This window comes from Strix uralensis, chromosome 5, assembly GCF_047716275.1.
Source record: "Strix uralensis isolate ZFMK-TIS-50842 chromosome 5, bStrUra1, whole genome shotgun sequence".
Lineage (NCBI taxonomy): Eukaryota > Metazoa > Chordata > Aves > Strigiformes > Strigidae > Strix > Strix uralensis.
This window is the reverse complement of record NC_133976.1, coordinates 75,396,066-75,449,228: the sequence shown is the minus strand read 5'-3', so window position 1 is coordinate 75,449,228 and position 53,163 is coordinate 75,396,066. Positions and strand designations below refer to the sequence as shown.

Genomic DNA, 53,163 nt, shown 5'->3' with positions numbered 1-53,163 from the left:
GTAAGCATGCCACAGAGAAGAATCACAGATAATTTTGCATATCCGATCATTCCCTATGGCATACATACCTATATTGTACCTTACAAATTGGTAATTGAAATTTCCTCAACAGAAAATAAAGGTTTTCTGAGTTTGTTTCCCTCCTCCCATTACTGTGTGTAGTGTAGGAAAAAGTTTTATTCCTTGGGAATGTGCTTGGACTGCCCAGGTTAATTTAACAGAAACTATCAATGTAATAATAAAAATATGCTACATAAAATAATTGGGTTTGCATTGTATTGATTTCAGCACCAGATTTACTATTTAGCAACTTGCAGCTTGAGTAATTGGTTATCTCAGAATGCAAAAGTCTTAATGGGAGAAACCATAGAGAGAAGAGGGAACAGCTCTTCCCTCTGACGGGCAGCAGTAGGTAATGAATAGAAACAACAGTTCAAGTGGGAAGGAGCACTCTGCTTCAGGGCAGCTCTTTCGGCTTAGGACAGCTTCCCTCCCTCAGTATTGCTTAAGATGCAGGTTTAGGTTGTCTGCTCCCTAACTCAGTTTGCATCTGATCACTTCAGACTGAGTCATGTTTACAAGCAGCCCTTCTCTCACTGGGTAAAGAGCCATTGCTTCTCAATGGCAATATTTATCCACTCTTTGACCTTACAGATTATAAAAAAGTGAAATAAGAATAGATTTATTATAGAATATTTTTTTATTATTATTATTATTTTAAACATTCTTTTAGTTTCTCTGAAACAACTGACAAAACAGGTATAAATTCCTGGGCTGTATTGGCCAACCCAAAATCTTCACATTAACTATATTTTTGCATCTAGAACCAATTGTCAAATTTGCCTGAAGGGTCTCAAGGTTCTCTTGCTCGATGGAAGTTGCAAGGTATAGAAATGTTACACAGTCTTAGATACAATTACTAATTTCAGGAAGAATTCACCCTGCACATCAAACTCTGCAGGTTTGCCTTTGCCAGTTCTCCAGGACTGTGTCACAGAGGCATTGCAGTTCAGGCTGGGGAGCTCAGTTTGTATCTGACTAGCAGAGGGTGGGGAAACAATATGCAAGCAAGGTTTGGGAGCACAGAAAATCCTAGGTGTGTGGGTTCCTATGAGATACAGGGCAAACTGATGTCCATCTACAGGTCATGCATGCATCCAGACAATAGATTCAGTCCTAAACCTCCAGTACTTTATGCCCCACAAAAAGCATTAATAATGGCAGAGTCGCAGAAAAGTTTATCCACTAGAAGACTAGAGTAGAAAGCCTAAAAATTCTCAACTTGAGTCTGAATCCTACAGTTACTGAGGGCACATGAATCAGTACAGAGATCAGCCCATGCCTTATAAATAAGTAACGTTGATGGATCACGATGGAAGAACCATGAAAGGCAAAAGATACTGTTTAGAAAACAATGATTATTTATTTATCATCAGTATTGGGACCCTGAAACAATAACAAACTGTTCAGCAACTTACAAAAAGGTCTTTTGTACATTTGTGTGCATGTCAGAAAGAGGAGGCTGCTGATTTTCTCAAATGTTCAAATGGCTTTTGGATAATGGGTGGAGCAGCTACTACCTTCTGCAGTCCTTATTGGAGAATTAGAGTTGCACGAAGCTTTTTAACAAGTTTTTATCTTGAGACCAAGTATAATCTGTGTTGGAATTGCTGCCCTGTGAATTCCAAGCTCAGGGCAAAAGTAGGGTAAAGGTAGATACAAAGTAGAAGCCAAAACTCTAGCAAAGAGACAAAATCTGGAGGAGCTGCAGATGGTTTGATTTTTATTTTTTTAAAGAAGGAATACCTGCAAATTTTCCTCTGTGCAGGAAACAATAAATTGTTAAGTTTAATAATTTTGCATTAGAAAAGAAACCTGTATTTGAGACATTCAGACTATCAAACAGGAAGAAAAGAATCCTGAAACATATCTCTCCTAGTTTATGAAAACAGGAATTATATTGCTAGATGATGAAAGAAAAAAACTTTCCAAAACATGGGGATGAGGATGCAACACAGCTACACCTGTGCTTCTGAATTTAAAAGAAAAATTATCAAAAGATCACTATGCTCCAATTTACAAATCTCTACATGTTATGGTGTGATAATAATTTGGATGTTCTCGTGAGCCCTACATAAACTGAATGTCTTTTTAATTGAAAAACTTTTCAAAACAACAGATTGAAGAATAACTAAATTAAGAAAGCTATTTCAGGTAACCGGTTGGGGATAGAAATGAGGCAGTGAGAGACGTTTTGTGGAAATCTGGACACAGGTGAAGGAAAACGTGAAGTGGAAGTTGGAGTATCTGAGGAACCGGAGAAGAAACCCAAGGAGAAGAAAGCCACCAGAAAGTAAAAGAGCATGGCAATGATGAAGGAGATTCTCCGATCCAGAAATCTCTTGCTCGTTGTTCTCATTCCACTGCTGTTGCTTCCTCTGCCACTCTTATACCCCAGCAGTGTAAGTACATTTTCATTTTCTTTTTAACAAATCTTCTGAGTGCAGTAGGTAGTCATGTTGGATAAGTCTGCAGTGTGCAAAAAGAAAGGCAAAGATCTAAATAAGCATAGTTCTTAGAAAAATCAAGGACTCAAATTTGAAGGACTGAGAAGCCATCACAGTAAGAACCAGAGCTACCTTGAGTCATGTCACAAGCAGAGCTGAAGAACCAGGTGAATCTAATAAAGCACTACTTTAAAGCAGGAATGTTGTATCTCTTCTTTTTCTACAATAACGTGTTTGTGGAGGGGGGAACAGAACAAACATATCCATAGAATTCTGAGATGTCCTTAAAAGGAATACTTTTAGTGTAATTAGCTTTTAGTGATAAGTATGCATGGAGGGACTGTCAATTTAGTGTGGGTTTATAGGGTAGCAATTCAAGTGAGGCAGGAACTAGGACTCAGTGACAGACATGTAGCATCATACATGGCATAGACTACTCTGAAGCAGCTGTAGGTACCTCTACTGAAACATTGCAGCTCTGGCAGTGGCTGGTAAATGATGGCTCAGAGACATACACAACAGTACAAAGAAGGGAATAGTCTGCGCTTAACACACAGACCAGGGAATGGTAGTGAATGCAGCTGCATTCCTGATGCTGTTTTGGAGCTACTGAATATTCTTGCCCATGAGATTAGCTTTTCTTTACGCACACCTCTGCAGTTGTAAACTATAAAATAACAATGTTTTCCTACCTTACAGAGATGATGTTTAACTTATCAAAATTTGCAATGCATTAAAAATTCTACAGCTGGTGCTTCCATAATTCTAGAGAGAACTCTGGCCAAATCATGCAGCAGTTTCCATTCCTTCCTCTATCCTGCTAAAGATTAATTCTTCCTTCTAGTACCAGAGGATTTATGAATACTACTACTTTATCAAATAGAAATGCAAAGGATTAGAAATTGTATAGCTGTTTTCAAAAATAAAACTGTAGTATTTGGTTTGGAGAGAAAAACAGGACTCATAGAAAGGAAATGTTCCTACACCACTGAACTGTATGTTGCACTTTGAATGAATTTTTCTGCTCTGAATTTCAATGTATGTCATCTCGACTGTCCTCTTATAGCAGTTTTCCATCTCTTTGAGAGAGAGGAAATAAATGATAGACAATCATGCATTTCTTCAGAGAACAGCAGGGCTCACCGTTTCACAGAGGCTTGTTTTAAAAGAGGGTTTAATCTCCCCCAATGTCACTGGAAGGGTGACATAAGAACATATATACTCCCGGGCATGTCCATATGGCACTGTAACAGCATCATGCTCCATGTCCCTTGAGAATCTCTCCTAGGAAACATTAGATTCATTGCACTAAAATTTGTCATTCATGTTTGCTTCCTACTGGATTCAGAGGCACAGGATGCAATAAGGAAACTCTTTAATAACAAGGGAATTGTAATAGTGTCCTATGGGTGCTGAAACAGAAGTTCACTGACAGTATTGTTGCAAGAATTGCTATTATACAGTACAAGCTCCTCTGCGCTATTACTCTGCACCTCATGCATTGCTTTACTGCTAAGTGATATGAAAAACCATCAGATGTTTTACACCCATCATATATACATGAATGACCACAGATGCTAAAATATAGCTGTGAATCTGATCCAGAGTTGGACAAATGTTTGTAATGATATTAAGAAAACATCTACACCAAATAAACTCAGTTGACAACACACTATTGAAGTGGTTTAGTGTAGTATTTATTTTGTTACAACCCATTGACTATGATCATTTCTTAAACCTGAAGATTAAATTTGTAGCCTGCTGACTTACTTATATTTTCATTTATCAGAAAATTGTATTAGTTTTCTGTCTTTCTTATAGAGATCAGTATTACCAGGTGGTTTACATTTGCATTTCTACAAGGAATCAGCTTGCAGCTTCTTTGATGATATCAGCACAACTCTGGAAATGTCAAAGGAACATTACATGTGTAGTGGCAAGAGCGATCAAAGGGAGCATGGGGACTCAGAACTGTTTGTAGATACGGCTGATGGGAATAATGTCCACAGCTTATTTTCTATTATTTTGTGTCAAGATATGGTTGGATAAAAAATAAACCTGAGAAAATTTGCTTGAATTCTTCATCCCTTTCCAAAGTTTATATCTGACCTATGACTTGTACAGCAGGTCTGGGACATGGATGAGTGCCTTCCAGGTCATGACACATACAGAAAGAAACATTGTGTGCTTTACAAACTGTGGTTCTTTTTCATTCTGTCCTTATTTCCCTCATTGTTAACAGTGACATGGGATCATTTTTGCATCTTTTTTTTCATCTTTATCCACCTTTTTTCATAAAGCCACCAGTGATACCATAAAGCATGCCACATGAATTCAGTCAGTTGTGGGCAGGGTCTCCTATAACTGTTGATCCTGTGGCCACACCGAACCCAGTCAAGCACATGTGAATGACTCCTCAAAAGTCAGCAAGAGTTCCTGAACATTGTGAGACCTGCAGCATCAAGTGATGTTGTCACCTTGACATACCAAATCAGCAGAATGGACCCTAAAGCACAGAACACACTCTGAACAGCCACGGGTAGCATAATTTCATTCACCTTTGTATTTATTTACACAAGCTGAAGGGAGGGAATTATAGTCTGATCCCATCACCTCAAAGATGGTAGTACAGAGGATAGACTACCTCTTCCTTGCACAGATTACCCACATGCCTGCATGCAAAATACGCAGTGCACAGCCTTAAGTGGGCAAGTCTCCAACACAGAATTTTTCCTTCTTTGTAATCACTCTGAGATCCTCAGATGTTTTAGTTACAAAAATTTTATGCATGACCCTTATTGTAGAATTTTTAGCCATGGCTTCCTTTCAGTTTTTCTTTTCTTTTCCCCTAAGGGACTGACTGAAGTCAGGTGGTAGTCCCTCCAACCATCACATGTTTTCCTATTCCCTGCTTCAAGCCCTGAAGTGGGTTTGACAGTAATTTTTGTCTGTACAACAAGAAGTGAGAAGGGTGAAATAGTTAAAATTATACAGCCACTACTTCAGTCCAGTACTTAGTAGCTCTGGTGACCATTAAACGTATAAATTCAATTTGATTAAATAGAAGAGATTAATATGATTTCTCTTGGAAATGAGCTGGTTTAAAGCACTGAGAAAAGAAAGAAAAAAAGTTGCTAGACAAGGTGATTAAGTTTTTAGTGGACATTATCAAACTTGGCTTTCCTAGTACTTGCTACCCAGTTTTATACCATTTAAAAATGTGCTCTATTTTAGTTTTGTTTGTAAACTGATTACAGCATAGTGCATAGGAAACACAAAGACTCAGTGCCTATCCCAGATGGGTTTTGATAGAGATGCAACTTCCCTTTGTCCTATTGCATTTCCGTTGTCTACTTTATTGCTACACACAGAGAGCAATAGAATATAACAATCTATGCTCAAAGAAATTAAAGAAAAGTATATTTTTGGAGTAAGAAAATAGTTTGGAATAAGATTAGGATGAGATTAGTTTTATTATTTTGTCAAAACATATCTCTTGGATCTTATATCTGCACTGCTTTAAAATAAAAATCAATACTTTTTCATTAAAAAGCATTATTCTCCTCACACAACTGCTGGGTGTCATACAGACCCCATGCAAACATAGTAGTTTTTTAGCAGAAACTAATGAGTTAAAAAATAAAAAATGTGTCAGTCACTAGGTCACAAAAATGACCCTACGCTCTGCTCTCTGTGGAATATTAACCATGAAGTATAATGTAGTTAAAGGCAACTGAGCAGCAATTTGGCTAATGATTATGAGCCAATCCATCAGCTCCGTGACTCTCATCCTAAAACATTTTGTCTTCCTAGTAGAGAGTGCTAAAAATCTCTGATGCATATCGTCTCACTTTTTAAATTATTTCCATTTTTAAGTCAAAATAATTTGTTTGGTTTTTTACTGAGTGATCACTTGAAGTTGTCACAAAGTGAACACCAGTCTTTGCAGTTTCAAACAGCAGAGCAAATCCATTTTCTGAAATGCATACTTATAATCCATTAATATTAAAAAAAAACCCTCTGATCTCATCCATTCTAAGCCAACCTTCTCTAGCTTCTCTTACAATTTCTTCTTGGTAGCAATGAAGCTACAACTCCAATACAATCTTTTATTGTAATATTTTATTGAAGGACCTGATCATAGAGGACTAGTGAAACCTGTACTGAAGAGCTTAAAACCTAAACCACTCTTCTGTAATATTTAAGGGAGAGAAACAAATAAGCATATTTCTGTGTGGTTCAGAGTACTTGTTGATCCATACAGGAACAATCCAGAGCTAAATTTCTCCAATAGCTTTTTTTTTTATAGTCTCTAAAGTAATTTGAGTTCATCTGATTCAAGGAAATTCTTTTTCCTGATAGCTTTATTTCAGTTATTTTGGTGGACCTGCTTATCTGAATCAGAACTGTTTAATGTTACACTTTTCTGAAATAAGAGTCAGAGCAAGGTCTGGCAGCTAATTTAAACCCAAGCTTCTTAGTAAGCTGGGCTGCAATTTTTAAGCAAGTAAAGGAAATTGCACATAGCAATCTATCTTAAATTTTTCTCTGGGCTGTGTTCTGTCTGTTGTTACTATAAGCTATACTAAAAAAGAGGAACAGCTGATTGTGGCTTTTTGTTAGAGGTAATGTAGAAAGGACATGTATAAATGTGAATTTAAATACAACCTATTGATTCATTCCATTGAACCCACATCCCTGTATAGTCTTACTTTAGACCTTATTCACAAAACTGATTGTAAAAATAATGAAGTGTAACACACACTCATTGATTTACATAAGGATCTGTGGGAATTGCTTGTGTGACTTCTTGAATGCCACTTAATTTGGGAGTCATCCAGTCAAGAAACAAAAGTAATGAATTTTTATTTTAACACACTCAAATAGCATTTGTGAACAGTGAATTTTCTAAACAATAACCATTGTGAGCTATGAATCCATATGGCTCAATAAATTCATATGGAACATCCAGTGAATAATGAACAGGTAGATTTATAGAGGCTCTAAATCAGTGCAGACTGACTAGCTTCCACAGAATTTCCAGTTAAACCCATTACAGGAGCTATCTTTAAATTTGGGAAAGGGAAGGAAAAACAATTTCCTGAGGGTAATTTCTGTAATTATTAGCAGGAAATACCCCCAGGTTTCTAAGCACAGCAAATTGACCCCAAGGAGAACTCCACTGAATGCCATAAATAAAGACATATCTATCTAAAAAATGGACCAGAAGACTTTGGTGGACTAACTGTATTTTCTTGTAAAAATATTCAGCAGGTAGTACTTTTCTTCATCATATACCAGCTCTCTGTGAATGCTCAGCACGGTGTTGTCATGACTTTCTCTCCCTGAACCTTGGACAGCAGCAAACGTGTTTGATTAACTCTTTTAACCCATTGCCTCTAAGCCTTTCAGGTCTGTGGTCTTCTTCCAAGGGTCTGTGGAAATTACCTGAGAAAATAAAATCAACTGACAGAAAACGTAGGTTTGCCCACTGTTTAAAAAGGCAATCTTCCAGAGTATTTCCCAAAAGAGCCACACTGTTTTATCCACAATATGGCAAATGTGAACATTCTCATCTGATTCTGAAAACTATGGGTTCCTGTTCTTGTCCAATATTGGAGAGAAAGGCATGTAGATATATTAGCTCCACAGGACCAATCTGAGGAGTCATGCTTGAACACTTGGTAAATATTAGATTATGGAAATCAAACAAAATTGTAAATACACTTGGAACTGTTATTTTGCTGATAAATATGTTTATCCCAATGTTTTGCCCTAGCCTATGTGCAAAACCTTTCATTTGCATCATCTGCTGGAACTGGCCTTTCAAGTGGTAACCTAGATTTCACACCCAAACAGCTGCATCTTAGTGGTCCTTAGGCAGTCCTTGTTGAGTTTTATAAGTGCAGGCACCTGCAGTCTGATGAGTCCTATGAATGTGTTCATAAGGTTTCCAAAGCAGGGGCTGGGGCAGTAACACGTCACCTCTGTGCTTTCTCCCTACAGGAAGCCTCATGTGCCTACGTGCTGATCGTGACAGCTGTATACTGGGTTTCTGAAGCGGTACCTCTTGGTGCAGCAGCCTTAGTCCCTGCTTTCCTATACCCACTTTTTGGAGTCATGAAGTCCAGTGAGGTCAGAGCAGTGTGCACTTTTTTATCATTTAATATTCGTTATCTCTGTGAATTATTTGAATAAAACTGATCTTAGTGGACTAGCAAGACTAAGAGGTATGGGAGGAAGAAGTGTACATCTTGTAATGTGTAACTTGGGCCAACCAGCTCTTTCTTCTACTGAAGATAGATATAGGAAAGGCTATATTCGCCAAGAGGGCTGTTCATCCTGTCAGCTACTGCACCACTGATAATTCCCCAAACCCATTGCAGCAAAGAATCCCATCTTTTCCCTCCTCCAAAACCATGTAAAAAGCAGTTATGGGATAAACTGTAAAGTTTCCTTTGAATTATATTTATTATAGATGATGTATAAGGGAAGAGGCTACATATTCTAAAACCAGTTACCATTTACTGTGTAAGACTAGATAATTTTGTTACCCAGGTGAATGTCTAGTCCTTTTTTCAAGCTGTAACCTTAGTGCTGCTTTGTAGCCATGAGTTCTAAGGCAAAGGAGTAGCTGTACAAAAAGTTTCTATGATCAGTTCTGAATTTGCTTACTTGGGGTTTTTTCTGAATGTTACTTTCTTTCATGATATGCCAAGGATTTATTTTACTTCACCTACAGCTTTTTTTCCCCTGGTTTTTTCCTCTCATTTTTGAGGGTGAGGGGGCATCACACTTGATTTACAAGGACTAGAAATACAGATAAGAACACAGAAGAATATATAGCAACCATAAAATTATTGAATTTCTAGCACAATCTAGCACTGGGCATACCCATAAATGGATGGAGCCAAGCATGAACCAAGAGTTTTATGACCTGTCTTAGTCCTCCCAGTGGTGTAACAACTATGTAATATAATCACATACATTTCCATAATGATACAGTTAAATATTTTTCAGGATTTTGTTTTCCTAACATAAAGGTAAAGTAGTTACACATTTTCATTATGAAATTCTGCAGCATATTGGAGAAGGAAAATCTAAGGGCAGCCTGATGGAAATTCAATGTAACATCAGATTAAGTGACAGTGAGATTACTGCAGAGAATATATTATTTGCTTTAAGAACAGTAACAAAACCCTGTATTTTAAAATAAACAATTCTGATGATGCTGCAGTATTTCCAGTCTGCTGTTCTGGAGTGCCAAAGAAACCCAGGGCTCTTGCCTAGCGGTTTAAGCTACAAATAAGTCACAGGGGCTTAAGAACATGAGCCAGTGTGTTGTATATGTGTACATGTGTATTAATAAGAACATTAGTATTCACTTGGTTCTTCAAAATGACTGTGAAAAGAATAAAGGAAAACAACAGATTCTTTGTGCTGCTGGATTGATGGATTCCTTTCATTCAGTCCAAGATCTTTTTTTAACAAAGTAGCAGGAAAATAAAGTAAGTTAATGAGAAAGAAACCAGTGGAAGAAAGCCAAAAAAGTTCTGGCACACAGCTGTGATGGCCAAGTCTATTTAGGTCACCGCTGGGATTTGTTAAATACATATAATTAAATACTTAACTTGCTGCAGCTTTCACAAAACAACATTAGTGTCATTCTTGCACTTTTATGGAGGAGTGTTAGTATAACTGAGGACAATGGAAAAAACACTGCTTCTACTGATTTTAATTGTTTAATTGTTTTAAAATGCTGGCACCTACATTTGGTTAGAGGAATAGTTTTAAAATGAAGAAACAATGTTTTTTTAAAAAATATTCCAGCAACAGCTTGGGAAAAATTTCAGCAGAACTAAATGAAAAATTTATCTGAACTCTAAGCATCTGTTTGTAACTTTTATTTTCTCCCATTTTGTTTGCTTCACACAGGAGAGAGAGTATGTGTGAATGTTTTGGTTTGCTTCATTTGTTATTTGTTGCAGTCGCTTCACAGAACATTTTCTTGTATCTTAGCAAGCCCCACATTCAAAAATGCTGCTTTGGAGGACCATACGTGGAATGTTTTCCTGAGCCAACTGATGATTTTTGTTCAAGTCCTTTCATTTAAAGTTCTCTTTCTTGAAACTCTGCCCTATTTTCCTGATACAATGGAGATGGATTTCCATTGTGAAAAGTTCTGGTACAGGGTTTGTGGATCATCACAACAATATCCCAACCTTTCTTTGTTGCATTCAGAGAGCATGTCCCAAAGGACTTTTTTCTGAAACTGTAGGTTCTAGGGATGCCACATTTTGCCCAACAGTTGTACAAGACGTAAGAAATACAAACAAGATAGACAACAACATCTCCAGAATGAAAAAGCAGACGAAGCACATGAATTAGCTGCCTTCAGTACAGAGGTTTGTCTGTGGATGTTTCAGTCTGGGCCTAGAGGAGTATGATTAACTGCAGGCAGTGAACAGTGAACTCAAAGAAGTAACATTTCTCTTGATCTCTTCAAAGCTGAGAAACCTACTTACGAGTGGGCATAGAGCCTTGTTATTTGTAAACACAACATGAAAGAGATTAAAAAGAACATTTTAACTTATGAATTCCTCATTTTCTCCAGCTTCCTGTCAGTCTTTCTCTAGGCGAAAAAATCCACAATACTATTTTTCTTCTCATTCAGTGTACTCTCTTTGTAGGGTATTTACTGCTTTTTTAACTGACTATTTCCCCCATGCCCTTAATACAGGTGGCTGCTGAATATTTCAAGAACACCACTTTGCTCCTCATGGGCGTGATTTGTGTGGCAGCTTCTGTAGAAAAGTGGAATCTCCACAAACGAATCGCCCTGCGCATGGTCATGATGGCTGGAGCAAAGCCAGGCATGTGAGTGAACCTTTGACTTCAGGGTAATCTGAGGTTGACAGCAGCAGCTTGAAAGAGCAAATAACAACTTTGACTTTCCCATCCCTGGGCAAAAGCTACCTTGGTTTGGTGCTCTTCTTCCTACTCACCTTTCCTTTCAGAGTTTGAAAGCTTAAAAATTTTCTCATCCTCTTTCTGCCACCTCCTACTCCTTGGCTTGTTGTCCCTCTGCTTTCCATTTTTCACTCATACTGATTTTAGTCTCTCTGTTCCTTCTTGGCCTGTTGTTTAGTAAACACAAAAGGATGCTTAAATCCTGTATATGCTGAAAATCGCTGTTTGTCACATCACATGCTGATTTTCACCTGGGGCAGCAAACGGCTTCCAATGATATATTGTCTTATGACAGTTCTCAGCACAAGGCAGTGTTTTATCTGTGCACAGCATGATATTTTGGAACCCACAAAAAGAAAAAGACCTCATGTTATTATCAGCTTATTAATGAAAATGTTTGGCAAGGAGACCTTTAATATTTCTGAAAGTGCCTCAAGGAGATTTCCCTGTGTTGTACGCCAGGTTGCTTCTTTGCTTTATGTGTTGCACCACGGTGCTCTCCATGTGGCTTTCCAACACATCCACCACAGCCATGGTGATGCCAATCGTGGAGGCAGTGCTCCAGGAGCTAGTGAATGCTGAGGAGGAGCATGAGGTCATCAGTACTGCAGGCAGCACCATTACTGAAGAAAACGAGCCAATAGGTATTTGTCAATATTGGTCATTCTTTTCTCATTTGTTTAACAGTGACCAGACTCATTGATACACATTATTCAAATTCTATCAAGGTCAGAGCTGTCTGACTTGTACTGCCAAAGATGCTTGTCCAGACTCTTTCTTTTTGTACTCTGATATTTCTTTCAAAAAATGAAAGAAAGTTTCAAGATGTAATTGGAAAATCGGAGCTGGGAAACTATTTATGTTGAATTAGGCCATGTGTGTCATAAACTCTTAGGTCACAGGATTTCACGAGGTTGGAAGGAAACCTCTGAGAAGAAAGTCAAAGAAATGTAGAAGAGGCCTGAAAGTGTACTCTGTGACAATCCTACGCTTGCCCATTCTACCCCTGACGTTCCAGGCTGCCCAGGTCAGAGCAGGTGCCACAAAAAAACATTGATAAGAGTTCTAAGGTTCATTTTGTTCATTCCTTCCCAGAAAGAAAGGATTTGGGAAGAAAAAAATCTTCTTTCAATTCACAGATTCCAGGCTGAAAATGATATCATCTAACCTTGCCCATACTTAGGCATGATAGTCTTTTAAATGCCAGAGGCACATGACCAGGACAATACGACACAATAAAATGCTTCATAAAGGTCACAAACCTGGGAGGGTTTGGACAAACTTTTGTTTGCATAGCTTCTCCATGTTCAGTGGTGTGGCCCAGGGGCTCAACTCAGTTCTTACCCCAAGGGCTGCTTTCTCTTCCTTTGTTGCAGGTCTCAGCGAAAAGCATGGCCAACCTTCACTGGAGCTTATCTTCATCAATGAGGAGTAAGAATGAACCCTGTACATCACGACCGGAGATTTGAGCCCTACACAGGTTGCAATGAGATGAACCCAGGAATAGAGTCAGGAAGGGCAAGCAGAAGCTTACAAGTGAATATTTCAGATGTGACTGACAAGGAAGGCTTATATGAGAAATTGGATTAATGTAATGGTCTGGATATCACTCAAGCTTCCCAGTATTCATTTATTTTTTAACACCATGTCCATTTTAGAAAGAAGGAAATTGTTTCTCAGGGTTTGAAAGATCTTTTGAAGTCTGTATTTGTGCTGTATAAGAGAGTGCTGTCCATAGAGTTTTATTTCTGTTCCCCTGAAGGAACAGTAATGGAGAGGACTCAAGCACAGTATGGAGTGCCCACAGGACATATCCGGAAGGAAGACACTTACAGAGGATTCCTGAGGAAAATGTGAATTGTCAAGAGCATTTAAGGTGGGGGGAGAGGGGTGGGGGTAGAGGGAACCAACGACAAACATCCCTCCTCCCCCCAAAACCCCTGTAAAATATTTCTTTTAATATAGACAAATTTCTTCAGAAGTTTGAAACACTAACAGTTTCAACCTGGTCTCTATTTGGAGTAAAATCTAGTAAAGTGAAAAGGGCAAATTAAGGAAAGGACTAATTTATTTGTCAAATTATCAAATTAACCAGCAGCTCAAGATACACAGGAGAATATACAAAGTTATTGTCCTAAAACTATGAGGAACATCTTCTTACAGGTGTGAGAATGAATTACGGAGTGTGTTCTTGAGCTCCTTCTATATTGTTCATAAGTGTTCAAAATAAAAGAGAAACAGGTTCTTGTTACACCTTTAAAAATTTACTTTGAAACAAGCATTATCTTTCAAAGAGCACATGCTGACGACTTGCAAGATCTAAATAGTTTTCTTATTAGTCTCGAGATTAAGGGGTTCTCCAATATTCCCTCTTTTATCTCTTTTTATCCCAGCTATATTTTCTGTGCAGTATAGAATCAATTTTTCAGTTTGGCATTGTGCCATTAATCCCTTTAATCCCTATGGAAGAATATGTGTGGGATATTGCATAACAGAGCTATTATAAAAATTACTGTAAAAAGAGCTTGAAATTTGTTCAGAAAAGTAGTTCATCTTCTGGAATTAAACCTGTTTTCAATGTCAAAGTAAAAGTTCAGTAGACTGTTTGCATGGTCCACATGTTGCACAGGACAGATTTTAGTGAAGGCTTTAACGTAGTACAGGTAGGTGCTCAGAAACAGCATTGGAGAGGTCGGCAGAAGAACTTGAGTAGAACAAGGCAGTGGTAGAGCTGGATTGCCTGGTGATTCGTTCCAATGTGAATGGAGTCCATTACTATAATGGGGTATATACTACCTAGAATACATATTTTTTCTTGCATGGAAGGTGGAACCCCATTGCTACGCAGTTGGAGATAGAGCTGTGAAACGTAATGACTCTTACGTGTCTGGCTGAGACACCACATAAGAGGCACTAATAAATGGTATTCTTCACCATTTCAGTAGGCACTAGCTCTCCCACAGATGTTGCCTCTCCTACCCATGATGTGTGCCTTTTGAGAGAGCTGGGTGAACACGCATTTTTAAAGTATATTTTCCTTTCTTTGTTTTTAGTGCTACTACTACTACTGACTTCAGCTCCCTGATGCACTCAAAGGTATTGTCATAGGTAGTATCTTCTGAGCTACATTGTCTTCTAATGCAGGAACCATCAGAGCAGAGTCCACACAGCTGTGCAACAAACTGTTGTTTCCTTTATTTCAAGCAAGCAGTGGTTGTTGGCAGAGTGTCCTGCTTTGTATTTAAACTATCAGCCTGCTTGCACAAATGAAGTTGGGGAACATTAGATCTGTAGTGTTTGCTGTATTTATTGCTGGAGATCTTGAGATCCAGTCAGTAAGCTAACAATTCCATATGGTTTCTAGCAAGTTCAGATATAATATTTTATTGTCCAGGTATTGCCAGCTTCTGCAGCTGAGACATCTCAGTTACTAGAACCTACACATATAACAAAGTCATAGTCTCTAGCAAAGGTCCTGTTAGATTCCCCTACATGGCAGAGGGAGAAGACCTAAGCTTATTATAAACTCACTTTTAAGATCACTTTAAAATAAAACCAAATCTCTTTTTTTTTCAGTGTAAAGTTTACAGCTGAAATTTTAGTTGTTTTTTTTTTTTTTTTTCAAAAGCCCACTACCCATGACCTTTAGAAAGCATCATAAATTCTAACCTAAGTGCCCCTAGGAATGGAAGAAATACTAATCCAAAGGCATTTTACTCCCTACAGAGTATGAATGGTGTGCACATGATAGCCAACCCTATTGGAACAATGAATTCAAAGAGCAATGGGCAGCACCTACCTCAGGTAAGAAGATCTTAGACCTGAGGGGTGAGGGAAAAGACAGACATGAACATCATCTGCTCCCCACTGTTTCGTATTTGTTCCTTGTAAGCTGTGTTACATGGAATCGTTCTCCATCATCTTACAGCAGTCATGGCTTGGCCCTTTGCTAGTTCTTGCTCCCATTTAGATGCCCCCAGCAAAGGTATGTTCAGAAGCCTCTGCCCCAGTGGCTAATACAATTCATTTAGCTTTACATTCAGTAATGTGATCACAAGCTTCCCTTCTTATTTGGCTGTTCTACCCACTTTATTTCTGCAAAGTCTCCTTGGAAAGCAGCCCAACTCAAAAATAACAGTCCCTGTCACACAAAATCCTATTCAGAACTAAACCAGCAGCAGGCATGGACCATCGAACTGTTCAGCCAGTTCGTTAGGTAGTCTTAGTATCCACCTCCTTTTTGTCTTGACAAATATCCACCCTCAAAATCCTCCATCACATCAGTCCATTCCAGTATTTCTACTTCTTCTGAGTGGATCCAAAAAGTGATTTCTGTTTAGACTACAATTATTTAGTATCTTAATTGATGTCCAGGAAGATTAGGCTAAAATCAACACACGAATTTGCACTCACAGTTCAAAAGAATCTGAGTGTATGTTTCCAAAATAGGCTAACGCACAGTTCCTGATATTTAATTTCCTCTTATACCCATTTCCCATACACATTCAGTGGTTAGTTTGTAACTAGTATACTCACTTCACTTTTAACCTACACAGATTGCAGCCAGGGTACCCACACAATGATGATGAACCTATAGCATGACTGATTTTACTACATAAACCCAAATTAATAAATTAACAAATCCATCTGAACCACTTGCTGCCTTTTTCCTGATGCTAAATGACAGCCTTGGATTGCATGTGAAGTGCTTTGAAGTACTGTACCTTTTTTTCCAGTACAAGAACTTCATTAACCAACATGGAGACTTTCCTGGCACTGCTATGAAAGTTTCTTTTGGAGCAGTATTTTCCTGTATCTTTTTTCTTCTATATTCTCATTGTCCAGCCTTTTTCATGCCGTTTCTGAGACCTCTAGCACTCCATTCCTAATTAGAGGCTCTGAGTCCACCATGGCTGCTCATAAGCCTCAAGGATTATGGATTTCTACTGCTGCAGTGCTGGCATCCCTCCCCTGAAGCCCACAAAGGCTTCGGTATCCTGCCGAGATTCCAGTCAGAACTGGAGCTGGCCCAAACCATAGCCAGAAGTCTGATTACTGTTTGTCCTACATTTCTGCCACAGACCAGGCAATGTCAGGCCCCCGGACAGGTTTCTACTTCTGATCCCAGTTAATCCCTGTGAAGAAAAAAACTGTCCCCCCTTACACAAATCTGTTGTTTCTCTGGGACCGGTATCACCATGGCACTAGAGCAAGTTGGGCTGCTGTTCTGATCATTTGCTTTCTCTGGTGAATGTATCCCCTTACAGGCTCAGATACTGGTCCTGCCACCTAAGCCCTCAGAACTGGGCCTGAACACTAAGTACCGGTATCAAACCAGACATGACCACATGGTCTGTAAATGCCTCTCACTGAGTATCTCCTACGCAGCAACCATTGGAGGACTGACAACCATCATAGGGACCTCCACTAGCCTCATATTCTTAGAGCACTTCAACAAGTAAGTGATATTGAGGTTGTGTGAGAATGGTGTTTGGGTCGTTACCACCTCTGTGGCTTTCCCCATGGGTTATTTACTACCTCAAGGAAACTTTGTAAGACAGTCTCTCTGAGGGCAATTTTGTTTCCTCCTCTAATGTTATTATTAGTGGTTAATGGTTGAAAGGGGAGCTTAAATTAATACATATCTATGTCTTTCTCCATGCAAAATAAAAATTTCTCAATATGTGGTAGCATTTAATTTTCTTCAGCAACTTCTTTTGATTTTACAAACTAATTATCATGAAGGGAGCAGGAACTCTGGAAAAGTAAACACTAAAGCCATGAAGATAGAGTAAAGAAGATAAATACTCACAAAAGAAGAAATGTCATAAAATCAGCTTCAAGTTGTTCTATGGGTTCTTAGAAAGCAAGTTCTTATGGTGAACCTAAAGGCATCACTAGTGTTACTTGGGCTGCTCAACATGTAGTGCAAAAATAAATAAACTTAGAAGTGTGGCCTTACACCTTTGCTTCAGAGAAGATGGGAAGCAGCTCTCTGGTCAGCTATTTCCTTTATCATATATGCCCAGGGCTCTCAAAGACATGAATGTTACCTCTGTCAGAAGAGTGGTGGTACTTCTCATCATGAACAGATATGTGTCCGAACTCAAACCTGATTCTGATCATTTACCTCTGCCACTGCTGCCATGGTATCCTTCGTTTCTCCCTCTAAAATGATGGTAGCAAAGAAAACTAATTTCAGAAGCCATCTTTAACCCAAGGGTTTGGATTTTACAGAATTTCTAAAGATCTTGCTATTATGACAATTCCATCAAATGTACGTATCAGACATCTTTGTCAGAGGCCAGCAGACTATAGTTATTTGTGTGGTCCACAATAAGACATACAAAGAGACTCTGTGTGAAATCATTCTTAAGTCTGCTGACACTAAAAAGAGCTTTAACAAAAACCACAGGTAGGGTCAGAATTTCACTCCTGCTAACTCTAAGGGTTTTTGAAGCTCACTAGACAATCCAGACCATCTGGTCTTAAAGGTGTGAAATGCTATATTGCTCAACTCTTGGTGGGGCACGGTCAATGATTGACATTATTTGGCAATTGGTTTCACTATGCACATGTAACACAGCTGTTGCAAATACATACTGATGGAATTTTTCTATCATGCCATGACAAATATATATACATATATATGTGTATGCATCTATGCATATTGGAGGTGCCTGTCCTTTCACCATTCTAACTTCTTGTGCATCCTTTTTTTAACTTTACAGCCACTACCCAAATGCTGAAGTTGTGAATTTTGGAACCTGGTTTTTGTTCAGTTTCCCCATCTCCCTCATCATGTTGGTCCTGACTTGGTTCTGGATGCATTGGCTGTTCTTGGGTTGCAAGTGAGTGCAGGTTGTTCAAGATGTGTGGCTTACAAAGGCAGGGCATCTGTGGCTCATCTAGAACACGTCTCATCCTTCCTGTTGCAAATAACAAAAACTAAGGCACAACTTCCTTCTTGCCAGAACAATTACCAGAGGAAATCTTATTGCTTAGCTGTGCTGCATAGACAGCAGCGTACAGCATAGTTGCTTGAGAGTGAAGTGCCTTAGTATTGCTGATGGAAATCCTCACTATGCATTCAACTGAGTTTTTGACTCTCATGACCATGAGGATCTTGCTGTGGACAAAAATCTTGTTAAAAGTCCTATTGAAAAAGTACAGTTTACAAGATGAATAGAAAAATAACTGCAAGGGAACAAGTTACTTTTCAGATCTGCCCCCTGTTCAGTAAAATTAATGTAAGGCCAGTTAAAATTAAAGGTAAATAGACTCCATATATATTTCTCTTTAAAGTGGAAAGGACTCACAGCCTAAGAGACAAATACCTTTTGATACCAGTAAGTCCCTTAGCTTAAGAAAATAAGAACAAGGTTCAGTCTCCTAGTTAATTTGTACCACGTATTCTCTTTGCAGAGGTACTCAGCAAAGTTAATGAAAATTGACTAAATGTGTGCATTTAGAGTGGATTAGTTAATCTGCATTAAATTGTGGTGCAGACATATTTACTCAGAATTAAAGTGACCTTAATTTGATTTAGTTTACTCTTAAAAGTAAGCTGAACTGACATCACTGATTCATTTCACCTAAGACAATGAATAAAATGATAATGACTTCTGCTTGCTGCTGACCTTGACTAGATTTGAAGAGGTAATTTAGAGGTGAATAGCTCCATGTCCTTCTCTCAGTCAGTCTCTTGAACCTTGTAGTTCCAAATTAAAAGGCTAAAATAAGTCCTTTTTTTTTTTTTTTTAATCTTGAAACAGGCCCTAACATGACCCTCAATTACTTTATTTTTTTAAAAAAAATAAATATAATTGAAATTCCACATTGCATCCAAGACCTAATGCTGATTAATATTGTTCTAAATAATACCAGAGACCAAAGCATTATCGACTTTTTGAGAAGTAGTGGTTGATTCCAAGCCTCCTTAATCTCTGACTCCTGTTCACTGCAGTTCATTAAAGAACATATTATGTTAGGAGCTTGGTTACAATACTCTGTCTTCACATCCTCCTAAGCCTAGAAACACTTATAAAATGTTGAAAGAGCTGCCTAATGCCTGTGAATAAATGCTTACTGAATTCCCGTAATGTTCATGCTTTTTTCTAGGAAGCCCAGTGTCACCAGTCTATTCTATTTGGCCCAGCTGGAACATATCAGACTTGGTTTTTAGGCTATAGACTAGGTCAAAGAGAAAGGATAATGAAATCACAAAATGATTTTTGCAAGCAAAGCAGAGCTGAGGGTAGAATTGTTACTATAGAACTGGACATTATAAACCATATAGCTCCTCTCTTCCAGAAGCTGCATTACTGCTGGTGGATTTTATTGGAGTCTAACAGAAAGGTTTGCAAGGAAATTTAAATACTCTTAAGTGCAGGGCAGTGCTCAGTGTGCTAAAACCAACTGTCACATAGATGGCTATTTACAAGTGAAATGGAAAGCCTGTTTAAGACATTTTGTTAACCAGACAGGCCTGCCTGCATCCTGACCTACACAAATTCCTTTGAGAATCTGGCCTTAACCAGATACATGGAGAGAGATCGTAGCCCATGGTTTGGCCAGTGCTATGGCACGGATCTTTAGTGGGGTACCAAATGAGATATTAAGATAGCAGGAACTGTAAAGGCAGGCCATTTTTCTCCCATGGTACTTCAGTCACTGAAGTCTCTGCTGCTGCAGCCTATTTTAGACTGGCTTAGCTCAACCCACTACACACCTCTGTGTGACAGAGGGTACAGCTGGAGCAGAGGTTTGTGGCTCAAAGCACAGCAAAGCAGTGCTGCTCAAAAGGATAAAACGAAAAGGATAAAGTGAGCTTGCAAGTATCTTAATTTCAATTAGGAATGTGCAGGCTTTGTTATAGTATGAAGGCAATCTGAATAAACTAAGGGCTTCACCTAATCTTCACACAAAGGTATAACAGGTTTCAATACATTCAGCTATGAAATGTGCTTGTGCTTGTATGTTCCTGGCAGAAGTACTGGCATTTTTCACCATGACAAAACACTAGGCTGATTGCCTTGGCCTCTGTGACAGAGGCAATTTGGTGCTACACTGATTGTGCCTGGTTTATAAACAATATTAGTAGAAGCAGGCAGGTCATGAAAGCTATTTGGACCTTCAGCACAGGTTTCCCCCATTACTTACTGTGAATACTGAATATTCATGTCAAATCTGGGCTCAAAAGCCAGACCAGGCCCCATATGGTTGGACACCCCTGATCCAACTGGAAAGCATTACAGTTCCCCCATTAAAAGATCTATTGATAGCTGTCCTCTGTCACGGTCTTTCTATGTGATGACAGAAATTAGCCACAACCTTTAGAGGTTTCTGGCACCAGAAAAATCTGGCCACCACCAGCTGTTTGAGGAAGCCTGCACAAAGGGAGACCAGTCACAGCTCAAGATGGCTCAGTGATACCAGTCAGTATTAGTCAGAGCACCCTGAGGACCTTCCTACTATGTTTAGGATTGATTCTCAGAAGATCTGGAAACTACACTATACAAAGAACACATGCAGTAATTTCCCTTTCCATTACCATCAGGCCTTGCCCCAGCCACACCTTCTCCCAAGAGCCCCTGGCAACTGGAATTCTCAGTTTGCCTCATTGCTGTTACTTTTTATTACTTTTTTTTTTCACTTGATGCCCTTGTCTGATTTTACTGTTCTATCTACCTCAGCTTTAAAGAGACCTGTTCTGTGAGCAAGAAGAAGAAGACCAAACGGGAAGAAATGTCAGAGAGAAGAATTCAAGAAGAATATAAGAAACTGGGAAATGTTAGGTAAAACAGACCTGCCTTCCTCAGAAATTTACCTCTCTAGGCAGGACCATCCTCTCATTACCCTCCACGTCGCCTTTGGCTCACATAGATTATTCTTAAACTGTCAGCTCTTTCTTCTCCGTTCCAGGATAGAACTAAATGCAAAAATGAACTAAAATTGAAGACTTTGTTACAAGCATACATTTATTTACTCATTTATTTATTTCTAAAGAAAAAGGAAATAAAAGGAAATATTCAGGTTTATACCAGGGTCCAAAGATTATCTGAGTCAAGGTTTGTCTCTATCTTTGAACTAACTAAATCATTAAAGCAACCCTCTTCCCAATTCAGGCACTTTGCAGCAATCTCCCACACCATGAGATGTTCAGCCCTCCTAGTTGCCCATAATCTTTATTCAGGGTGCCAAGAAATGTGTCTTGAAAAGATTATTTTGCAAGATTTTCATTTTTGAAAAGGGATGATAGCTCATAAAATCCATTCTTCCCAAAACATTTGTGTTGTTCTACTGAAATGTTGACAGATCAACTTGTTGAATACGATCAACTCTGAATCCAGACTGTTGTTCAGACTGTCCCTAAATATGAAACCATACGTAATTTAAATCTATCCTAAATTAAAATTCAGTATCCTCAAGTCACCTTATATTTATACCATGTGTTTAAAATATATGTGCTAATTTACATTCTCATTTGCTCTTACGCTTTCTAAACTTTAAAATATACAACAGAAAGTGTTTACAGTGGAATATTAACATGAGCTTTACCTTGTTAACACATTTAATCAGATAATAATGCAAATACAAAACAAGCATTTACAAATATTTTCCTTCAGGTCTTACTCATGAATTATTGAACTGCAAATACAGACGGATATTTTTAGTCTATTTTTAACTGGGTTTAGATAGTTCCCAGCTGAGAGACAAATGTAGAATTCTTTAATTCAAACTAATCTTCCTTTCTATTTTCCATATGTTTTTTATTTCTTTTTTGGAACCAATTTCTGCTTTCTTACTTCTTCTGGAACTTACTCTCCAGTTTTCAAACAGACCTTGGATTTAATTCCCAGCTTTTATTTTTGCTTTTATTTCTAGCTATCCTGAGATGGTGACTGGATTTTTCTTCATTCTAATGACCTTGCTTTGGTTTACTCGTGAACCTGGCTTTGTACCCGGATGGTCATCTTTTTTTGAGAAGTAAGTGAAATTCCCTAAACAACTTCACAAGAATATGGCCTTGCTTCTTCTGGTTTTTTGCAATAATTTTTAGCCTTAAAAACACCATCAGTCACTTTTACAAGGTGGTAAAAAATGAAGTCTTTATTCAAAAATAAGGATTTTTGATTTTTAACCTACATCTGTTTAATTTGTATTCTTTCTCAGTAAGCAGAGTGACTTGAGAAAGTAAAATAAACATTTCAAATGTAAAAAAATAGGAGGGTCAGATTCTGAAGTTAAAACATTTTAGTGCGTTCACAGAGAAGCTGTCACTGGAATAGATTGCAACTGTAACTCAAACCGGTTTTGTTCATTATTTTTTAAAAATAATAATTTTTGACAAAACCTGTATTTTTTTGAAGATAAATTTTATCAAGAAAATGTGCAACTAAATATTACACAAAATGGTGACTGAGGCAAATAATTTTTCTTTTAAATGTTGAAAGAAATTATATTAAAAGTAACTATAACACACAATGTATACAAAAGAATAAGTGATTTGAACTTAAATTTTGTTTACATTTCTACTGAATAAAATTATTTTAATTTTTCATCCTAATTTTGGCAGAAAAACAATTTCTAATATTGGGATTTCCTGAGGAACTCTGGAGTTTAGCACTCCTCAAAATACTTTTTCAGAATGAGTTTTAAACATTTAATTTAAAATCAATCTACAGTCCATTTTCAAAGGATCACTTGGGTTTGGCTTTTTCCCCAGAATGTGTTTACTGTTTCTTGCTTCTAGCAAACACACTACTTTTCTGTACCTCAGAATTAATACATTTGTAAATCAAAAGGGATTTCTTCTTTTCACTGGAATGTTAAAAATTGTTGAGCAGTGATTGAAGTTGGCTACAGGAGTCAGTCTAACAAATGGGAATAAAATCCAATTTGTATCCTTAGTATGCAGACATATTTTTCCAGTGGGCTGTTAGTAAGATGTGGAAATACAACTTCACCTGCAACAATTTGCTTGGAGCCATGTACCTTGTTTGGAAATGTTTCTGTTAGTGTGTTTTTATGTTAACCCCATTGTTTCTTTCCTAGGAAAGGTTATCGGACTGATGCCACTGTCTCCGTATTTCTTGGTTTTCTCCTTTTCCTGATTCCAGCAAAAAAGCCATGTTTTGGAAAACGGGAAAAAGGTGAGGGAGATGCAGCAAGAAAGACATCTGGCATGTTTTTCAGTGCCTCTTTCTGTTCTCTGTAAAATGTTCCAAGAAGAGATTTTTATTGTGGAAGGTCAGGGTTCAGTTTCTCCTCTGATACCAGCCCTTCCTACAACAAACTCCCTTTTTTGTTGCTTTAATTCATATTGTCTCAACCAGCAGATGACAAATAGATCTTGTACTGAGGCCAACATCTCTTCTCTGTCAACAGAGTTATCAAAATTTAGGACTGAGGTTTAGGAAAGGTTCAGATGGAGTTCCTTATAGAGAACTATAATGCAGATGTTTGCAAAATTGGCTGAAGATAGGCTCTAGTAAATAATTTGGTCATCACTTATACAACAGAAATCATTGATAATGTCATAAACATAAAAGAGGTCAGTAAATGTCAGACAAAGTTCCAATTTTGTGCAATGCTTCTCTCACGGTCATTCTTGATAATAACAATGATTGTTATTTCACATTCATGTTTGGGTAGCACTCAGTGGTATTGATCAGCTTGTTGTGCCAGACTTTCAGCAGTCCTGTATGAAAACAGAATTGCCTACATAGTCTTATGTAGAGATTACAAATGTATATAGCTATGGCTTTTTTTAATACTGACATATATTATGCAGAATTTAGAAAAAATGACACGCTGTAACTCCTACTTGAAGAAAATACTCAGGAGTCTAAAAAAATAATGTCCTCAGATAAAACTTAGGGACATAAATGCACTTTATCAAGCTTCATGGCCTACTGGAGAGAGAAAATGCCCTTCATGGAGAAAATAATCCCACTGTAACTCCGTTTTTGTAGTCTACAGATAATTTGCACATGTGTATGCACAACACAGTGTACACAACAGAGCACACAGTCCCTCAAAAAGCAATAGAATGAAACACAGAGTTTTATAACTATTCACATCAACAGAGCAGCCAAGGGGAAGTAAGGACATTTGGAATTAATATGCTGCATTTTCTGAGGCTGACCTAACCAGAGAAATATGCTTCACACTTCTTCACCTCTCTCACAGATAGTTCTCAAGATAACTCCCATCGATATTACATTATTCCTACCTGTGTGAAAAATGTGAAGATCTTTGCAAAAAGGTCAATGTAATACTGGTCACACACTTGCTTTATTTTGATATAGGAGATGGTGAAAAGTCAACAGACAATAACACACTGGATCCCATCATTACCTGGAAGGACTTTCAGAAGACCATGCCCTGGGAGATTGTAGTGTTGGTTGGAGGAGGTTACGCCTTAGCAGCTGGATGCAAGGTACTGATTTAGATTTTTATCCTCCTTCCTAAAAAAATTATAAACCTGTACTTTTATCCCTTTGTATGCTCTCCAGTTTGGATTTACAATGTGGATACTTTCAAGTTGGTATATAACCTAGTCCCTACTCTCTTCACTCAGTAGACAGCTATCTAGCTAACAAAAAGATGGTTAGAGCTCAAGACAATTGTGTAATTTCAGATGCTTTAGAATATCTACATATTCCTGTAAAACTGGCAGACATGGCATGGGATCTGAGGGATACCTCACACTTTCTCAACTAGCAGCTACCCAGACAGAGGGGGAACATCTCAGCTGCCACTGGATGCTCCTCTTTGGGCGACTGAGTCAAGCTCCTAGCCCTGACTGGACAAATCACACTCCAGGCTCTACTGACTATATCTAAACTCAGTGTAATTTGTGAATACACATCTAGGTCTCCTATAGACTCCTACATGAATTCTACCCAGCCTGTGCAACCCTTCATCACCAATTTGCAATACCCCACATGCTGAAGAAAGTGGGAAGATCAGCCTTGGTGCCTTTTTAATGTTACCAACTGCCAAATGTATCTCTTTGTTATTATGGACAACTATTTATTAGGCACTGCAGTGAAATCCAGTTTACTGAACAAAAGGAAATGCAAGAAAGCATTGATCTAAACTTTGTTTATTTCCTGGTGGGATCCTCTGATGCAAACTGCCCCAAAGAGAAGAATCTGTTTTACAAACACCCTAAGAATTTACTAATTCTTGTGCTTCTGTCCTTTCCCCAGACCTCTGGCCTCTCTACATGGATTGGACGCCAAATGCTCTCCCTGAGCAGCCTTCCCTACTGGGCTGTAACTCTGCTGGCCTGCATTTTGGTGTCTCTGGTGACAGAGTTTGTTAGTAATCCAGCAACCATAACCATCTTTCTGCCTATTTTATGCAGCATGGTGAGTAAAAACAACAATGACATTTTTAGTCTGTTGTTTCCTGACATGCTTATGGGAATGTTGCAGGATGTCAGGGTATTGGCACTCTGTTTGCATGAAAGTCAGCCTCAGTTTCCAAGTTACTGTTCTGCAGTCTTGGGCTTTGGAAAAATAATAAACTTGGGCAACCAAAAGCATATTTTAGCACCAAGAAATTTATTCACTACCTCTCAGACAAATCCCTCCAGATTTAAATGTGTTCAAGGGGGTGATCTGGTAAGTGTACTATCATCCAGCATGGAAAGCAGAGATGTCTGTAAGGGACAGAAAAGAATCTGGAGACCCGTGACAAAGGCAGAGGAAAGAGATACAAATTTCATCCTATATTGGAATAGCAGTTACAGAAAACTGTCATTTCTTTTCTTTTCCTTTATGTAATGTGAAACTTTTCTTACCAAGAATGCAGGTCATTAATTGTGTTTCCCTATTACAACAATTTTATGGGATTGTCCCAAAGTACATTATGTGAACAGCTCTGAGGTAATGTGAAGATATGGTCAGATGAAAATAAGTAATTATGTTTGTATGGCTTATGAGTTCAGATTTATCTCTCCTCCATGCAGAAAGAGACTCTCCTAAAGAGAAATTTAGAGCAGTAATCTACCTTTAGTAGTCTGAACTGCCATTTGAAGACAGTGTATCTTTTTTGACTGTAAAAGTAACCTGGAGACACCTCCCTCTACAAAATGAAGTTAGCCTTGTGAACACCCTCACCTTTCCCTCTGACGTAAAACTAGGCCATAGCAATATAAACAAAAATGCAGAATTTCACCACCAGTGAAAGGTGCAGTGAAGGCTGCAGTGGAAGGACTATTCTTTAGTCCACTGTAACAAACATTCCATCACCACTGCCTTCTCACCATGTGAGTTTGGACTATGAACAACTAGTTTTCTTAACCACCATTCAGGATGACTTTACATAATGGTCTCAGTATCTTCAGCAACAGAACGAAGTTATTCATGTCAATCAGTTGTGACTTCTCTTGATGAAGACTGAAGTGGCAGTCAGTGTTAAGATCCAGAAGACACAACACAGAATGACATGGAGAACAAGTAGAAGAAAGAGCCAAGGCAGCCTAATAGTAGCAATCTCCACCCTCCCTCGGTGTGAAATGTCTCGAGAAATCCCTAGAGCAGCTCCAAATTATAGCAATACTCTAAAAAAAAACCCAACAAAAAAACCTTCCACACAAGTTTAGAAACTAGGGCAGTGAGGTTCACAGAATCTGATCTTCACACAAAGCAGAGAGGGTCCTTTCATCCTAATTGTGAGCAGTGGCTTTTATTGGTTAAGTGAAACACCTCTCTCCCTCTCTCCTTCCAGTCAGAAACCCTGCTTATCAACCCTTTATACACTCTGATTCCTGTCACCATGTGTATCTCATTTGCGGTGATGCTGCCAGTGGGTAATCCTCCAAATGCCATTGTCTTCAGTTATGGGCACTGCCAGATTAAAGATATGGTAAGTCTTAAGATCGGGTGTATCTTCCCATGCTTCCCAACCTCAACACCTTGTCCCCACATACAGCAGGCAATAATAATAATGATGATATTGGTGCTAATATAAAGTCATATTGATCTGCACTGCTGTTATGCAACCAAGCTGTCAGGTTAAGAACATCCACACACCTGCTGTAGAATATGCACATTTCTCATCTTTATTTTTTACGAATGTAATGGTCTAAAGAGGTATCAGAGAACAGGAGTACACAGTCCTTTGCACTGACCTGTTAAGACAAGCGCCGGAGAGCATGAGAAATTAGATTTATCACATTGTTCCACAGTAAGTCATGTAGTTATCACCCTGCTATGTGTAGTATAACTCCCCATTCTGATTATCTGACTGAGTTCAAGCGACAAACTGAGCAGTTTTCCAATGAGCTGCACCAACTTCTGACTATCACTCCTGACTACTCCCACAACGTACACTCTGATACATAACACTCACTGTGCTTTTTTTGACTCTAGAAATCACACTATATGTAAATCAATATACATACATATATACACCCTACTGCCTTCTATGTTAACTAGTTTTGATCAAGTTGTCATTGATCATGTTCTGATGCTTTTGTAGGTGAAAGCTGGCCTGGGTGTAAATCTGATTGGCCTGGCAGTTGTCATGGTGGCAATCAACACTTGGGGCATTAGACTCTTCCAGCTGAATACTTTTCCAGTATGGGCAGCGGTCAGCAACGGCACTAGCCAAACATAATCTGCAATGAAAAGAAAAAAAAAAAAGAAAAAAGTGCAAGACCAAAGCAAGATGGGACAAAATATTAAACGTACATTGCACATGTGAAAGAAAGGAGAAAACGCATCTATACATAGAGCCAGGATCCATAGCAAAACCATGAAGAAAATCCACAGGGAGGTCTTCTAAGTAAGCTTTTCAGTTCTCTGAATCAGTGTGAGTTAAAGGAGAGATTAGCTTTGCTCTGTTGTTGCTTTCCCTGTGACACCATAACTCTGAAAGAAACCTCTCCTCCAAATTCTTTGCCTATGGCTTTTTCATGCCCTAGAACAATTATGTAGTAGTTGTAAAACAGGGCATATAGGACTCCAGTGACAGCAGACAAGTATACATACACTGCTGTACACAGTAGTAGGATATTCAGTCCTACAGCTGACTCCTACAGTGAATGAAGGATGAGTCTTATTCCTAAACCCTGAGTTTTACAAGCCTACTTCTTTCCAAGGCAAATTACTATTCGTCTTTTGAGGTGACTCATCACTGTGTTGGAAAAACACTTTCCCACCTAACCTATATGGCCTGGACAGAAATACAGCTACCAGCTACCAGCTACAGCACTTCAAAGGGATAACAGAAACCACCAAACAGATAGGAAGGAGAAGTCTCCTGGGAAGGAGAATGGGTTTTTTTCCACAGCACTAGTATGAAGTTTCCAATATTGCAGTACTTGCAATCTCTGGTTTGGAAGGTAGAGTTTCAGAAACAGATAGAAAGTTTTGTTCAATACCTCCTTTCTCTATCATTGTACTGCAGTGGGAACGTTTCAGCAGGGGAAGCTGTGACCAGCAAAACTTTACCAGGCCAACAGACCTATTGCTCTCCTCTCTCTTTGGCTGCTGTTTAGATAGTTAGACAGTTATGATTCCCCTGACAGAGAAAGTACAATCTCATCCAAGATAGCACTCAGTGCTACTCCATGAGTAAGAAGGGAGAGGGCTGAAGTGGAGTGGTGCTGGTGTATCTCCTCATTGTGCACATTGACTTGAACATCACACCCACCTGCTCTCTAGCAGCCCAGAGAACAGGAACTTCAAATGCAGGAAGCTGTGACATAGAGCGAATAACTACGAAACCAAAAGGCCAATCTCTTCACCACCTGCAAAATGAATGCCCTGCTTTTCTGACTGGATCCCTGTGATATTCAGTAAATATTCTCTTGTATTATGTCCTGGCTTTAATAATTTCTTTAATGTCAATGCATTTAAGCTGTATATTAGGATGACGGGATCTCATGTAATCACACTCCTTATATATATACTTTAATGAATTTTTATGCTTTCCACTTGTAATCTAGGCTCTCTAGATGTTAGTGTGAATGTCTATTCTGCAAAAATAAAATGTCAATAAAATAAATTATTCACTACTGCACATTCTGGTGCTCTATGAGAATATAAATAGGATATATTTCACCTCATAACTCACCAAGCCCTCAGTGAAGTAGTGTTGAGAGGTGCTGGTTTACTACTTATGTCAAAACAGAGGGATCCCACAGACTTGTCTTAGAAATAAACAGATACAGTAAGAAGTCATAGGTTGGCAGAGGAGGAGTAAAATGGGAAAATCACAAAAGCATGTCTTAGCCCTTGTACCAAAAGCAGAAGGCAGCATCCTTTAGCAAAACAATTGCTATTCATAGTCATTCCTGTAAATTTGGTTTTGAAAAACAGTGTTTCTGTGAATCAGTGGCTCAGTGCATCCCTATGCCCTCCTAATTCATGAAACAAGACCTCAGCCTCACTTCTTCAACTCTTCTCACCTCCCCAATTCCTGTGTTCCCCCTATTCTGAGCCTGCTGCTCTGCTGCACCCCAGCATACAAAACTCATGCCTGCCTCTGGGATTCAGATCCTCCATGCCACTTTGTCTCCCCTCCCTGGGTGTCTTCCTGCTCCCCAGCAAGCAGCTGCTGCTGGACACACACCTTGACATGGTGCTTAAAGCAGAGGTGCCCCGGCCTTCCTCCCAGCACAAGCTGCAGTCCCCCAGCAAGCTGCGCCCAGCGCTAAAGCTGCTGAAACAGGAGAGGCTGCAATGCCTGTCCACCAACATGGGCAACCTTCTCCAGGACCAAGCACTTCAGTGGGTGGGGCTGTCTGCAGTACCAAGGGTCCTGTCCCCACACACAAGCAGGATATCTCTGTTCACAGTCCCCAAAATTACTTTCAAGCATTCACCCCCTGCCAAGAAGCTCTTTCTGGCTTGCTCTTTTCCCAAGGCTTTAGCCAGTCTGTGCCTTTTACTGTGCACTCATCTTCTAATCCTTTTCACTTCATGCTTCATCCACCACCATCTTCAAATTGCTTAGCTGCTCAGCAACAAATCACTCTCCACCCTTCTCATACTTATTTCTGGGCTCAGCTCAGATCCCATCAGACCATGCTATCCCTCACCTCTCCCAAGGGATATGAACACGCAATATTCTCATTTGCAAGAGAGACGAGCAGCTGTCATGCCAATCAGCTTTAGGGAGATCTAGGATTACTCACAAATCAAACAGGGTGGCCACAAACACTCTTCGGTAATAACACCAATAGCACTAGGTAAATGGAAATTGCTTGGTGCTGTGTTGCACATCTCGAACAGTATTTCTTCAGAAACATTTCCATGAGTCTCTGGCATAGTTTGTTTCTCACGAGACTGGTGCAGAGACATTTGGAGTGGACTTGGGCAAGGAGTTTTGCCTGCAGCTTCCCTCCTGTTTCAGTGCTCTCAGCACGCTTCCATGTCCACAGCTGCTGGCACTTCTCACTGCCATGTCTCACCGGGCACTTGCAGGAAGTCCGTGCACTGTACTGGCCCTTTTTCCTTATCAGATCCGTCCGTGCATGCATCACAGCCAGATTCTCCCCCCAGATGTAGAGGTATAATTCCCTTCATTTCACTGAAGACATAAGAAAGTACATGAGAAAGCATTTAGTGGCAGAATCTGAATACCACAAATAGCAGCAGATGAACAAACTTAGGTTTGGGCAAGCTGCATGGTTCATAGTGTGACAGCAATGGGTGCTGACTGATGCTTTTTTTTAAATTAAATAAGTGGCAAGTGGACAAAGAAGTGGGAAATTTTCACTGGCAATTTATAGCATACTGCCACTCAACTTCAGATTTGTCTCTACCAATAACCAAAGCTGAAGTATTTTCTTCAGAGGGGACATAAACCTGATGTCAAATTAAGTGACTTCCAGATGCTTTCAACATTCAGCACACACATCAGGTCCTAAAAACAAAAGTTCTGCTTTCAGACCAGAATTTAAGATTCCTATTCAAAAAGTATAATCATATTACCTAGTAGCAGTATACTATTTCATCTTACAGTTTTATACTACCTTTTACTAGAATCCTATTAAGGCTACATATATACTTTTTTCACAGTGATATAAACCTCGAACAATTTAACAGAAGTAAACTGAGGTGATTTATACTGAGCAGTTCTTCATTCTGTAGCTGATAATGTTTTATTTCTTGGGAAAAAAAAAGAAGAGCATGATAGCTGTACTTACTACTTGTACACAGGTTGTTCAATTTCTCTGGTTTGCAGAAAATGTGAATAATAGAATTTAAAACAGGCCTTTATACTTTTTGTTTCATACATTGATTATTATCTTACTACTTAGGTTTCATCTTTGAACCCAAAGGTGCAGTTGTCAGGGAAGGGCTCTAACCAGTGTGATGAAAGGTTGCAGAATCCCTGTTTTCACACAGAAAACCAACAGTACGTTCCACTCCAGCAACTGGGCTCACAGGGCAGGAAAGTTACTAGTTACTAGTGTAGTTATGGTTTGAGTCAGTGATTTACAGGAATGGGGCATTTAGGTATTTTCCAGATGTATTAAAGACTAAAGTCAGAATCAACTTTGGTGGAAGCATCTATTCTGAAGGCAACTTATGAAATTTGTTTTATTTTTTAAGAAAGTCAATTTGACCCTCTGTGATTAATGTATGTTTCAGGTGAAAAAGCAAATAACCTCTGCAGCTACTTTATCTCAGTACAAATTCAATAAAAATTACCTTGGCTTGGGACTTTGTAAGGTAAATGTTAGCATATACCACCAAGAAGTGTAACAAATAGAACTAAGTATCTCTTTCTTGTCCCTCTGAGGCAAAAATAAAAAGAGCTGTACAGGAAATTTCTCTATGGACTTTACCAGTAACATATGCACTCTGATATCCACCATCACTTCATAACATTCAGAATAATTCTGCATCACATACAGCAGATATTGATTTTTACATAGGAATACCAATTCCCAATTATGTTTCTGCAAACACAGGTATAATCAAGGCTTATGAAATCAACTCCTTATTAATTCTGAAAACTCCAATTTCTTCCTTTGCAACATTTCAATTTCACCAGTAACCTAAGGGCCACCTATAATCTGGGCTGACAGTAGTCTGGGCCCTTCAAAGCACATTTCCAGATGTTCAGCATGTGTGACAAATCTCTCCAAGAAAGCATGCATAGAGGAGTCATAACAGCTGTTGGTGCACACAGCTGCCAGCATCACGATACAAAGGAGAACCACTAAGGAGAACCAGAGTGGAAAAATTCTGCCTTCGCAAAGGCAATAAATTTTTTGAGTGGTACCACAACTCCCCACAGCATCACCACTGAGAAATGCCCTGTCTGCTACATCAGCACTATGTTACTTTACTCATCAGAAATCACTGTGAAGAGTGATACACTGCATTAACAGGAATCATGTATCTTTACCTGAATTAATAATAAAAGTTTCTGATGTAGATGACGCCACCTAATGTAAAAACATAAAGAGTTGGCTTCATTAAACTTTTGCCTGTCTTTCAGTAATTACAGGAGGTGGCTGGGTAAGGTACTAGTGATCTGACTGAGCCGAATGGGATTAGGAAAGCCAATGCCAGGGCCCTGAGTGCCTCAATGGCCCTGGCCAGCCTCACCTGGGACTCCCACCCATACCTTCCCTTGGGCCCATGAGCCCCACTTAAGCACAGATCTGGAGCTCCAGGCTCCTGTCTGCCTTTGGCCTTGTCTCTTGGATGGATGCTGAGCCCATGCTGTAGCCTCATCTCCAGTCAACATTCTGGCTTCATCTCCTTTTTCTCAGCAGACTTCTTGGGATGGACCTTAGGCCTGGTTGACCCCCTTGCTGTGCCTGGGGCTGACAATGGACCCTACTACCAGTCACTGGTGCTGCCTGCTGTGTACACACCTGTGGGGCTGTGCCCCTCTGGTGAGGACACTGACTGCACTGGGATCACCCTTGGTTCCAGATTTTGTAACAAGAAGGGCCTCTATAGGCACACCAGCTGAAAACAGAAATCTAAAGAAATGCTGAGAGAGTTGGCCTATGTCATTGTGAGGCCACTCTCTATTGTCTTTGAAGGGTTATGGTGATCCAGGGAGGCCCCTGAGGACTGGAAGAAAGCAAATGTCACTCCTATCTTCAAGGAGGAAGATTTTGGGAACTACAGGGTGGTCAGTCACACTTCAATCCTTGGGAAGGTAAAGGAGCAAATCCTTCTGGAAGTTGTTTCCAAACATACGAAGGACAAGAAAGTGATTGGGAGTAATCAGCAGGAAATTATGAAGGGGAAATGATGCCTGACCAGCCTGGCACTTGTACAACAAAGTACTAGCTTGGTGGATGAGGGGAGAGCAACTGATGTTGTTTGGCAAGGTTTTTGACATGGTCTTCCCCAACAACCTCACAGACAAATTGAGGATGGTAAGGTGGATCGAAAACTGGCTGAAGCGCTGGGCTTAAAGGGTTGTGGTCAGCACCACAAAGTCCAGCTGGAGGACAGTGTCTAGTGGTGGACCTTCATAGACCAGAGAAATGGACCAACATGAATCTCATGCAGTTCAACAAACATAAATGCAAAGTCCTGTATTTGGGAAGGAAGAATCCCACACACCAGTACAAGCTGGAGCTGACTAGCTGGAAAGCTGCTTTGCAGAAAAGGATCTGGGGGTCCTGGCAGGCAAGTTGAACATGAGACAGCAATGTGTCCTTGAGGCAAAGAAACCCAGCAGCACCCTGAGCTGCATTAGGCAGAGCATCCTTCACAGGTTGAGGGAGGAGGTGATCCATCCCCTCTTCTTAGCCCTGGTGAAATACATCTGGACTGCTATGTCCAGTTCTGGGCTCCCCAGTACAAGAGGCACATGGGCATACTGGAGTGAGTCCTGCCCAAGGGTCAAGAAGATCAAGGGATGGAGCACACACCATGAGACAAGGGGCTGTGGTTCTGTGACATAAAATGGCACCACTGAACATTCATGTGAGTGAAGTTCTGTGAGGTAAATCCACTGTCTTTATTTGAGCTCTGGTGCCCAGTAAGCTAATAATTACCTTTGCTATCTGGCATTTTGTATATTTTCAGTATTAACCCCTTACTCGATACAATGGAAGATGGTCTCCAAGAGCCTTAGGGCAGCATTTTCCATCACAAAACAACAGTCTCAATCCACAGTAAATATTTTAGAAGTCTGTTAGTAGCTCATATATTCCTTTCCTCCCCTTTTGCCTCAAACCTTCAGCTCCTAGGTCATGTCTCAAAAGAATCCATACATGAAAATGAATACAACTGCTTGAATACAACTAACAAAGGAAGAAAGACTGCATATTTTAGCTAGCAATTCCAGCTATCCACATAGGCATTTTGAATGTGTAGAAATTCACAGTACCCCTGTTAAGTGGGAAACTTGCTCCTAGGTATTTTGAAGGTGCATTCATCCTGTGTGACCTGCTATGACACCACCTGCTATGACACCAAAGTTCTCTGAGCCCTCAGATGCAAGACCTGCATCAAGCTGTCATTATCTGTGTGTACTGTCTGCCCTCTGAAATAGAAGGTTAACCTTTAGTATCATCTAGGATAGCCTCAGGCTGAATCAGTTAAGTAAAACGTGTTACACAGTAGTTGCAAAGTTGACAAGAACTGTGTTAAAACGTTATCCAGCTCTCCAGCTTACTATGTAGGACAAAAAAGACAGCTTGAGCTAAAATGGAAAGTGTGGCAAACAGTGCGAAACACTTAAGTCCTGTCTTTAATATTAATGAACATAAATTGTCTCTTCAGCACTACAGCTGTAGCTGGTTCACTTCCTAATCTGATATGAAAAAAAAAAATATCCTAACATCTGCTTGGAACGCTCAGCTGAAAGTTTCAGCTCCAAATTACACTTTTAGAGTAACACAGGCCTGTTTGGCAACAAATAAAAGAGATTTTGACTATTACTTCCTTTCTCATCTCCATGTAAAGAAAGTGAAGAACATAAAGCATGTTTGAGAAAAGAAATCCAATTTTAAACACTAACATAATTTTACATGACAAGCAAAGAAATATGAATGGGTTAGAGCCAGTATTTTTCAAAACTCTGCTCAAGAATAGGAAAGAAAGAGCAGGAGGAGGGGGGAGAAGGAAGCTGGGGGAAACTAAGTTCATCACATTCATGAAAGCATTAAGACAGCTGTGCAGTGCTGTCTCACTCTATGAAAAAGTTTTTGCATGTGGAAGACAGTTCCTTCAGTCCGGTCTGAAGTCTATGAAAGCTAATGCAAAACCCCTTCAAAGACCAGAGCATACACCACTACTTCAATAATAGCTAAACATGGCTGTTATTTGTGAATTCCCCTCACCAAGCACATTACTGGTATCAACACATATGGCTACCACAAGGTTTCTAATAACTAATGTTAGGTGGTAAAAATAATTTCTCCCTGTGTGAGTTTTTTGAGTGTTTACTTTAGGGTGTTTGTAGCATAGCTACTAAGATTGTCTGACTTAAGGTAGCTTTTAAACTTGACAAATATTAGCAAAAACTGAAAGCTTTTTTGTCAGATACACATTTCAGGACAGATGGTAAAAGGAACGATGTGGAACTACAGGTGAAATATTTCTCATATATTTTTATATATATAAAAATATATATATATTTATATTCTTGAAGGAGAATCTTTAGATGAGAAATCCTTTCCTCAACTGCAGGACTGCATTGTGGAAGAACTCTGTCATCACCAAACTTTGGAAAAGGAAGCAAAAGTTTGGCATAAGGTATTCTGTAAATATATCTTTGCTGATTCACTGAAAACTCCTGAGCTTGGAATCCACCCAGATATATCTGACATAACGGCTTTGTGGTAGACACTGAAAATGACAATGGCTACATGGGGAGTCCGGTACATAAAAGCTTTCATGCTACGTTTACCTCAACAGCACAGTCCGCAGGATCTACAGAGCAAAATAGTTAGTGCCCAACGCTTGGGACATTTTCCCTCTGAATGTCTCTAGGTCTGTCTAATGGACTAAACACCCATTAGAAATCAAAGCACATCTTCTGGTTTAGTTTCTTCTGAAAGGAATCCAGCCCATGTGCTCTAGTTTTCCCATGATGAGAATGAAAACATGGTATAAGGACAATTCGCTTTGAAGGCACAATCCTTACCCTAACTAAAATACAATAGAGAAACACTCTAGGTATGTGTATTGGGTTTGTGTGGCAAGGTTTTGGTAAGAGGAGCATTACAGGGGTGGCTTCTGTGAGAAGCTGCTAGAAGGTTCCTCTGTCCAACAGAGCCAATGCCAGCCAGCTTCAGGATGGACCCACCGCTGGCCAATGCTAAGCCCATCAGCAATGGTGATAGTGCCTCTGGGATAACATATTTAAGAAGGGGGAAGAAAACCCGTGCAACTGCAGCCAAAGAGAGGAGTGAGAGTGTGTGAGAGCAACAACTCTGCAGACACCCAGGTCAGTGAAGGAGGGGGAGGAGGTGCTCCAGGCCCTGAAGCAGAGACCCCCTGCAGCCCGTGGGGCAGCCCCTGGTGAGGCAGGCTGTGCCCTGCACCCATGGAGGTTAACAGTGGAGCAGATCTCCATCTGCAGCCCATGGACGACCCCACACCAGAGCAGGTGGGTGCCTGAAGGAGGCTGTGACCCTGTGAAAAGCCTGTGCTGGAACAGGCTCCTGGCAGGACCTGTGAACCCGTGGAGAGAGGAGCCCATGCTGGAGCAGCTTTGCTGGCAGGACTTGTGACCCTGCAGGGAACCCACGCTGGAGCAGTCCGTTCCTGAAGGACTGCAGCCTGTGGAAAGGACCCACGTTGGAGCAATTCATGAAGAACTGTAGCCCATGGTAAGGACTCATGTTGGAGAAGTTTGTGGAGAACTGTCTCCTGTGGGAGGGACCCCACACTGGAGCAGGTGAAGAGTGTAAGGAGTCCTCCCCCAGAGGAGAAAGAAGCAGCAGACACAATGTGTGATGAACTGACCACAACCCCCATTCCCCTGTGCCACTGGGAGGGGAGGAGGTAGATAAAATTGGGAGGCAAGCTAAGCCAGTGAACAAGGGAGGGGTGGGTGGGAAGGTGTTTTTAGGATTTGTTTTTTTTTCCTCATTATCCTACTCTGATTTAATTGGTAATAAATAAACCACCAATTTTTCCCCAAGTCAAGTCTGTTTTGCCTGACAGTAACTGGTGAATGATCTCTCCCTGTCCTTATCTTGACCCACGAGCCTTTTGTTATATTTTCTCTCCCCTGCCCAGCTGAGGGGGGCAGCGATAGAGCAGCTCTGGTGGGCACCTACCATCCAGCCAGGGTCAGCCCACCACAGGATGCTTTAATCAAGGGCCTGAAGGAGTGGAGGAGGTCATTCTCTGTGCTTGTTCCTCCTACTTGTCCACAGCAGTCCATCAGCAGGCAATGCTAATAAAAGCAAGGAGAGTATCTTTTTGGTACTTTTCTTTGTCCCTTACGTCCTGAAAAAGACTGTCAAGAAGACTCAGTGATTTAAGCCACCTTAGAGAGTTGATAGGTCTCTTGTATTTTACAGAAAAAAGAATTAAATTAATTTTATTTGATTGTTGAATTAATAAAAGTTACATCTATTCAAATTACGGTGATATTTTTTTCAGAATTTACAAAAGAATTTACAACAGACTGGTTTCCAAATGCAGACTTTGCTTTCCATTCAAACAGAGAAGGACAGTGATACAATACAATGTGTATTTTCTTACACACCAGGGTTTTTAGGGGCAGCAATGGGTGAAGAAGAGCATAACAAACAAACAATAAGGGGGACAGCAGATAAATGGTTCTAATCCTAAGAAAATACATGGTAGACAACTAAACCAAATGTAAAGGCAGGGGGCTGAAGACCATGAAGAAGAACGAGGAAGTAACAGGAATACCAGACATATTTGATAGAAATACTGAGCTCTAGTCCTTGTTGCACACCAAGAGGCAGTAAAAAAAGCATACTTAGAACAACTACACAAACTGGACCGTTAAGTACATAAAATGAATGGTTTGGATTCACAATGTAACTGCTGACCTCCACGTGCCCCGACTACCACTTATGGAAGATAACTCTTCTCTCTCCCATCCTCCTCATTGCTCCAGAGACATCCTCAAGCAATCAAGCAGAAGAGAAAGAAGAGGAAGAGACAATAATAGAAGAAACAATGAATTTGAAACATAGGTTAAGGCTGACAGCCTTTTACACTTTTTGATATCAGCCATGTTTGTGCAAAGTCTACACTGTTGGAGGTGATCATTTAATGTAATGGAAAAAGCAAGAGCTCTCCTCTCCCCCTCAGGTTCATAGTTTGATAAATGGCCTTTCCCATCTCCAATAATGGAATGAGAATCTTAAGGACAATGAAGTACCGCTGCTCACAACAAATGACAAGAAATCCTGAAAGTTACTTCTTGATGCATTTAATTTCTTTTGCGATGTTCTAAGAACTAGGGTGTTGTAAAGTATGAGGTACGCATAGTAACAGGACTAACAGGATCGGGTAAAAATGGGTTACAAAATATTAGGAAAAGCATAACGAAAAATACAAATGATCTTATCCAGTCACATATCAGCTGCAAATCCAAATTCTGAAACCCTTGAAAATCAGGCCCAGGAAAAGTTCACAGCTGCTCTTTCAAAAGAAGGACATTCCAGTTCTAGGAGACTGAAAGTAGAGAAACCTGCCACACCAACTCTCTACTTGATCTTTGTTGCCTGAAAGGTAAATTGCATCCTCGATGCATGCACAGAGGTGATCTGGGTAACATCGCTCTCTTAGGACTTGTCGCTGGGAGGTTTCTTCTTAGCTTCCACGTCCTTCTTAAAATCTTCAAGCTTCTTCGCAATGTTAGGAATCTTTAAAGACAAAACCAAAAAACAAACAAAACCCACATAAATTTACAAAAAATCCTGAACCACATGAGCCTCAGCAGGAAAGACAATGCTATAAACACAGCAAGAAATTCTATGAAGTTTAAACTGGTTTCTAAAAGATACTTGCTTCCAGGATCTGTTACCTTGCACAGAGGTTAAAAACAAAGCAAAATCAAGCAAACGGCAGCTGAAAGCACCTCACGTGAAGCTTCGGGAAGTATTTTAGATTGTTAAGACTGAAAAGTTAACCACTGGTGATGGGAACAGGAGGGAGGAAAAAAGATCACTTCACAGGAAATTTAGTAAGACCAGTCTGGCTTCCTCACTGAAAGAGGACAGACTACCAAGAATAAGCCGATTTAAGCACTGATGGACAGAGTTTAACAATGACTTTCAGAGGTGAAATTCGATTGCATTATATTGGTCACAAACCAAGACAAAAGAGATGTTCAAGAGCAGCAAATATGTTCTCAAGAAATTTACAAAGAAATAGTTCTGGTCCATTTTGTGGGAACGAAAATTCCCCATTAGGGGATTCTACTGCATTGCAAATTGGTAACCTGTTGCAGTGTCACACTTGAATGAAAATTCAATTTACCGCTTATGAACTTCAAAACTTCAGCTTTCTCTTGCAAATAAAAGCATTTTGACAAAGCAATCCAACAGTAAATTTTGACAACTTAAAAAAAAAAAAAAGCAGCAACTTTTAATGGCAGGGAATAGATTATCTCATGACTAGATAAAACTGGGAATTGACAACACAGGATTTTACAAGCTAACTGATTAAATTGAAAGTAAAGCAAAGTTCCCACTGGTAGTTGTGAAAAAAATAATGGGCTTTTACTTATGTAACCTGACCACAGAGCAGAAGGGAAGTTAATCCAGACAGACTGCAGTTCTCTCATTGGATGGTTTGAGGCTGATAGTACAGGTAGTAACATAAATTTTGCTCTTACCTTCCCTTTCAAAGTTAAGCAGTTTGAGCAAATGAAATTAAGAGCCCAGCCTGTAAAATGCCTGATATTTAAAGTAAACCAAGAGAACTCCACTGTTGTCAGCAGAATCCTCCATGTGCTTATAACTAAGCACATGAGTGTACAGCTGCAAAATTAGGACCACATTATAACAAGTTTATATCAGATGTCATCTAAAACAAATCATCTTTGATACCAGCGATAAAATTACCACATTCATCCTGCAAGTCAGTGTTACGTTCCCAGGGAACCATTTCCTGCAAATCAAAAGCCTAAGTCCCCCTCTTGTGGCAGTACTTTATTAGTGCTGCCAGAAAAGCACTACACCATGCTTACAATACATACACCCAAATATGGTTTTATGACTACATTTTCATAACACTGTAAAACATATATTGGAAAGAAAAAACATCCTTTTATTAGTATTCTTATTGGAGTGATTAGGCAGGAATCATCACAAAAGTTTGTGCATGAACAAGGAGCAAAAAAATAATTCTGCAAGCAAGATGACTTCAATACTAAAGATGAGAGGAAAGCAAAACTTAAGTATCATCAGAGATTTGAACCTCGACAGCTTATTTTTTAAAACTAGGCTAATATAGATTGCATAAGAAAAGAAAGTCATGTCAAATTTCATTAACTCCTCTAGCCTGTAAACAGCTAAGTGGCTGACTCTGCAGAAATTAAAAGCTTGTATTGAATCACAGAATACCAGGTTGGAAGGGATCTCAAGGATCGTCTGGTCCAACCTTTCTGGCAAAAGCACAGCCTAGACAAGATGGCCCAGCACCCTGTCCAGTCAAGCCTTAAAAGTGCCCAGCAGTGTTGGGGAACCCACTTCCACAGGGAGATTATTCCAGTGGCCGATTGTTCTCACTGTGAAAAATTTTCCACTTGTGTCCAATCAGAATCTCCTCAGGAGTAACTTGTACCCATTACCCTTCATCTTTTCGAAGTGACTCCTTGTAAAAAGGGAATCTCCATCTTCTTTGTAGCCACCCTTTAAATACTTGAACATGGACAAGGCCTCCCCTAAGCCTTCTCTTCTCAAGGCTGAACAGACCCAATTATCTTAGCCTTTCCTCATACGGCAGGCTTCCCAGTCCCCTAATCAACTTTGCAGCCCTTCTCTGGACCCTCTCCAGCCTGGCCACATCTTTTTGCATAGTGGGGACCAAAACTGAACACGCTATTCCAGGTGTGGTCTGACAAGTGCTGAGTAGAATGGGATAATGTCTTCCTTATCTCTGCTGGTGATGCCCTTGTTGATGCAACCCAGCATCCTGTTGGTTTTCTTTGATGCTGCAGCTCACTGTTCACTCCTACTGAGCCTGTTGTCCACGAGGACCCCCAGGTCCCTTTCCACAGAGCTGCTCCCCAGCCAGGTAGATCCCAGCCTGTGCTGCACTCCTGGATTACGTTTTCCCAGGTGCTAGACCTTACACTTGTCCTTGCTGAACTTCATAATGTTCTCTGAAGCCCACTCTCCCAGCATATCCAGGTCTTCCTGCAGGGTAGCTCTCCCTTCCAGCGTGTCCACTGCCCTGCTCAGTTTGGTATCATCAGCAAACTTCATCAGGGTACACCTGAACCCATCATTCAGATCACTTATGAAGATATTAAACAGTGTTGGGCCCACTATCAATCCCTGCGGGACCCCACTTGTGACAGGTTGCCAGTCTGAAAAGGAGCTATTTACCATCACCCTCTGGGTGCAGCCTGGCAGCCAGTTCCCCACCCCCAGCACAGACCACTTGTCTAGACCGTAACACACCACTTTCTCTAGGAGGAGCCTGTGGGGAATCGTATCAAAAGCCTTCGAGAAATCCAGGTAGACAATGTCCACTGCTCACCCCACATCAACCAAGCAGGTTACTTGGTTGGAGAAGGCGATCAGGTTTGTCAAGCATGATTTGCCCTTGGTGAATCCGTGCTGGCTTTTCCCAATCACGTGCTTCATTTGACTTGCAATAGACCCCAGGAGGATTCGTTCCATAACTTTCCCAGGGAATGAAGTAAGACTGATGGGTCTATAATTTCCTAGATCCACCTTTAAGCCCTTCTTGTAGACGGGGGTGAGATTAGCATTCTTCCAGCCTTCTGGGACGTCCCCCAACCTCCATGACTTCTCAAAGATTATGGAGAGCAGCCTTATGACAACTTCAGCCAGCTCTCTTAAGACGGTTGGGTGGATGTCAGGACCCATCAATTTGTAGGGGTCACACTACTGTAACAGTTTGCATACCAACTCTTCCTTCAGTGACAGTGGGTCTGTGTTTGCATCAAACTAGGTTTTTGTTCCCAAGGCCTGGGGCCCAACAGTGCAGGTAAAGACAGAGGTGAAAAAAATGCTGAGAACCTCTGCCTTTTCAGCATTGTTGGTGACTAATTCACCTCTCCTGTTTAACAGCGGGCCAATATTTTCCTTCTGTTTCTGCTTGTTGTTTATGTATCTGAAGAACCCTCTCTGGTAGTTTTTGACATCTCTGGCCAATTTCAGTTTGAGCTGAGCTTTTGCTTTTCTAACTGCATCTCTGTACTCCCTGGCAATGCCCCTGTAGTTCTCAACAGGTATTCATCTGCTTTTCCATCTCTGGTACACTTCTCTTCTGGTTTTGAGCACACTCAGAAGCACACAGTTAAGCCAAGGGAGTCTCTTGCTTCACCGACTTCCCTTACCTTTAAAGGGGATGAACTGGTTTTGTGCTTCCAGAATATTCTTGAAAAGCTCCCAGCACTTGCTAGCTCCTTTATCCTCCATGGAAGCTTCCTAGGGATTCCCTCCCAACTGAGCTCTGAGTGAGCTAAAGCCTGCTCTGCTAAAATCTAAAACCTTTGTCTTAGTTCATTAGTACTCTAAGTACTAAGTTAGGTTAGTACTCCCACTGCTGAACACTCCCACGTGTTCAGCAGGATCCCAGACTCCACAGTATTGTGATCACTGCAGCCAAAGCTATCACTAACTGAGAAAGTAGGTTTTCTTGGTTTGTGAGTAGCAAGTCCAGCAGTGCCTCACTCCTGATATTGAAGTATTGAAGACTCAGCTCTAAACCTTCTTCTACTCTAACTCTCACAGGGAAAAATCTCTGTTCACTGTGAGAACTGAGGAAAGAAAGTTCATTTTCTTTCTTTTCTCACTGTTAGAAAAGAAGGAAAGAAAGACTGCAGGTCAACATACTGTTTGAAGTAGGAGCACATGCTGAATTTTAAAAAAAAGCTGGCAAAACTTATTTTCATTATTGGTACAGAAGACAGAAAGTTCAGATGCTCTGAAGGATTTTTAAGTAACAAGCAGGTGTACTAAGTGAAGAACACTGTAAGCAGACAAACTATCTGAGTCAGGAAACCAGTATTTTAGTGCCAGTACAATCCATGAGCAGCTGCTAAACCTTTTCTGTTTCTCCTGTCTCTATCTGTGTAGATGCCTGTTTACCATACCTGTGCTCTAGGACCCCAACACCAGTTAAGGCTCTAAGCATTACTCCATCACAGAGCAGATGTCAAAGACGTAGATGTTTTGGTTCCATTTACATTCAAATTCATCTGTAACAAAAGTCAGTACGATCTGCATTGTGTTTAAATACAATAAACTATCAAAATAACAACTGATTTAGTTCTGACTGAGGGAAAAACAGCCTTACATTTTCAGTTCAGAATACATTTAACTCTGAGACTACAAGGATACTCACATCATAGTTCTGAGCCAGATACATCCCAACCACATTGCCAAGAGTAAAACCAAGCTGAAAAGGAAGAAGGGAGAATAGTTAACATCCTTCCATCAAAAGCATATTGGTTAAAATACAAAAAAAGGAATATTGCTAGTCATGTGAAGACTATAGAGTTTTAATTCTACTCCTACTTAATTTCTCATCTTTCTTCCAGAGAGGTGCAATCCTACCCATCTTCCTCATCAGAAAAACCTTACCATCATTTCCAAAGTACAGCACAGTTGTGTTTTTAATACACATCTCCAAGACTATTTGGATCACGCCATGACCATCTTTGTAAAATTCTCTGCACACCCACAAAGGCAGTAACTCCTATAAAAATGGGTGAGATAGCAGCAGGGACCTACATACCACAGAGCTCTTGGTCCATGCCTGGAAAGCCTAAAGCAACACCCCACTAAAACGATGCTCAATGCTGGAGAGGGACACACATATACAAAGACGTAACACAGCAGTATACAGTAAAAAAAAGGGTTCACAAGCTTGGAAGTCATAACAGAGGCTCTGACTGCAAAAAGATCCCAGTCTCACCTGAAAAGGTTTAAGAGTAGAGCTCATCCATCAACTTAAACTGATGTAAACCTGTTATTTTTCTTCTGCAACAACTAACTGTGCACCTTCCAGACCCCTTTGACCCCAAGAGATCAGTTCTCAGCCAAATCCACTCCGATCTAGGGGCTCCTCTAAGGCAGAAAAGCACTGTTTGTTGGAAGCAGGGCACAACCTCTTGACAGCTGTGCAAGCTCATGGTTGCTGAAGGGTGTCTGCGAAAATGCACCCTCAAAGGAGAGCGAGAGAGAAACAGAAGCACAGTTCCTGGCCTGGACCCTGTCTGCCAGCTGAGGAAAATCCTCAAGTGTAACCATACTCTTGGAGTGACAGAAATTCCTCTCATCAAAGACAGGTGATGAGCTTTTCATTCAGCAACTCCCCAGGATCCTAGATTTTATTTTTACTGTTACATTTCATATCACAAGTAAGTCCTATACTATGAAAACTCATTTGACTATTTTGGAAGGGGACATTACTAATATGGTGCCTTTGTTCATTGTCAGTAAGCAAATCACCCTGTATGACAGCTGAGGCCAGTCCTATTTAAGAAAACTGTTACTGCTTATGGTCACTGTTGTCAAAATAAGAATATTTTAGGAAAAATAAAACCACTGTCCACAGTAACAACTGTGCCATCACATACTGACTAGACATCTTTTCCATGCCCAAAGCAGGATACGGTACAGCTCATCTTTTTGGTAATTCAGGCTCCATGAGCATCACTGGTGAAAAGCCAGCTGTAGAAAACTAAAATTGGTTGAAAACTGCCAAATGAATCATGATTGCAAGCTACTTCCGTATTTTCTTAAACAGATTTTTGGTTTTATTCTTTATTATTACTTTTTAAGGAGCTTAGTTTTAACAATTTAAGAAAAAGTAGAGTTTTTTTGTGTGTATTGCACTGGTTATCACTTGCTGCTGTGGTTTTAAATATCAGTTAAAGAAGTACTCTAGGAGATACTAACAAATATTGCACTGATGTAAACCAGACTTTTGATTCCTCTTAATGCAGAGCATCATTCCAGCAGAGAGTTTCCTCTATTTTTAGCATTGTCTGACAACTCCCTTGAAAACACAAACCTGGTCCTTGTTTATTAGCAGTTTTCTAGGCTTTCACCCTAGAATATTTCCAGGGATGGGACAACTATCATATTCTGCTGTGTGATAAGACTTACCCAGTACAGTTGGTACTGACATCAGTACTCCCTTTAAGGGTACTCCTTTATTGGGAAGTCTAGCACTGCATTCAAGAGCAATCCACCCAATTACATTCACTTTTACAGTTGACCATTCAAGCAGAGGGAAACATTTCACTATTTAGACTTAAATTATGTGGATAGCAGAACACATAGCCACTTAAAATGTGCATGTTAACCAAGGACAACAGGGCTGATGAGAGTGAAGGGTCTTCCAACTTCTACCCAGCATTTCAAAACAAATTTTAAACAAATGTTTATTTTATGCCTAACTCGGGCTAGCAAAAATACATGGTTTGCAAGATTATCCCTTTATCTCCCTGTTACAGCCCTGACAAGGCAAAGCAAGAGTCAAATACCCAATCTACACCCAAAGCAGGAAGAAACCCATAATTAGTGTATTTTTTTTTCCAACTTTGGGGTGCTAAGCAAGAAGCCGTAATTAATAAGAGGTTTTAATCTACCAACTGCAACAAAAAAACATTAGCAGCATGCAGCAGAGTTGATAAACACAGAAACTTTGAGAGTAGCTAGGCATATTTACTCTTACTGTTTTCAGTGGAGCAGGGACAGACTGTAAAAGACAGCTACAGAAATGGCTGAGGTTGTCATACTTGTTATTACATTTTATTTTGAAGTTGTGATAAGAAACAGGCCTTATTTATTAATTCCATAAAAAACATGCGAGACTCCCAACTTAGAATAGGCCATCTCTTCTTGCTCTGTATCAACACTTAGTATGAAACTTTAGCCAGCTAAATTACTCTTCACCCAATAAAAGATGAAAGAATATCACTTATTGTTTGTATTTACTGGGACATATATCTGAACACAACTAAAACCCTACAGTATCCATCGCATCACTAGAATGAAAAATGGAGGACTGTTTCCATGCTTTGCTACAGCAGAAACCAGCATCTTTTTTGTCAGGTAATTTATTTCCATACTTGGCAGTAAAAATACCAGCATCGATTATTTAATGAAGAGTAGCCAGGGATGTAACTTCAGACACCCAGAAGAGTTTAGGGGAACATTAGACAGAAAGGAATATTAAAATGAGAAAAGTACAAAAACAGTTAGTCTATTAATTCTGCTGTTGTTAAGGGGAGTTAATGAGAGGCAGTAATGAAACATGACCCCTTGCCTTAGCTTCTATACATAAAAATCCCCATCTCCAGTGATAAATTTTTAAAGGCGAGCAAAATGACAAGGACTGAAAACTCCAGCTCTCACAAAACGAGGGAGGCACATATGACAATACAAAGAAATTTGAGCAGCAGGAGGGCATTATCGTGAGCAAGCAAAGTCTGCTGAACCTCTAAGGCAAATTAAGGGCACGACCTGGATTAAAAACAAGGCAGGCACTTCTCATTTTCCGATCAGTTTTAAGGCACCGCTCTGAGGGGAGCAGGGCCGACCCCGGCGGGCACCGCAAAGCGGAGCGAGGCGGCTCAGAGGGCCAGGGCGGGTCTGAAGGACCGGCGAAGGGAAGCGGCCTGCAGCCGCCCGCACACGGATGCTGTGCTGCCCGACAACCCAAACTGGGCGCAGCCGCCCCGCTGAAGGAGCCTCACGGCCACGGGGGCGAGTCACGCCACGGAGCACGGGCAGAAGCAGGCAAGGCGCGCAGCGGCGAGAGCGGAGCTGAGGGGACAGGCGGCCGCCACCGCCCGCCCTCCCCGGAGCCGCCCACGGGGCGCGAGTGCGGGCGGTGACCGCACACAGAGACTTTTCTCCCTTCGCCGAGGAGCGGCCCCGCCGCCGCCGTCCGCCTCGCTCCGCCCCGCCGCGAAATGGCGGCGCCGCCGCCCCGCGGAGCCTTACCAAGAACTGCAGCATGGCGCCCGCCTGCTTCCCTGCTTCCCTGCCTGCTGGGGAAGTCAGGCGGGAGGCGGTGGCTTCTCTTCCGGGTGCCGGCCCGCCCTCACCGCCGCCGCGGGGAGGGGTGCGCCCGGCGCCGCCCGCCCGCGCCCCTTGGGCGGCCCCGGGCCTGGGACCCCCCCGAGGGCGACGCTTGGGGCGGCCGCTCCCCGCCGCTGTCTGCGATTAGGAACCGCGCCAAGGGGGCGGCGGGCCATCTCTTAAGGCCTCTCTCCTCCTGCACGGGGAGGCGGCTGGTACCGGCCGTCGAGCCTGCCGCTCCCGAGGGGCTGTATGGGGGGTGCTGAGGAGTTAAATGCGGCTCGGGTTTTTACAGAATGCGTAATTTCAAGCTGGGGCCTTCAAGGAGAGATCAGGGGAACTAGGCTTCTAGATGTGGGCAAAATCCTGTATGATTTTGGGCGTACCCTGACTCAGTGCTTGGGAAATCTCAGGCTCCCATGCTGGAGAAGGCTGAAAAAAAAGTTTGGGTTTTTTTTTGTCCTTCCCTACTCAGCACTTGCTAAAGCAGTCCAGGGTACCCATGGCCAGGTGGGATGGGGTCACCCCACAAAGGGGGTCCTGGGATGTGGCTGAGGGGGACAGTGGGATGAGGGCACCCAGGGGTGCAGGTGAAGGAGGAGCATTGGCATTGACGTTGCTGAGGAGAGGGGTTCTGAAACAGAGTATGCCGTGGGGGAGCCTTACGAAAGCATCAAAAAACCCTCAGCTAGACCACAAGCCGAGAAGGCAGGAGCCCAGGGAAGGGGGAGTGCCTCAAGCCGCCTCCCCCCGAGCGGGAAGAGTGAGCCGTAAGGAGGGCAGCGGGGACTTGGGGTGGGTGCAGACTGGAGTGACGATGCCCAACGCCCCTCACGGGCGTATATTTTATCATGGTTTGACAACATGGTATGTGTTCATTATCTTAGGAAGTGCTTTTGCTTTGCAAAATGTAATGCGGGTAAGTCCCAAGCAATAACTGTATTTAGGGAAAACAAGATACTATGAAATGTTAGAATGAGTATAACAAAGCAACCTTTGTAAGTGTTTATGTTGACCCTCACGGAGAAGAGCAGACCCCAGGGAGCACGAACGACAAGGACTGCAGCACAGCAGTTTGCGCAGCATTTTGTGCAGGCAGTTTGCGGGACAGGCCATAGTCCCTCTCCTGGCTCTAGAGCTTATCTTAGCTAGTTGTCATCTCATCGTCCTCCACGAGTAGACTGAACCATGGTCTCCACTCAGGTCAAAAGCACCACCAGAAAGAATGTGGTGACCCAGACAGAGCTGCCACACATAACAGGCAGCGGTCCAGGTCTTGGGCTGCAGGGAGTGCCTGAGCCTGTCAGTCCTGCTGGAGGGCAGCAGTGACAGCACCTGTGTGCGCTGCGATCAGCTGGATGACCTGCTCAGCCTGGTGACTGAGCTCAAAGAAGAGGTTGAAAGATTAAGAAGTATTAGGGAGTGCTGTCACAGATAAAAGTATTGACACGGTAATGATTTAGTAAGAAATCTAGATTTATTAATTGTTATAAGTAAATTCTCAAATTGATGTGAGACAGGGCCAATAAAAGTCCCAATTGTTTATTTAGCAAGCGGCAACAAGCAAAACAGCGCTGGGCGGCCGGGGAGTTCAACTCCGCAAACGGCGCGCGCACACCTCCCAAAAGTCTTTCTTTTTATATCCTCCGTCTCCCGGTATCTGTGTTTCGTCAAAGGGTGTGTTCTGCGTCTGCACGCCTTGTTGCTAGGGGGTCGTTTTCTGCCTCCTGGTGGTCGTGGGGATGAAGGCTCCACGTCTTCCTCGCGTCACGAATTTCTTGGATTTCTTGCTTTCCTGAGGGTAGTCTCACAAAGCTTTTGTTTATACCTCACAGAGTACAGACACTTCCCCTTTGCCCTTCTCAACCCCCCCCTACCTTTTCCCTCCTTTTAGTCTCTTACACAGTGTAAGTCCTTGCTTCAGCATTTTAACTTAGATAAGTACTTATAGTCTGTTAGTATAGTCTGTTAGTCGTTACACAATGTAATAGTTAAGATTAATCCTAGGCTAGGTTTACATAGTTTATAGAATAACATAACACAAGCTTCCAGTATCTTTGACGGGATTTGATGAATAAACAGTTTACTGTCTATCACAAGGATTTCAACTAATATATTGGCTTATGTGGAGTTTGGATTTATTCTGACTCTTGGAGATTCATTTGCTTTTCATATAGAAAGGCAGATTTAGTTCATAAGTCTATCTTTCTATTAAAAACCTGGGGCAATAATAAGGTCGTGGTATGAAAGTTGTCTTGGCAATATAGAATACGACAATCCTATCCTTAGCCCAAGATGTGAAAGGCTGTTGGTCAAGCCTGTGACCTGCTAAAGTCAGGCCTCCGATACTTTTTAATTTTTATCAAATTTTCCATTGAAAACAACTTGTGAAAATATACTTTCAAATTTATTAGTTTACTCTGTCTAAACAAAATAAGAATAATGTAAAACATTAATGTAAATTCACACATTAATATTAATCTGTGATCAGTCACTTTTCTGGATACTGTTTCTTTTTTTCCTGATGTTTCCATCAGGTGAGAAGAAATCTTTGTTCCCAAAATAGTTTGTGTTAATCATTGTTTACCTTGCTGTCCCAAGAAATGCAGCCTAAAGAACTGGAAGATTGACTCTGGAAAGACAGTAATGTTTAGGGCATGTATTTGAGATATCTTAGTTACATTAGAAATTGCATTTATGTATCTACATTTGGATACTGTTCAATAAGAAAGGAGTAGGATCGATGCAGGCTCTAGATGAATACAGGTTACTCATGATTTCTATCAAGCAGTGATGCGCTGGGCATTACAGCCTTGGGTCAGAGCTCACTAAAGTTAATGGCAAATCTCTCCACTGCCATTAGCGGGCTATCAGGCAGTCGTCATGCAAATACAATAGAGTGATTGATGCAGCTAATAGCTTAGTAATCATGAAAATCAGTAGAATATACTACGGGTTTTAGAACTTTGATTAGAATTTTGATTTTTTAATTTTTTTTTAAAGGGGAATAGTGGGGTTTTTTTATCATGGTTTGACAACACGGTATGTGTTCATTATCTTAGGAAGTGCTTTTGCTTTGCAAAATGTAATGCGGATAAGTCCCAGGCAATAACTGTATTTAGGGAAAACAAGATACTATGAAATGTTAGAATGAGTATAACAAAGCAACCTTTGTAAGTGTTTATGTTGACCCTAAGTTGTTAGTCATAAAAGGTGGGCTTGCTTTAAGAGGAGAAAAGAAAGGTAGATGTGATTAAAGAAAAAAAAATATAAAAATCTCTCTCTCTCAGACATCTGAAGCAGTTTAGGACCATTTGATCTGTGATTTTAGAAAACGTGTACTTTGAAACCCAGTAAATTCTCTTGCAAAGAGGGAACAATATAAATGCAATAACTGAGGGTTAGATTCTGATACCCTTGTGTAAAAAAAATTAAAAAATAGTGCTTCATTCTTTAAATGGTGCTACTTGAATTGGTGGAGCTGCTTAAGGCGCAATTCAGTGTGAATCACAGAGTTTAGTACCAACTGTTTAAGGGAAGGTCAGAGGCATTTGCTGAGGCTTATCTAGAGGGCCACAGCCTCATCAAGGGTGTGTGCTGGTGTTTGGCAACATGAATGTTTCCCTTGGCAGGAGAAGAATGTTTGTTTGTCCTGGGAATGATTTGAGTAAATTTCTCTCATGTTTGGTCTCCTTGGTGCATTCATTGAGGGAACACCTACTGTAACCATCTGTCTCTCTTCCTTTGTGCCTCAAAGGAGATATTTTTAAACTTGAGAATTTGGAACATTGATAAAATTTGCAGTCAGTGGAAGAGAAGGCAGAATAGCTGGATAGCTGAGTAGAAAACCCCAGTCAAGTGTGAACTTCCCAAGCACTGAACACCTGTGTGATGTGTGGAACAGAGTGGCCATTCCTAAGCAGGAGGTGGCATGGTTGGGATCCACCTGCCCACAGAGAGCTTCATATCTCAGCACCTTCTGGGAAGGGGCTGGTCTGGCCCAACAGATGGATCAAATTCTTGTTCATGGGATGTGTGCTTTTCTCCTTTAAGCAATATGCAGATAATATATACTGACAACCAGATTTGCTCTCACGTGCTGGGCTGTTCATAGCCTATAAAATCTGATATGATCCATAGTGGCCAGCACATAAATCTCCTAAGAAAGGCTGAACATCTGCCCAGCCCACCAAGAGCGATGCCATGAGAGTAAAATGGTTTCTCCGTGACCTCTGAGTGTTATAGACTATCTTGCCAAAATGATGCAAGTTAGGACAAATTAGATTTCAATTATTTATTTTAGCAAGCGGCAATAAGCAAAACAGCGCTGGGCGGCCGGGGAGTCCCTGCTCCACCAACGGCGCGCACTCACTTCCCGAGGGTCCGTCTTTTTTATATCCTCCGCCTTCCGTTATCGGGTCTCTCTGAGAGGTGTATCCTGCGTCTGCGCACTTTGCAGCTAGGGGGTCGCTCCATCCGGGTCTTCCTCACGTCACCAGCTTCTCGTATTTCCTACTTTCCTGAGAGTGGCTCACAAAGTCTTTGTTTATATCTTACAGAATATAGACACTACCCCCTTTTTTTTTTCTTCTTCTCCCCTTTGTCTTTCTCCCCTTTGTCCTTCTTCCCTTTCTCCCTCTTTTCAGTCTTTTGCCTAGTAGAAGTCCTTGCTTCAGCATTTCAACTTAGATAAGCACTTACAGTCAGTTAGTCGTTACACAGTGTAATAGTTAAGATTAAGCTTAGGCCAACATAGTTTATGGAATAACATGTCACGAGCTCCCAGTATCTTCAGTGGAATTTGATGAACAAACCGTTTACTGTCTATCACACTGAGGACACGGGTTTGAAGCTCAAAGTATGAGATGTGTTGGGTCTTATTTTAGAATCCGTAAATGTTGCTGTTGTTTGATGGTTCCTCTCCAAGCTTTATTAAAAGTAGGAACACATCATGCCTGTCTGTGCCCTGCCGCTGTACCACAGGCTGAACATACTGCTGACCTGCAGGGTCACTGCAGTTCCCTGGGACTTCCATTCAGGGTAGGAGTGCCTTTTCAAAAACAAGCAGTTTTTAACTGTTTCAGTTTGAATCTCTCTTCTCCAACAAACTGCTGAATTTGAAGGAAAATTCATGTCCTCGTAGCTGACCTCAGAATATACATTTTTCTTTTAATAAGCTTTTGAGAATAAATAAATAATAAGTGCTTTCCTCAAGAATTTGAGGTGATAATAATAAAAAAAAAAAATGCTGCTTTGCAGGCTGTTCCTGCCGAAGCAGTGTGCAGGTATGCATTCATCTTTTTTTTCACCTTGCATTTTTCAGTCCTTGGATGGGTACTGTGGCACAGGGTTAGGAATATCAGCACGCTGTATCAGAATAAGTGAGGAAGCAGACAGTGTTTAAAATGAAGTGTGTGAAGTAGGGAACTTCAGTGATGCTACAGTGTAGACTTTGGCTGTATAAACCAATAAGGACTAGGCAGTCTAACCAGAGACATGGGAAAC

General features: G+C 40.7%; 2 protein-coding genes and 1 long non-coding RNA gene across 3 annotated transcripts; 1 reads left to right on the top strand and 2 right to left on the bottom strand.

Moving 5' to 3' along the window:
• The first annotated feature begins 1,569 nt into the window (after positions 1-1,569).
• On the top strand, positions 1,570-28,112 carry SLC13A4 (solute carrier family 13 member 4). Its single transcript, XM_074871763.1, has 16 exons — positions 1,570-2,462; positions 8,514-8,642; positions 11,248-11,384; positions 11,940-12,121; positions 12,854-12,908; positions 14,531-14,573; positions 15,204-15,281; positions 16,745-16,935; positions 18,209-18,328; positions 21,173-21,274; positions 22,365-22,466; positions 23,535-23,632; positions 24,791-24,921; positions 25,697-25,858; positions 27,222-27,359; positions 27,975-28,112. The coding sequence occupies exons 1-16, from the start codon at positions 2,364-2,366 to the stop codon at positions 28,110-28,112; spliced, it is 1,905 nt and encodes a 634-aa protein (XP_074727864.1). The 5' UTR covers positions 1,570-2,363.
• LOC141944706 (uncharacterized) lies at positions 27,533-31,004 on the bottom strand. The gene is made up of 2 exons (XR_012629311.1): positions 30,637-31,004; positions 27,533-28,113 (listed from the first exon to the last, which is right to left on the bottom strand). It is a non-coding gene; the product is annotated as an uncharacterized LOC141944706 (long non-coding RNA).
• Positions 31,005-37,966: 6,962 nt separating this feature from the next.
• STMP1 (short transmembrane mitochondrial protein 1) lies at positions 37,967-47,782 on the bottom strand. The gene is made up of 3 exons (XM_074871765.1): positions 47,581-47,782; positions 43,967-44,020; positions 37,967-39,285 (listed from the first exon to the last, which is right to left on the bottom strand). Exons 1-3 carry the CDS (start codon positions 47,593-47,595, stop codon positions 39,205-39,207), a joined length of 150 nt encoding a protein of 49 aa, XP_074727866.1. The 5' UTR covers positions 47,596-47,782; the 3' UTR covers positions 37,967-39,204.
• Positions 47,783-53,163: the final 5,381 nt, after the last annotated feature.

Bases quoted from the DNA above. Each gene is read 5' to 3' on its own strand.
- SLC13A4 (XM_074871763.1), top strand. From the start codon at position 2,364: ATGGCAATGATGAAGGAGATTCTCCGATCCAGAAATCTCTTGCTCGTT. The intron at 16,936-18,208 runs GTAAGTGATATT...TTAACTTTACAG, and splicing joins TTCTTAGAGCACTTCAACAA to CCACTACCCAAATGCTGAAG. The intron at 18,329-21,172 runs GTGAGTGCAGGT...TATCTACCTCAG, and splicing joins TGGCTGTTCTTGGGTTGCAA to CTTTAAAGAGACCTGTTCTG.
- STMP1 (XM_074871765.1), bottom strand. The intron at 39,286-43,966 runs GTGAGTATCCTT...TTGTCTTTAAAG, and splicing joins ATCTGGCTCAGAACTATGAT to ATTCCTAACATTGCGAAGAA.